Source organism: Sphaerodactylus townsendi, linkage group LG15, assembly GCF_021028975.2.
Source record: "Sphaerodactylus townsendi isolate TG3544 linkage group LG15, MPM_Stown_v2.3, whole genome shotgun sequence".
In the NCBI taxonomy this organism is placed as follows: domain Eukaryota; kingdom Metazoa; phylum Chordata; class Lepidosauria; order Squamata; family Sphaerodactylidae; genus Sphaerodactylus; species Sphaerodactylus townsendi.
Window position 1 is genome coordinate 26138106 of NC_059439.1, and position 60948 is coordinate 26199053.

The 60948-nt window shown below is 48.2% G+C and overlaps 4 protein-coding genes across 6 annotated transcripts; all 4 read right to left on the reverse strand.

The window, feature by feature from the left end:
- Positions 1-3249: 3249 nt before the first annotated feature.
- LOC125444985 lies at positions 3250-17865 on the reverse strand. Its single transcript, XM_048517792.1, has 14 exons — positions 17795-17865; positions 11592-11800; positions 11420-11447; positions 10442-10494; positions 8282-8324; positions 7378-7439; positions 7107-7133; positions 6775-6823; positions 5681-5739; positions 4405-4467; positions 3972-4025; positions 3789-3863; positions 3598-3642; positions 3250-3262 (listed from the first exon to the last, which is right to left on the reverse strand). Exons 2-12 carry the CDS (start codon positions 11692-11694, stop codon positions 3790-3792), a joined length of 615 nt encoding a protein of 204 aa, XP_048373749.1. The 5' UTR covers positions 11695-11800; positions 17795-17865; the 3' UTR covers positions 3250-3262; positions 3598-3642; position 3789.
- Positions 17866-23183: 5318 nt separating this feature from the next.
- SPNS1 (sphingolipid transporter 1 (putative)) lies at positions 23184-33412 on the reverse strand. Of its 2 annotated transcripts, none has more exons than XM_048518091.1 (12): positions 33279-33412; positions 32597-32832; positions 31658-31723; positions 31372-31508; positions 30261-30412; positions 29572-29638; positions 29230-29372; positions 27434-27589; positions 26957-27146; positions 26803-26868; positions 25749-25847; positions 23184-23346 (listed from the first exon to the last, which is right to left on the reverse strand). In XM_048518091.1, exons 2-12 carry the CDS (start codon positions 32811-32813, stop codon positions 23269-23271), a joined length of 1371 nt encoding a protein of 456 aa, XP_048374048.1. In that variant the 5' UTR covers positions 32814-32832; positions 33279-33412; the 3' UTR covers positions 23184-23268. The 2 variants fall into 2 exon arrangements, with proteins under 2 accessions (XP_048374048.1, XP_048374049.1); XM_048518092.1 differs by having other exon boundaries at positions 23204-23346; positions 26780-26868.
- Positions 33413-34679: 1267 nt separating this feature from the next.
- On the reverse strand, positions 34680-44976 carry LOC125445324 (nuclear factor of activated T cells 2 interacting protein). The gene is made up of 8 exons (XM_048518347.1): positions 44844-44976; positions 44621-44740; positions 42963-43108; positions 42798-42869; positions 41209-41398; positions 37683-37827; positions 37372-37478; positions 34680-35727 (listed from the first exon to the last, which is right to left on the reverse strand). The coding sequence occupies exons 1-8, from the start codon at positions 44853-44855 to the stop codon at positions 35569-35571; spliced, it is 951 nt and encodes a 316-aa protein (XP_048374304.1). The 5' UTR covers positions 44856-44976; the 3' UTR covers positions 34680-35568.
- A 7563-nt stretch (positions 44977-52539) lies between these two features.
- On the reverse strand, positions 52540-60319 carry LOC125443940 (natural cytotoxicity triggering receptor 3 ligand 1-like). 2 transcript variants are annotated; one of them, XM_048516328.1, is made up of 6 exons: positions 60004-60319; positions 57527-57859; positions 54778-55077; positions 53454-53744; positions 53253-53342; positions 52540-52796 (listed from the first exon to the last, which is right to left on the reverse strand). In XM_048516328.1, exons 1-6 carry the CDS (start codon positions 60062-60064, stop codon positions 52696-52698), a joined length of 1176 nt encoding a protein of 391 aa, XP_048372285.1. In that variant the 5' UTR covers positions 60065-60319; the 3' UTR covers positions 52540-52695. The 2 variants fall into 2 exon arrangements, with proteins under 2 accessions (XP_048372285.1, XP_048372284.1); XM_048516327.1 differs by having other exon boundaries at positions 53253-53744.
- Positions 60320-60948: the final 629 nt, after the last annotated feature.

Sequence of the window (60948 nt, forward strand, 5' to 3'; positions counted from 1 at the left end):
GCCTTTGCGAGCTCACTTGCAGGATGTGAAAGCAAGGGCCTTCTGCTGCTGCTCCCGAGCACCTGGTCTGCTAAGGCATTTGCAATCTCATAGAAACATAGAACCTGGAACCCAGAATCCTCCTCAGAAGCAGAATAGCAGTGAGTTCCGGACAGACATCACAGGTACTTCTTTAAAAAATGCATTTGTCATCTACGTCCATTGAACCAACAAAAAGGTACAACACGATCATCAGAAGATTTTGAATGACTTAGCTCCATATTAAGTGAAATTATTTTTGAAACTTTCAGTAAGAATTCCTTTTATAAAGCAGCTGAGTGAAGATTTCCCCCAAAAGAAGTCCAGGGGTGTTACCCATATTTCTCCCCTCCCCGAAAATACTGTGCCGTGGCTATATGAAATGAGCATTTTAAATATCACATTTGCAACTAAAACCTAAACCCTCTTCTACAATCCCATGGCACTTCCATTAGAAATACTTCCTCAAGTAATGCATAATTAATTCGAGGAAATCCACGTCAAAATGTGGCCACTGGTGAAAACAACTTTTGAAAAAAGTAGTCCCAAGCTCCATCAATTAAACTGGCAATCAGCCATAATAAATAAACAGATCCTCCATGTTTACGGACAATATACCTGTAAGCACTGACTAAAGGGGCGACGGCAAGCAGTAGGAACTGGCCATTGTAAATTCTTTGGGGCATCTGGTTGGACACCATTCTGTCGTTGGCACTGGTAAAAAAGGCAGATGTGGTGTTTCATTTCCTGCCGCCCCCCCCCCCTTTGCAACCAGAGTACCCGCTTCTCGAATAGAAGAAGAAGAAGAGTTTGGATTTATATCCCCCCTTTCTCTCCTGCAGGAGACTCAAAGGGGCTTACAATCTCCTTGCCCTTCCCCCCTCACAACAAACACCCTGTGAGGTAGGTGGGGCTGATGGACCTCTCAGAAGAGCTGTGAGCTGGCCAAGGTCACCCAGCTGGCGTGTCTTGAGGAGTGCACAGGCTAATCTGAATTCCCCAGATAAGCCTCCACAGCTCAGGCGGCAGAGCTGGGAATCAAACCCGGTTCCTCCAGATTAGATACAGGAGCTCTTAACCTCCTACGCCACTGCTTGAATAAGTCAACTCTCTGCCATATTTTAATCCCAGCAGTCCCTCAAGAAACCCAGAGCGGCACTTGCTTCTCCTTCTTTCTTTCCATTCTCCCAACAAGCCCTGTGAGGTGGCTTTGGCAGAGAATAACCAGCCGGCACTACACAGCCTCTCTTCTCCTCCCTGCATTCCCTTCATCAAAACCTCACCTGTTCTTCCAAGGAAGCAAAAGGAGACAAAGAAAGTCATCAACAAGAAACCCATCTTTGCAACGACTGCTCTGGTATCACTGTGTTCATGTGTGTCCCCCAACCTGCAAGGTCATAGGAGGATGGTGGGCGTGTTTGGGTCTTTATCAGCAGAGATGGACACAACAGCAAGAACTCGGCCCCCTCTGGACCCTCCAGATAGTGAGATGTTTCCGACGGCTGGCTTATCATGGGAGGGCAGTACCAGCCAACCTATCCTATCTCAGTATGGAGTCTGGTAATACCACCTACTACCCCCTAGTTTGCCTGGCATGAGCATATCTGGACTACTGGAGATGTTTTAGTGGAGGGGTTTTTTTTGGGGGGGGGGAGGTAGTATTTGGTTTGATGAGATAATTGGTTGAAAAGGCTGGCAAGAGGGGCAAGTGAGAGTTGTACTGAGTTTTCCAATCCATATGGAAAAAGAGATAAAAGGTGGCGTTGCCCCACGGACTCTGAACTACTTCTAACGGGCTCAATATTCGTAATAAATAAATACTGCTTGGATCAGGGGTTTAGTCTTGTTATACCTGTGGGCAGTTTTGAGGACAGGTGGGGATGAGTGGACAAAATGGCTGCCGGGGCTGTTCACCACATCCAGTCACAAGGTGCTGGAAAGTTCCACAAAATGCTAAGAAAAAGAAGAGTTAGGATTTATACCCCACCTTTCTCTCCTGTAAGGAGACTCAAGGTGGCTTCCAAGCTCCTTTCCCTCCCTCACACCCACTGGTTTTGCTTGTGAGGTAGGTGGGACTGAGAGAGTTCTGAGAACTGTGACTAACCCAAGGTAACCCAGCAGGAATGTAGGAGTGAGGAAACACATCTGGTTCCTGAACAAGCCTCTGCCACTCAGATTGGAGGGTAGAATCAAATCTGGTTCTCCAGATTAGAATCCACCTACACTTAACCACCACACCACACTGGCTCTCTTAAGAGTTTGCAAGCCATGCAGGTGGAGACTGGAAATCTCTTGCGATTCTAACTGATCTCCAGACTACAGAGATCAGTTGCCTTGGAGAAAATGGCTGCTTTGGGGAGTAGATGTAACCCCCATGCTCAGAATGGGTTGACCCAGAAAGGGATGGAGACTCAAAGCAGCAGAAGGCTGCAGAGCTCATGTAGTTTGGAGGAGACAAGGCTACAGACTCAGACCTTGATTGGTATAAGCCAGGGGTAGGAACCTGCGGCTCTCCAGATGTTCAGGAACTACAATTCCCATCAGCCCCTACCAGCATGGCCAATTGGCTGATGGGGTGTAGTTCCTGGTATCTGGAAACGCAGGTTCAACATAAATATAACACCTTGTTAGGGTTTTTTTTATGGTGTAATGAAGAGTTCTCCTGGAAACCTTCATCATGTTGAATCCTGATCTGCAAAACCCTTGGAGTCTTCAGGGAGCCAACCTACTTGCAGAAGAAATGGACATTTGGAGACTGGCCAACCTAGAAGGACTTGAAATGAAACCTGAACAGGACCTTGAAGTGTGATGTTAAATGTTGATGTTGATGTTATATGTTAAGAAAGTAAACCATTTTGTTTTTTAAAATTTGTTGTTGCAAACTCATTCCAAGTTCTGCCCCACAGAACCCACAGATCGAGTTTACATAGACTCTATGGTATTATACCTTCCCGAGGTCTCTTCCCTTTTTCAAACCTTGCCCTCACCAGGTTTCAGCCCCAAATCTCCATGTATTTCCAAAGCAGGAGTTGGAAACTGTACTGTCTCCCAATGAAGAATACAGAGAATACTAGTTTGAACAGATAAAAGAGACTCTGTGTAAATTTGTTCTTAGCACGACACACAAATACCAGGTGAGCCTTGCTGTGTATGCGGCAAAAAATGTTGAGAGCCGTTGCTAAATGTAGGCACCACCAACTTTAAACTCCATGAGTGACCATCCATGGATCAGGAGTGTAGTCAGCTAAAGAGCCCTGCTAAATCATGCATCCCGCAGAAAAAAAACCATAATCTGTTCATCAAAGAACCGCTCCTCACTCAAATACAAAAGAGATGAGTGGACTCCTAGGACATTTCTGGCTCAAAGATAAACCTTACAACTCTGATCGCTTTTGTTGAGGAAGTCAGACCATGATGGACAATGGCGTCTGAACTTTGATGGGGAGACCCCAAAGGACTGTGGGAAATTCTCAGGATTTGTCAACCAAAGTGCAAAGAACAGCAATAAGTTATGGCAGCGTTTGGGGCGACTGATTGGGGGGTAAGAGGGTATAAGTTAACTACGATCATCAGTGTCACAGTCAAGTCTTTGAAAGAATTCTGCCTTGGGATTAGCTTTTTATCCTAGATGAGAAAAAACAAGAGAGTTGACTGTCAGCACTATTAGGAGTCTCCTCATTTCTCATACCAAGGCCAAACACTGGCTTTAAAAATAGTACAGTATTGTGGATTAAGCTACTTTCAACCCCCTTTCCTAGAATCCAAGGTACCTCAAACTCTAGGGCTGATGATATTCTCGTAGTCTGGAGTCTCATCTTCACTTTCCAGGTCACTGTTGCCATCTGCTGGAAAACAAGAAATTTGCATAGCAGTGAGGAGTCACAGAGCTTGATAAAGATGGACAGTCAACTCTTTCCCCCACCCTTGTACTGAAGGGTCTTCCCCTCACTCACCGACACAAAGGTCAAGGATGGTGGGATCTGGCTCAAGCACGTTGACATATTCTCCTTGAGTAACAGAAACAGGAGAGTTACACTGAGGCAGATCAGCAATTCCTCTTCCCCACCGTCACTGTCGTGCCAATATCGGACAATAAATAGCCAAAAGCTTAAGGACCGAACATTGTGCAAATTCTACATGCAGCAAAAATCACGAAGGTTAAAATGGGTGGTAGGCAGTGCCGACCATATGATTTTATATGGTGGGACGGAGTTCCATTTGCAGGGGACTGTTAATATAGAGCAGGGGTCCGAACTTTGGGAATTTTTATAAAGGGCAGAACCACAAAATGGCTGCCCGCATGAGGTGGAACCAATCACAAAATGTCAGGAGCAAGGTTTTCTTGACTTTGTGCGCCCTCCCTCCCTTCCCCCTTTCCCCACTCACCAAGTGACTGCCGTGAAGACACCGGAGACTCGGGCATATTCTCATACTGATCCCTTAAGGAATCTGCAGTAGATTTCAGGAGAAGAGAATTCAGTGTGAGGAGAGTGATTTGCTTCAATTAATCAATCTTTATTATGGTCAATTAATCAATCTTTATTATGGTCACAGACCAGCATAAAGTTAAAAAGCATAAAGCTAAAAGGATAAGATATATTTTAAAACAATAAATCTATATATAAAAACAAAACAAAAAACTACTGGCAGGGATGTAGCTTTCTAAAATGGTGCCCAGGGCTTACCCTGGATGCCACGCCTACCCCACAGTTGCAGGGGCGCAACTTGGGAGGCGAGTAGTGCACAGGGTGAGCTCTGGGCTCCATTTTAGAACATTACACCCATTCCAGTAGGGCCAAGATATTAAAGCATGAAGAGGTTTCTTCCCTAAAGGAGAAGTAACTGGCAACTTTACTGAAGTTCCTACAAATACCACTTGAGTGTGCATCTGTTTGTTGAGTTTTATCACAGAGCACCCCTAACCTGTGATCTTTAAAGGGGAAAGCAAAACTGTCCACACTATTGCTTCCTATCTGGACTGCACTTCAGCTTGCTAGCACTAGCCAGCACTGACTCCCTCACAGAGATCACGACAAGAACTATTATACCTCCTATCTCAAGGAAATGAATGGAACAAAGTGGTCTATACAGATACACATTTACAAGGACCATTGAGAAAGCTGCAGTGGAACCTATGCAATTCCTTCCTTGACCAGAACAATTAATCCTTTGAGATGCAATGAGTGCCGGTAACCTCTTCTGTTGCTAGGAGCTTTGAGATCCATCAGAGCCTTTTTTTTCACAGCACAGTAGTGCAGCCATTAGCACCCAAAGGTTAGGAACTATGGTTTTAAAAGATCCTCATCGTGAGGTATTCTTTTCAATTTAGTTGCTGATAGAGGAAAGTGATATTAAGAGTAACAAAAACAGATTTCTGAACTCCAAAACATTATAGCATGATTCCTAAGATGTGCAAGGACTACCAACTGCCCACTGCAACCAAGAAGGCTCAGAGTTATTTTCAATTTTAAAGGGTAGCTTAACTCGGCATCCTCTAAATCAGTGGTGGCGAACCTTTGGCACTCCAGCTGTTATGGACTACAAAGATTCCCATCAGCCTTCCAGCATAGCCCAATTAGCCCATGCTGGAAAATACAATCCTGGAGTCACCAAAGTGCTCCTACTACTCATCAGTCCAGGAGGATACCTGCTGATCACTTACCTGTGGATGTACCTTCCATGTTTCCCTGGTCCCTAACCGGAAGATCGGGCAACACCTCACTGTAATGGACAAAGAGCAACTTACAGAAGCAATGAATTAGGAATCTGAGCAGTTGCCTCAGTCAGATTGCTGGCCCGTCCAACTCGGTATTTGTCTGGCTGGCAGCTGCTCTTTAGGGTCATGGGCCAACCCTGCTTATTAAAATTCATTGAGTGGGCATGTCAAAGACTGAAGTCAGGAGTTGCAAATTGTGTGACAAAAAGAAAGCCATTCTTACGAGTGCATAATTAACTGGTGGAACCAGCTGCCACAGGATGTCGAGGTGGCCCCTTGCTTTGAAACAGGACTCGATAAATTAGACATCTCCATAAGTGGATAGTAGCCACAGGCCTCTTATTTACCCATCCAGAGCGGGGGATTCTGCACCCATGGCCTCAATTTCCCAACCCTAAGGAACTGAGGAGCGGGAGATAAAAATGGCCTCCCTATAGCGACACGCTAAGAATTTGCAGTGGCAAACCACCTCTGAAGTCTTAGTTGAGCAGTACAGAAAACAGGAGGGAGGCTTAGGATGGACCGCTGGTCTGATCAGCATTTGTTATCTACTATGGTTTACTCTCAGCTATATATTCCAGTACACTGATCCATAAGCCTCCCCCGCAGTGGTGGGATCCAAAAATTTTAGTAACAGGTTCCCATGGTGGTGGGATTTCAAAACTGTGCATGCCATTAGCGACAATGGGAGCTAGGCGAGGGGGGCATGGCCGAGCACAGTGGCGGAGCATTCAGAGGGCAGGGCATTGCTGGGCAGAGACTGTAGCAAGGGGGGGCTGTACCAGTCCTTGAGGCGGCTCTAACATACACGCGTGTATGAGGCACCCACGCACCGGTACACCTCGCTAGACTGCTTTTCAAGATTTGCGTATACATTGTGAAGAGTAACTAATCTTCAAGGCCAAAATGGGTGGCCAGGAAATCACCAATTAGTAACCCCCTCTCGGCACACACAAATAATTAGTAACCTACTCTTGGAAACCTGTGAGAACCTGCTGGATCCCACCTCTGCTCCCACGCCCACCCACCTCAGCACTTACATGTATCCAGGAACATAGTTTTCATCGTCATCAGTAGGACAAGGCTGTTCTAGAAAAAGGAAGAGATATAATCTTAATGGGCTCAAGAGAACTCAGAAGGAATGCCAGTAGACCATCATGTTTAGTCGAAGTCAAGAGGCGGGCCCCACAAACCAGTCTACCCAGTGCAGCCCACAGCTCAACTCATCCCCGTAAGCAGGTAGAAGCCACAGGCCTCTCATTCACCCAGTTGAGACAAAAAAAGACAGCTCATGCAAGTGAGCCAAGCTGCATGTTCTAGAACCAGGGAAGGTTGGGGGCAGGGAGAGACTGCAATTCTTGCAATTACTCACCCTCGTTCTCATAACTGGGAATGCTTTCTAAGGAGGGAGCAACAGAAAGAGAAGTTAATGAGTGAGCTTTTTAGACACTCTCAGCTTGCCAAACCTTTTGCTCTTTGCCCCTTTCCCCCTATTTCAAAATATCATGTGCTCATTTATTCTGAAAAACAAAACAAAACTCTAGACAGTAGTAGGATTTCCATTCCCAAAGAGTGCCTTTGCTCGACATTGTCCAGTCTCCTGTAGGAAAACAATCTTCACATCCATTTGCGTTGCAACTCACCATTATCTTTTCCACGTTTGTCAAGTGAAGCTGCAAGCCTGGGAGGATTGTGCGGAGGGCACCTGCAAATAACAAAGGGAAACTTGCCGAAAGAGATGGGATCGTGTCCTTTCTCGAAATGGCAGGCACCCAGAAACACAAAAACATTTCAGACCACTGCTGCCCCAGGTATGCCCTACTTCACAGGTGTCAAACTCGTGGCCCTCCAGATGTTATAGACTACAGTTCCCATCATCCCCTGCCAGCATGATGCTGGCAGGGGATGATGGGAACTGTAGTCCATAACATCTGGAGGGCCGCGAGTTTGACACCTATGCCCTACTTATTCCCCACTCCTCTCAAATGACATGCAGACGCCAAGTGTCGTTCCTAAATTCAAGGAGCCCTGTATTGTCGAAGCCTTTCGCAATACAATGCACCCAACCGTACCTTATCATAGCAAGTTCCACCCAAACACTTACCAATTGGTTCCCCACCCTGGAGCATGGACAATGTACCCCACTAAACTTTCCCTTCTCACCAGACACAGTGTGAAACAGACTTTTCTCTGTGATACGCCTCTGAAGATGCCAGCCACAGATGCAGGCGAAACGTTAGGAACAAGATCCACCAGACCACGGCCCCCAGCCCGGAAAACCCACCACAACCACTCAAGGCGCCCTATTCAGCTCACAGGTATTTTTCTACCTGGTCTACAGGCCATTTAACAATGGAGCAAAGGTGTATCCAGGGAAAACGTAGGCCGGTTCAAAATCTAAGTTTCCTGCCCCCCCCTCCCCGTATGGATGGCTGCCCTCCCACACTAACCAGAGGGCAAGATAGCACCTGCTCCCTCACAGAGCAGGCAAGTGGAAGAGAGCAAGGCGACACAGAAAAAACTTACAAACATTCAAGGGCCGCTCACCTCTGCAAGTCTGGCTGGCGTGGGGCAGGGGCCCACGGTGGAGCTGTAAGACCAATGGAAGAAAGAATAAAATTCCATCACTAGTGGGGCTGGGCAGGATCCTAGCCCCCCCCCCCCCCCCCAATAGCACTTTCCAAAGCCAATAATTAAAAAATGACACTTTTTAATCATGAGATGGGCTAGGCCCTTTGGGGGTCGAACGACCCTTTCACAGGGGTCGCCTAAGACTCTCTGCATCAGTGTTCTCCATCTGTAAAATGGATAAATGTTAGGGTTGGGGGTCACCACAACATGAGGAACTGTATTAAAGGGTCGTGGCATTAGGAAGGTTGAGAACCACTGGGCTAGGGTCTTCCCATGTATTATGGGTTGGGAGTTGCGGCCGTGGCTCATGCTTACATACTGAAAGTTCATGGGTTCCATTTGTGGCATATCCTACCCAATAATCATTTCAGGTGGCCAGAAGGGATAAGACTAGGCAGAAGGGGCTGAGTGCATAAATGGCAGAGGCATACCTGGGGTAAACGGCGGCCGGAGACAAATTGTCTCCAGGACTCCCCCCAGGCTCTGCCCCCCCCGCCCCACCCCCAGGCTCCGCCCCCCACTGCCCTCGACCCCACTCATGTCACCATGGAGGAAGGGAGGGGGGAGTCCAGGGCAGGGTCAAGGGCGCTTGGAGGCAGCAGGAAGTCCTGCTGTCTCATCATTTTTGCGTGCCTCGGATGGGGTCGAGGCACACGAAACAGCAGGACTTCCGGGTCACATGGGGGGGCTGATTTTGCGCCCCCCACGTGACCAGAAGAGTGGCGCCCGGGGACAAGGGGTACCCCCTGTCCCTAGGCAGATACGCCACAGATAAATGGTGTGATCCTGTATGGCAGCGTATGTCTATGAACAGCTTTATATGAAAAGCTGGATACTCGTTTAAAGCAAGTTTAGGCGTATGGTCGAGAGGTGGGAAGGAATTTTCCCACCTCAATAGTAACTAGTAACTGCAGAGACATATCTAGGGAAAATGGAGCCCAGGGAGAATCTAAATTTTCCGTGCCCCCCTCCCCAGAGCCGACAAGGTGCCCAGGTCTACCGCCTGGAGCTGACGAGCGCGACCCAGGCTCAACGCCCCTCCCATGTGATTAGATGGCGTGCGCCCGGGGACATGTGACACCCCATGTCCCTACAGTTACTCAGGGGCAGATATGCCCCTGAGTAACTGTAGCCTTTAATAGGCATAAAATCCATGGAAATGAATATACCAGCTCAATATTTTGACATTTGTTTCTATTACATACAGCCATCGATCTTCCTGAGAGGAGAGAAAACACAGAAATGGGTATTGGGGGTGCAATGAAGCTCTCTTGCATTCTTTCATTTTAAAAGTTTCTAACCCAGGAGGTCCACCTGGAACAAAAATCACAGAGAACACCAGAGCGCCTCTGAAACTAGGGGGTTCCTGCTGTTTCGCATACTACAAAATAAACCCTGTCAGGGAATGCTATGCCTCCAGTTTCAGTTACGGGAAACGGCTAGCAGAAGTCTGGGAGATATTGATAGAAAAATGGGAGGTGAAAGGAAGCAGAGTTTCCAGCAGGTGGAATGGCTTTGTATGATGAAGGCTGGCGCCACATAATGAGACCAGGGAAGCTATGGATGCAGAGCTCCGACACGTGGCCACCAAATAGCTATATCCAGAGGTGGGATCCAGCAGGTTCTCACAGGTTCCCGAGAGTAGGTTACCAATTATTTGTGTGTGTCAAGAGGGGGTTTCTAATTGGTGATTTTGCCACGTGATTTTTGCCTTAGTTACGCCCCTCCTCTCAGCAGTAGCGCGCAGAACTTGAAGCAGTCTAGCAGGAGGTGCACCGGCGTGCATTCATTTCCTGCCCAAGGACTGGCGCAGCGGCTGCATCCTTGCCACAGCCCCGCCCCGGAATGCCCGGCCATGCCCCGTTGTGCCCCGCCCAGCCCCATTGGCGCTAAGCCAGTTTGAATCCCACCACCATGGGAACCTGTTACTAAAATGTTTGGATCCCACCACTGGCTATATCACAGAGTCTTCAGTGGCAGGTTCCCAAGGGAATGGCCTGAGAGAAACACGGACATAGGGAACAACCAGTTCAGATGGGCCACCTGAAAACAGGACAAAGCAGAGGTTTTACTTACAGGGATTACGCCGCAGAACCCTGAAAGTCTCGAGCTGGCCAGAAGGGTGGGGCCTGAGGAAACAAGAACACACACATTTCCTCGCTCAGACACTCACTTGACAGACCCTAACACACCCCAGGCCCTCGGATTTCTAACCTTTCAGAACCTGTCTTTTCCATACCTTTGGGTGGGACACAGGAATGGCCTCCTTCCCCAAACCATCTTTTGTAGTCTGACACCGTCTAGCGCACAGGTGTCAAACTTGCGGCCCTCCAGATGTTATGAACTACAGTTCCCACCATCCCCTGCCAGCATCATGCTGGCAGGGGATGATGGGAACTGTAGTCCATAACATCTGGAGGGCCACAAGTTTGACACCTATGGTTTAGCGGTAGCTGATGCCAGAGCTGCTGTTTTTGAAACAAGCCTTTCTGATGCTGCCTTTTATCACCACCAGCCATTTCCTTCTCTTACAGGGAAAACAGAATCAAACTAAGCTGAGGTCGTATTGCAAACCTTTGCAGATTGGAACTCTTAACAGCGAAGAGTTCTCTTAATTGCACGCAGCCCAGTTCACTGGACTTTTGATCTGACGATCCAGGACGGGTCTTTGGGGATGGAATTCTCCCAGAATTGCAACCAATCTGACTACACAGATGGGTTTCTCTACGGGGTGAAATGGCAGGTTCTGAAAGCCTCCCTTCCGCATCTCCATCCTCCTCAAAATCCCAAATCTCAAGCCTAACCCAAATCTCCAGCCTAGAGATGACAAACCTACTTTGTACAGGGTTCTTGTACCTTTACTATTCGTATAGAACAGATAGGCGAAGCTTGCCTGAGAGTGGGAAGACACTGTTCCGCCTCCCTCTACTCAAAAAGGTTCACTAGTTTTGCTCTCTGTTCCCATCCCTCGAGACCACCGTTTTCCAAGCCTGCTACGTTTCAGCTTCCCACCGTTCCTTAGCTCCCCTACCCCCAAGAAAAACATAAACTCACTTATATTGGTAATCATCAATAGCTGCCGCTGTTGAAAGACACAGAGAGAGAAACCAACAAAATTAGAAGTCTGTGGAAGTTTGTCGAAAGGGGGTGGTGGAGAAACCATGAAGCATACAGATTCTCCGTTCAAAATGGAGGTCAGAGGAAGGGACTTAACTGTCTAATTCACGGTCCGGACAGCCGATACAAAGCACAAGTAGAACCACCAGAGCTGGGATGGCGAATGCCAACAACCAGACGAAGAAGGTGGCATCCGTCTGGAAGGCATCCATGCCACCTGCAAGAGGGGCAGTAAAGATACCGCAAACTCTGGGAAGGAGTAGATTCTGAACTGAAGAACAGCATCGAACAGACTAGCTGTGCAAAGCCAGAAGAGCCCTGTGGGAAAGAACCACATTTTTGCACTCAGTGTTTTTATATAAAAATAAGAGATAAAATGCTATACAACTTTTTTTGGTACAAAGTTCCATGCACCTTTTGGGTATTACAGACATCGGAGCCATTGTGACTAAAAGTGGTGATCTCCATTTCACACCTCCTTCATGCAAATCAAACCCATGGAGGTTTACATTTACAGCGTTTTTGGTTTCCTCCTGCCAAGCTCTTCCCATTAAAAGGACGCCATTTTACATGTTGTTTTTATTTAAAGGAAATAACTACAAGTGTGCCCTTCTTCCTTCCGGAACTAGGACCCAAGGTGGACGAGCCGTTGAAAAGATAAAACAAATAATCTGCAAAATCCAACCGCAATCTTAAATGAAATAGCGGAACTAAACAGTGGCAAAGATATTTCAGGTCTACCAAGAATATTGACAAGCTGGAGTGGGTCCAGAGGAGGGCAACCAAAACTGCAATCTTAAATGAAATAGCGGATGCCCCCAAAGCCTTATTTTTTTTAATTTTGTTGCATGTGGTGATGTAAAAAGGAACAGGGAAACAGGGTACTGAAAACTGGGTGAAATGAAAAGGCTCAAAACACAACAAACGCAAAAAGACTCGTTCACACACCCCAATTTTTTTTATGCCTTATTTGGAAGTCAGATCAATTCCTGCCAATGCTCTTATTTTCAAAGCGATGAAAAACGGACCGGAAATTAAAGAAGGGAGAGACAGTCTAAGCCCTCCAATTGTAGCTCAGCAGTCCCTACTCTTGACGTGATATGGGGTCCTAGTTTGCAACTGCTAGGGGGGCTGGGAAGGATCCATCTCATCTCTTGCACGTATTAATAGCATTAACTGAAATAGCATTAAGTCAGCAAGAAACTCCACTGTTGGACAGTGATATTTTGAGAATGGCAGCCTTCAAGATAGGCAGAACTGTCCTTTTGGCACAGTGACGCCTAAGCCATTTTGCATATTATGTGGCTAGCCGGCTCGACAGTTTGGCCTTTCATATAAATAGGACTTCAGGGAGCCCTTCTTGTACCCCCGAATCTGCCAAGGAATTTTGCACCCCTGTCCTGGAAACCCTGCATGTCGCAGAAGATTCTGGGAAGTACCGATAAGGGGGAGAAACAGGGGCCTACAGCCCAGGGGAACACATGGAATCAAATGTCCCCAGGCTGTGGCCATTTAGTCATGTGGGGGATGGGAAATTGCCCCTTCACCCCTTCTCCTTCCCTCCAGGTCCATAGACTGAGTTCAAGACTCGGTGCAAAAAAAAACGTTGTTTGCGTCAGTTTACTGGCCTTCACCCATCTATTGAGAACTTCCGCTCAGCTGTTACGTAGAGGTGAGCGTCATCCACATATTGGTGGCATCTCACTCCAAATCCACAGATTGGGGAAGACATCAATCCCAGCACTTTCAAGTTAAATGTTAAATATCAGAGGGCCAAGCAGCAGCCCCTCAATACCACCTTCTGGAATTGGTCGGTCAAGGAAGATAGCATGACCAAAGTATAATGCTCCCTCCCTGGAGCAGCAGTGGCGTAGGAGGTTAAGAGCTCGTGTATCTAATCTGGAGGAACCGGGTTTGATTCCCAGCTCTGCCGCCTAAACTGTGGAGGTTTATCTGGGGAATTCAGCTTAGCCTGTACACTCCCACACATGCCAGCTGGGTGACCTTGGGCTAGTCACAGTTCTTTGGAGCTCTCTCAGCCCCACCTACCTCACAGGGTGTTTGTTGTGAGGGGGAAGGGCAAGGAGATTGTAAACCCCTTTGAGTCTCCTGCAGGAGAGAAAGGGGGGATATAAATCCAAACTCTTCTTCTTCTTCCCCTTCCCAGGTCAGCCAGCCTCTCCAGAAAGATACTATGGTTGATAGAACTGAAAGCCACAGAGAGGTCTAGGAGAAGCAACAGGGATACAGTCTCCATAGCTCTCCTGGCATACTTCATTCATGAGGTGACCAAGGCCATTTCCATCCCAAAGTCAGGGTTGAATCCAGATTGAAATGGGTCTAGATAATCTGTCTCCTCCAACAGCACCTGAAGCTGTGTAGTTTCCTCCTGCTAGAACTAAACTGTGGCAAAGATATTTCAGGTCTACCAAGAATATTGACAAGTTGGAATGGGTCCAGAGGAGAACAACCAAAATGGCAAAAGGTCTAGAATCCATGCCCTATGACAGAGTTAGGGTGCTGGGTATGTTTACGTTGGTAAAGAGAAGGTTGAGAGGTGACATAATAGCCATGTTTAAATATTTGAAGGGATATCATGTTGGTGAGGGAGCAAGTTTGTTTTCTGCTGCTCCAGAGACTAGAACCAGGAGTCATGGGTTCAAGGTGAAGGAAGAGATTACACCTAAACAGCAGGAAAAACTTCCTGACAGTAAGGGCTGTTTGACAGTGGAATGCCCTACCTCAGCTCGTGGTGGAGTCTCCTTCTTTGGAGGTTTTTAAAGAGAGGCTGGATGGCCATCTGTCAGGAGTACTCTGATCATGTGTTCCTGCATTGCAGGAGGTTGGACTTGATGGCCCTTGGTATCTCTTCCAACTCTATGATTCTAAGATTTTTTTTTCATTTCAGTGATTAAACTGGTATGCCACTGAGGTCCACATTTGTTATTCTGAACTAAACAGCCTACATTTCTGGGTAGCAACACAAAGTTCCCATTTCACCTATAAGCGTATATCGAGAGGAAAAACATGTAAATCTTAATGTTCTGGAAGCAAAACGTTTATCGAGGCAGGGATGTCTAGAATTATGGAGGCTCAGACGGTGATATGTTCTGCCAGTATGATCCAGTAGACACTGGGGAAGAAGTCAAGTATGAATACCCAGTTCAGTACAGGAAGCTAGCCAGGTCTGTTGAACTTTGTACTGTCAAAAGCTTTCATGGCTGCAATCAACTGGCTGTTTGGGGGTTTTCCGGGCTGTGTGGCCCTAGTCGGTAGTTTTAGGTCCTGATATTTCGCGTGCGCTTATGACTGGCATCGGCAACACAGGAAGGCAAAATTCCTAGAGAGCAGCTAGCCCGTTGGCCTTCATCATTGCGCCGCCTGAATTGAGAATGTGTCTCACAGCTCACCCTGTATTCAAGAGGCTTCTCAAAGAATCTTGTCCACCATTTTATGTCACAGAACCCTGAGCGTTCCCAGCAGTCTGAAAAAAGCTGCTGTTGAGCAGCCAGATCGTTGCATCCGGTAACGTACAGATCTGTGGCAGAGCCCGCCCCTTGCATCCGAAAGACCCCAACTTCACCCCTGACACCTTCAGCTGAAGTGTTTTAAGTAGCAGGGCTGGGAACAAAGACCTGGGAAGCCAGCGCCAAGTGGTTTCACACTGTAAGGCACCTTGGTGTAGTGGTTAAGAGCAGGTGCACTCTAATCTGGAGAACTGGGTTTGATTCCCAGCTCTGCCACTTGAGCTGTGGAGGCTTATCTGGTGAACCAGCTGAGCTTGTGCACTCCAACACATCCCAGCTGGTTAACCTTGGGCTCGTCACAGTTCTTTGGAGCTCTGTCAGTCCCACCCACCTCACAGGGTGTTTGTTGGGGGGGGGGGGGGAGGAGATTGTAAGACCCTTTAAGTCTCCTTACAGGAGAGAAGGGGGGGATATAAATCCAAACTCTTCTTCTTTAAAAGACCAGAGTGGCAATGAGGGAAGTAGTTGTTCCTCCTAAAATAGTCGAACATCCATCATTCTGCAGCACAAAAGAATCTCCTTGTCCCTGGAAGGTTTGTAAAAAAATTCGACAAGGAGCCTATCCAAGTTGAAGTTTTGAGAAAGACTATGTCCTAGCATATATATTTTTTGAATGCTGCAATTCTCAGGTCTCTTCTGCACATGCGGAATAAATGCACTTTCAATCCACTTTCACTGTAGTTTGCTAGTGGATTTGGCTATCCAGCACAGTAAAATCCAGCTGCAAAGTGCATCGAAAGTGGATTGAAAGTGCATTATTCCGCATGTGCGGAAGGGGCCTCCGTGAAGTCAAGGCAAGCATCTTCGAATCAACTACATTTCAGATCAGAACCAGAAAATGGTGCAGGTCCTTTTGTAGAAGTGATTGTGGAAAGGGAAGCGGGCAAGAACGTTGCAGCTCCCTGGGAAAGTTGGCCTTTCTGTGGCTGCCAACCAAGTTACATCGAGGTAGCCGGGCTAATAAACTTTTAAGGGGGGGGGGGGCTAGTAACGTAACCTGTTAAGTGATCTACTAGTTTCCCCCCTAACTTGACCAGAGAAAAGGCAAAGTCAAATGCTGTTCTAAATAGCAGTGGCGTAGTGGTTAAGAGCAGATGCATTCTAATCTGGAGAACTGGGTTTGAATCCCCGCTCTGCCACTTGAGCTGTGGAAGCTTATCTGGAAGACTAGATTATCCTGTGCACTCCCACACACGCCAGCTGGGTGACCTTGGGCTAGTCACAGCTTTTCGGAGCTCTCTCAGCCCCACCCACCTCATAGGGTGTTTGTTGTGGGGGGAGAGATGGGAAAGGAGATTGTCAGCCCCTTTGTGTCTCCTACAGGAGAGAAGGGGGGGATATAAAACCCAAACTCTTCTTCTTCTTCTAAATATATATCAGAATGTCCTGTTGAAAAAGCCTGTTTTGCCATAAACCCTTCAGGGGCAAAGGATATATGGGCCAGAGCTGGGATGAAAATTTGAACAGCGCCAGATTTGATGCCAGATACATATTGTGCCATGAGAACACCGTTTACTGAAAGTGAAGTCCCAGAACTCTGAGATTCTCTGGGAGGGTTCTTTATCCCCCCCTTCTGTCCCCCCTCCCCACGAGCTGTGGGAACCGGAGTGACTCACTCTAGTCAGCAACGACCCACAGCCGGATTTGGTGCCTGCAAGTACAGCACTGCTCTTGTGTTGTGGGTACTGTGGGAGGGAATTTGCAGCTGCAGCATCGTAGAGCCTACTCTGGGTGGGGGAGAGGAGATGGGCGTTTGGCTGGCCCCATAAAGATATACTTCCTGGCCCTTTAAGGAGAAAAGAAAAGAAAAGGACAACAAGAGGGCCCAGAGCAGCAATGGTGTAGTGGTTAAGAGCTGGTGTACTCTCATCTGGAGGAACCGGGTTTGATTCCCAGCTCTGCCGCCTGGGCTGTGGAGGCTTATCTGGGGAATTCAGATTAGCCTGTGCACTCCCACACAATGCCAGCTGGGTGACCTTGGGCTAGTCACAGTTCTTCTGAGCTCTCTCAGCCCCACCCACCTCACAGGGTGTTTGTTGTGAGGGGGGAAGGGCAAGGAGATTGTCAGCCCCTTTGAGTCTCCTGCAGGAGAGAAAGGGGGGATATAAATCCAGCTCTTCTTCTTCTGATGCCCAACTCCATAGCTCAATATTACGCACACACACACACACACTCAACTTCCCCACGGCTTGACTGGACACTTGGCAGCCGACCAACGCAACCGCAAACCACAGGTTCCGTTATAGGGTGGAAACTGGCACTGCTCCAGGGGCTCATTGGAGAGAAATGGGGCACGAAGAAAAACCAAGGCGCAGGTCCAGGTCGAAACTGGAGGCTTGCAATTTTGGCTGTCACCCCCCGCTGCTGTTAAATCTGTCCTCCACCATTGGGGCTTATCCTCCCACCAGCTCGAGGAGATTGATATCAGAGAACAAGAAGCAATGATAGCAAGACAGGAAAGAGAGATGCTATAACGCAGCACAGCGGGGATGTGCACAGATCAGAGAAAACAGCAGTGTGCGGGCAACAGAGGCAGGAAAAAAGATACTCAACCTTCCATCACTTTGTTGGGTTAAGCCTTAGACCTCCAAACTCCCTCCCTTAGCCATTTGCCTCCACCAATCCCTCTTTCTCCTGCTCTTGATCCACCCCAGAAGTTCTGCCCTTGGGAACCACAGTCATCCTCCAAAGGGTCCCACCGGCCAATCTAGGACATGGCATCACTCAGATACAGGTCAGCCTTCTGGTCGGTCCTCTCCCTCACCCTCCCCGCTGCGGAACTCACATCTGGGGGGTGGTTCGCCAATTCCACACCTGGATGAAGTCCTCTCCACCACCGCACCGATGCTGCTGAAGTTCGGATCGGTCGGGCAGGAAGGAAATGCCACGGCCGCCAGCAGGAAGTCACAGGGCAGGTTCACTCAAGTGACACAGGAGGGGGAAGCTGAAACTCCACAGCATTCAGAAGACTCAGAAGCTCGGGGAACGATAACGAGGCATCATGACTTTTGCCTCCCAAGGTCCTTTTGGACCTACGCGGCTCTGCAAAAGACCTCCAATCCCTGTACTGGAGCCACCAGCCATATCCCAATCACAGGAGTATCTCCAAGGGTCACATCACACGAGAGTATCTCCAAGGGTCACATCACACATACTAAGAGGTTCCCAGACTACCAGCGCTCAAGTGTCCCCCCGGAATGGCACACTGGGTCACTACTGCATTTAGACATATCATCTATGGCGAGCTCAAAGTGCTTTCAGACAAGCAGGCAGTGTTTTTGCTCTTTGTCACAGCAACTGTTACAAGAAAAAGACAACTGGCGATCGTGCAGACCGGCAAAAAGAAAATCAGCAGCTAGCAATATTTAATCTATTTGTAAGTCTGGTTTGTTCACAGGCTTACATCTTTACTGTGCATGCCACGGGCAGACTGAACCTGCAAAGATGAAAGCTTGGCTTTGCGATAACATAACCTTTCAGCGGCCTCTTCCCCTTCCGATCGGTCAGTCAGAGTGGCTGGTAGAGGCCCAATTGTATGCGCCTATGATTCTGTGGCTTCCAATGGTCAATATAAGCAGTGAGTTTTGAGAACACCTACATACTCCCACTCACCAATGGCCCGGAAGGCGCCTCTTTTCCAGAGAGTCCAAAAGCAACCAGATACGGTCTAGTTTTGCTCCAATCTTTGCAAAAACTGGGATGCTGTGTGGTTTCCGGGCTGTATGGCTGTGTTCCAACAGCATTCTCTCCTGACATTTCGCCTGCATCTGTGGCTGGCATCTTCAGATCGTCTGAAGATGCCAGCCTGGCTGAAACAGCAGAGAAAGGGGTATGACCATGCAGCACCCAGCACCAGTAATTCAACCCAGTGAAAGCCTTCGACAATACTTTGCAAAAACTACTTTCTATCCAGGACAGAAGAAGAAGAGAAGAAGAGTTTTGGATTTATATCCCCCCTTTCTCTCCTATATGAGACTCAAAGGGGCTTACAAACTCCCTTTTCCCTTCCCCCTCACAACAAACACCCTGTAAGGTAGATGAGGCTGAGAGAGCCACAAAGAACTGTGATTAGCCCAAGGTCACCCAGCTGGCATGTGTTGGGAGTGCACAAGCTAATCTAGTTCACTAGATAAGCCTCCACAGCTCAAGTGGCAGAGTGGGGAATCAAACCGGTTCTCCAGATTAGAGTACACCTGCTCTTAGCCTCTACGCCAGTGGTTCTCAACCTTCCTAATGCTGCGACCCTTTAATACAGTTCCTCATGTTGTGGTGACCCCCAGCCTAACATTTTATCCATTTTACAGATGGAGAACACTGATGCAGAGAGTCTCCAGAGCGACCCCTGTGAGAATTCGTTCATCGACCCCAAAGGGAGTCCCAATTGGCCAGGTTGGCGAGAGAATGATACTGCTCTACACCATTGAATCATTCACAGTCCAAGACACAAACTTTTGATCTGTGTCTAAACACAGATGCAAGGCCTTCGAATCTCTCTATTCCAACAACTGGTAACGCTGGACTGGACAACTTCAGGCTGCTGGTGAACCGTTGTCTATTTCTATGCTCCTGCCTGCTGAAAAACAGCATGTCGAGGAGGAGCAGGGATAGGCTTTGCAGTGACAGGAGTGTTCCTCCACGCCTTCTCTTAACATGCTGTTTTCCTGCTTATAGCATGCAGTCCACCCCCCTACCGAGCTTGAAATGGTGCAGTCCAGGAAAAGCTTTTATCACTTGATAACGTCGACCGTATTAATTGGCCCTCTGAGCAAAAGAATTTGCAAGCATCTTCTCCAAAGCCTGTGCATCACACCGCATCAAGGGGACAGCAGAACAAAATGTACTGGTTGAGAAATCACACATATAAGCCAATACACCTGCTGTAGGAAAAGAACACAATGCACTCACAATGACCCCCAAATCCGTGCCAATCTCATAATGAAGAAGAGTTCACAAGAACCATGTCCTCTGCGCAATGACCGCAACCCCAAGGGATGGCTCACTCGCATGAAATAGCCACAACTCATCAACCAAACGTCCAAATTCACCTCCCCGTTCCGCGCTGCAATGGAGGTTGAAGCTCCCGCATCGCCTTGTAGCCACCCGAGGCTAATCCAAGGACAGGGAAGAGCTCAAGCATCCTGCTGCAGACACCGCGTCTGACAGCCTTGGAGTGAAAAGTCAGAAGCAAAAATCTAAACCCTCCCCAACACCAATTAAAATGGGATTCGAGTTGATCATAGCCTCTTCAGATGTTGCTTACAGGGAAGGCAAGGAGAGAAAAGCAACTTTTGACCCCCGCAAACAGGCTGCAAGAGAATGATCTGAACTGTTAGGAGCTACACAGAAAATGCTTCGTAGCTCCATCATCCGCTCTCCTGAGTTCAGTAAAGTTAGTTACAGCCCTCACGACTCCGCCACAGGTTTACAGAGCAGACTGATACTTCTCTTCTGCTTTTTGTCTTATCTGATCTTATAGCTTCTCTCTCAATCATTTTCACTGTTTTCTGTCAGCCAAAAGCTTCTGAATACCTTCCTCTGTCAAAAACCAATCCACTGTTCCCTCCCCATTCTATATATAAAAGCCCTCTCCTGGACTTCATCACCCAAAGTTCCTTGGGGAGTTGGGGGTTAGGCTGAAAATGCACAACAACAAAGGGAATCCATTTAGAGCAACTAGCTACCAGAAAAAAAAATACAGGCCCAGCGTTAATCTGGGTAAAGTTTGTGCTTTATAAAAATCCCGTACAGGGCAAAAAACAAGTCCATAAGACCACTCGGCTGGGTTCCTTCGAAGAGCCCCCTCCCGCCGCCGCCGCCCCCCCCAAATTCCTTGAATCAGCTGAGCACAGAGCCCACGAGTCCATACTCCTTCCCGAGTCCGGATAACAAGGGCAGATTTCATATGAGGACGCTAGAAATGGGGACTTTTGGTGGATGCATTACGTTGAGACCCTGTCAATGCGATCTTAGCCTTCCGGCTGGCTTCGTCCAGATTGACCTGGAAAATAAGGGAGCAGTTAATGTCAGCATTTGCGCTGTATACCTGGCCCAACAGCAGAGGCTGTTTAGATGCCTTCATCTTGGCTTTGTATTAGGCATCATTAGGCATCATTTTGAGCTGCCAGGGATTTTGCCTTGGCTGGACACATGGGAATGTCGACGCACCTAGTGCTGGACCACAGGAGCATCCAAAATATCAAAAGGATCAAGCTGGAGCTTAGCAGCTCACTGATAAGCATGCTGAGGGTCAGTCCTCAGAATCTCCAGGTAATGAGAGGAGGAGGAGTTTGGATTTACACCCCACCTTTCTCTCCTGTAAGGAGACTCAAGGTGGCTTACAAGCTCCTTTCCCTTCCTCTCCCCACAACAGACACCTTGTGAGGTAGGTGGGACTGAGAGGAGTTCAGAAGAACTGTGACTAGCCCAAGGTCACTAGGCAGGGAATGTAGGAGTGCGAGCTTACATCTGGTTGCCAGATAAGCCTCACCACTCAGGTGGAGGAGTGGGGAATCAAACCCGGTTCTCCAGATTAGAATCCACCCGCTCTTAACCACTACACCATGGAAGATCTGAGATCCTGCACAGCTTCACTGCCTGTCAGAGGAAACAGCACTGATTTTGATAGACCAAGGATCCAGCCCCACAGAAGACAGCTTGGGCGTTTGACAGGCGTTTTCAAAGCGTAGAAGTTCCACACGTGTGCCTTCCGACAGCCAACACTTAAACCTCACCCTGATCCCACCTGCCACCCTTGCCCACAAAAGGCTGGCCATTTCCAAAGTCAGCCAAGGTGGTCTTGTTCCAGCTGACTGCTCTTGCCCATTCCCACAGCCCAAAATTTTTGTATTCTACAGTCAGATTGGTGAACTTCTCTGCGGCACACAGCCATGACCAGTCAACCCGCTCAAGCACTCCACAAAGCCACAAGCCCGGGCCTCCATTTTTGTTACCGAGGGTGGGGGGGGAGCACACGTACCACGGCTGCTCTTTAAGAGCTGTGGAAGCTCGCTGCCGGGGTCTGACAACTTTATACCTTCACTCAAGACTCGGGCCCCGTCCGCACATACAGAATAATGCACGTTCAATCCACTTACACAATTGTTTGAAAGCAGCAGTGGCGTGGGAGGAGCAGCAGTGGCGTGGGAGGTTAAGAGCTCGTGTATCTAATCTGGAGGAACCGGGTTTGATTTGTCTGCGCTTCTGAGCTGTGGAGGCTTATCACAGGGAACTAGATTAGCCTGTACCTCCCACCTACGCCAGCTGGGTGACCTTAGACTAGTCCACAGCTTCTCAGACTCTCTCAGCCCACCCTCCTCACAGGGTGTCTGTTGTGAGGGAAGGGAAAGGAGATTGTAAGCCCTTTGGAGTCTCCTACAGGAGAGAAGGGGATATAAATCAAAAAAAAAAAAAGCGGTTTGCTATTCCCGCATGATAAAATCACAGCTTCAAAGGAGTGGACTGAGGGTGCATTGTTATTCCATGAAGCGGAAGGGGCCGCAGTCATCAATCATCAGAAGCAAGGTGCCGTCGAGCCGTGGTGGTGAACCTTTGGCACTCCAGATGTTATGGACTACAATTCCCATCAATGCCCAATTGGTTGTGCTGCCAGCAATGAGTCAATTGAATTACGTGCTGGCAGAGGGGCTGATGGGGAATTGTAATCCACTAACTTTATCTGAAATTATAAAATTGCTTCCACAGCCTTAAAGGTTTAATTTCTGAGAGCAATGGAGCATGACCACTCCACTTAAGAGTCAAAGTTTCCTCCTGTCTCTAATTTGTGAAAGCGTCCTCCTTTCCATTTGGAATTTTGCCTCGGATGTATTTTTAGGAACTGGCCCCTTGGCATTTTAAAAGAAGCTTTGCACTTTGAAAAACTATTATAGCTTTAGGGTGCTGTGTGGTTTCCGGGCTGTATGGCCGTGTTCGGCAACATTCGCTCCACAACGTTCATACAGATCTGCGACTGGCGTCTTCAGAGGATCATTACGGCGAGAACCGCTTTGCATTCAACCGGCGGTTAGAAAGCCCAACCGACAATGTATTATAGCTTTGGAATTATTCTTCTGGGTTTTTTTTTCTTCTCATGTGCACTGCATAAACAGCCTGCATGCTAATCCTAAACAAGCTCGCACTGGTAAGGAAAGGAGCGATTACCTTGGCTGGAAATAGCTCAGTGGTTCCTGCAGTCCTGCCTGGATGGAAACAAGCCCATTAGTGGGAAGAACCCGCCCATGATCCCTCCCACAAAAGCATGGGTCATCGGCCATTACTCAGAAGGCTCCGGAACTGCGACATGAACGACTCGGGGCGATTGCGCTGGATTTGGTCGCTGATCTGGGGGCAGGGTGGGTACAAGAGGAGACAGACCTGTCAATACCAGAGGGTAGCTGCAGAGGCACCCCACCCTCCCTCTCTCCCCTTCCTTGCATATACCCCTCCCTCCCTTCCCTTTATGCCACCCCTCCCCCTCCAAGGTTCAAGGTAAAAAAAATAAATCAATAAAAATCGCAATAAAAACATCATGAATACAATATAACAATTAAAACAGCAATTAAAATCCCATTAAAATAACCCTGACCCTCTTGCCCCCCTCGGTCGAGGAGTCTGTGAAGGGTTAGGGCTCATCTTCATCCTGGACAGAAGTGACAAGTGGAGTGCCACAGGGTTCTGTCCTGGGCCCAGTGCTATTCAATATTTTTATCGACCACTTGGATGATGGAATAGAAGGCATGTTAATCCAATTTACAAATTACACCAAATTAAGAGGAGTAGCTAATACCCCAGAGGACAGAGTCAGAATTCAAAATGACCTGGACAGATTAGAGAGCTGGGCCAAAACAAACAAAATGATTTCCAACAGAGATAAATGTAAGATACTACACTGAGGCAGAAATAAGGAAATGCACAGATATTGGATGGATGACACCTGGCTTGACAACACCTACATGTGGAAGGGAATCACAGGAGTCTTAGTAGCCCCTCAAGCTTGGAAGAACACCTGATTCAGCAGACACCAGGCATGCCCTTGGCTAGCTGGTCACCTAAAGGAGCACCGGTTGGCCTGCTGTGCGAACAGTCGGATGGACTTGACAGGCCTTGCTCGGATACAGCAAGGCTTTTCTTATGTTCTTATGAGAAGGAACTGTGGCTGCTGAATGGCTCCAGGTGGAGCATCGGGTCAAGTTCAAGTTACTGGTGTTAACCTTCTGTCAATTTTGTTCAATTAATAGCTTTAAGCTTGATGGTAGGTTCAAGAGTTTTACACACTGAAGACCACGAGAGAAAGACAACTGAAGACTTTACTCTGGTGAATTGGCAGCCAGAACGGTTCGTGGGGTAATATAGCATTAGCAATTCCCCATCCCCACATGTGAACCATGCAGTAGCAACAGTCCAGCCTGAATTCTCGTCCCAGCTCAGAACTCCAAGGCCAGGGAAACAGATCAGCAGCCTGCAAGCGCCTAAAGCTCTCCCCGGCTATTCCCCAAGGAGCAGCAGTGGCATTAGGAAGTCAAAGAGCTCGTATTATCTAATCCTGGATGAACCCGGGTTTTGAGGATTCCCAGCTCTGCCGCCTGAGCTGTGCAGAACTTATCTGGGGGGAATTCAGACTAGCCTATACACTCCACACACACCAGCTGGGTGACCTTGGGCTAGTCCTATACCAGCTTCTCGAGAATCTCTCAGCCCCCACCTGCCTCACAGGGTGTTTTGTTGTGAGGGCAAGACGAGAGTTGTCCGGCCCCTTTGAGTCTCCTGCAGGAGAGAAAGGGGGGGATATAAATCCAAACTCTTCTTCTTCCCAGCAATGGCATCCTGACACTTTCAAAGCCCTAAACGGGCCGAGTTCTGCGTATCTTCTGAGACTGGCTCTTCTGATCTGACTCGAAAGGTTGCTGCGATCAGCCAATGAAACTCTTTTAGTGATCTCTACAGCCCAGGGGAAGTTCAGCTGGTCTCTCCAACAGGGCGGGGATTTTTCAATGCAGGTGGGAAGCAGCTCTGTGCAAGGGCAGGGGAGTGAGAACCTCGGCTCTCAGATGTTCAGGAACTGCAATTCCCATCAGCCTCTGTCCAGCACTGGCCAATTGGCCATGCTGAGCGTGATAGAGTGAGTCCACGGGCGCATCGCTGGGATTCAGCAGTGCATTACTACAGCCATGGGAACCTGTTACTAAAATTTTTGGATCCCACCACTGCCCGTAAGTCACTTCACTGTTGTTTTGTGTAATGTTTTATTGACTGCTGCAAACCACCCTGGGCTTTCCAGGGAAGGGCGGTGAAGAAGTCAAACAAACAACAACAACGACTGCTACTTTATAGCGAAAGGCAACGAGGGCAAATCCCTTCTCTCCACTCTCCCTCTTATTTAGAAAGAATGTGCGGTTTCAGAAAAACTGCACCTGTGAACCCTTCCAGGCACTTGGGGGAAAAAAAGGGTGCCGGGAGGCCACACAAGCCAGGACGTGCTCCAGTTTGACAACACAGCAACGGATTTCCCCCTAGGGCAGAATAAACACTGCAGCCCTATCCTAGCTGCAGCCTCCCTGGTCTGAAAAGAAGCAACTGTGCTGGCTCTGCAAAACATTCCTGTACCTCGAAAAGACTCCCCGGAGGTGGCGGCACAGGGAAGAAGAGCCCTTTGATTTAACCGACCGGGTTGGAGGGCGAATCTTGCAACTGTTAGGAAAAGCTGCCTTCCCAATACCTCAGGGCAGGCTGTTGCCAGCACCTACCAGGCCTATAAGTGCAGGGCTCCCAGCGTCGCCCAGGAGATGGGAAAGTACGATCTGGAAAGCTTCAGCGGTGGATCGACGGGTTGGGATAACCACGTACTAGAAAGAGAATAAAAGACAACTTACTGGTGCCCTCTGCTGAACAAAAGAAGGGACCCTCTATGAATTAATAAAATATGTGATGTTAAGCCTTTTACAGGATTTTTGCAGTACGCTTATGACAAGTTTTTGCAAACTACAGCCAATTTGCCGCCGCCCCCACAGAAAAATAAGCGAAAGGAGGAAAATGGTCACAGGTTGTGCCTTCTGCATTAGATACAAGGCTCCAGCAAATCCGGTATAAGCACTGTGACTATTCATTACACCCTAAGACAGGGGTGGGCAATTTTTTTTCCCATGGGGCCGCATAAGAAACAGAAAATATTGTGGAGGGCCAAGGCAACTGGCTTCTGCAGGGCTTTCAAAGGCGCCTCGCTCCCCAGCAAGGCAGGAAGGCGAGGCACTTTTGAAAGCCCTGCAGAAGCCGGCAGCCAAGGCAACCGGCTTCTGGGGGTCGTTCCAAGGCGCCTCGCTCCCCAGCAAGGCAGGGGGGCCAGTCAGGGTCATCCAGTGGGCCGGATGTGGCCCGCGGGCCGTATAATGCCCAGGTCTGCCCTAAGAGGAGTAATGTATAACGTTACCTGGTTTTAGCCCCACCTACCTTAGAAGAAAAGTGGGGTATAAATCCAAATCTTCTTCGATTTATATTCATATATTGACATTGGATGTTGGAGGAATATATTGAATGATGCACATATTGTCTTAGTTCTATTTATTGCCCTGCACTTTATTATAAATCGCACTGCCTGTGATACAGTGATTGTCTGTACAGCAGCCAGGAGTACAGTGATGTACTGCTGTTTCTAAATAAGACATGAAAAGGCCCTTCCATTGGAGGAGACAAAACGTCACCAACCGTGGGGGAAAGGAGATAAGAGAAGTGCCTTAATACTGTGACTGTAGCAAACTACAGAGCTTTGCTCCTGCCGCACCTTCCCTGTTTCCAGATTCTCACCAGAAGGATGTCTGCAACAATGGCCCAGTTAAGGGAAAGGAGGGTCTCGCCGATGAAGATGAAAACCTGCGGGACAGAAAGGGGAGGGACAGATTATGCCAGGTGCCCAAGGGCTGTGGCACAGAGACCAGGGAAACTCAAGAAGCAAACTCACGTAAGTGGCGACGATGCTCCCCTGTGCAGACACCACAGCCAGGAAGAGGAAGGGGGCGGAGCCAAGCAAACCAGCTGCACACACCAGGGGATCCGCACGGGGGTTTCGACGCTGCAGGCGCCGGGAAATCTCTACCCCGCTGCCGACACCCAGCACGCCAGTCACACAAGTGATGATGCCGAAGGTGAGGCTGCAAAAGACGCCGACACGAAGCCATTTATGCTTTGCTGCCCCGCTGACAACAGCTCTGAAAGCTGAGAAGCATCATTACACCTTCACTGAAAAAAAACAGGAGGCCAGGATAGTGAGAGCAGCATCAGGATTTGAAGCAAAGCCTCTTACAGCCGCTATGCCACACCAACTCAAGAGAAGCTGTGGTCAGCCACCAAAACCGAGTCAGAGGTTTGTCAAGGACAGAGGTTCGTCAGCGACGTGTCACAGTCAAGACCCTTACCCCCCCATCCCTCGCTGACTTACCTGTCTGCAGTGCTACAGATCTCCTCTGAGGGGCAAGGCTGAAGGCTTCCGCTGGCCAGGCGAGCGCGGTACAGAAACGCAGGGGCCCACAGAGCGAGGGAACCCGTGACAAAAGCCACGGCCGTGAAGCCCAGAGACGACAACACGAAGCTGCGGCTGGCAGACAAGGAGGAAGGGAAGGCAAGTTAGTGCCCTTTGGCCCTACAATATGCCAGCTACCGAGCGCTTAGGGTCAGGATTGAGGGGCAGTTTTATTGCACCAAGATTTGGCTTCTTTTTCCAGAACTCCAGGTGGACCCTGCGTGAGGTTTCTGGAAGAACTCCTGTCTAGACACTTAACATGCCCAGACCTAGCAGGCACGCTCATCCCTTGATGGCAACATCGAGTAATGACACGCAGATGAGCCAAACGGGACTGCTGTCACAGGGAGAACTCACAGATGCACAGAGCTTTCCAGAAGACTCAGTTCGCACATTCACAGCTGTCAAACTTCAAGAGTGGAAGGATTAAGGGGTGGCCAACATATGGTGCTCCAGATGTTCATGGACAACAATTCCCATCAGCCCCTAACAGCATGGCCAATTGGCTGGTGGGAATTGTAGTCTATGAACATCTGGAGCGCCAGAGGTTGGCCACCCCTGAACTTAATTCAGATGTGAATAACTGCTTAGAACTGTACAGCTATTCCAGGGCAAGATATTCTAGGCCATAGATGGTTAGTGTGCAAGAGGAGTTGGCCCAGGAAGAAGGGTTTTTTGGCACACAGCCTGGACAGAGCCCAGCTCTGGCATCCCGTATCTCACTTGATGCTTGATGCAAGCAGTGAAAATGGTACCAAGGTGCTGGGAGCTACTAACCTGGCACAGCCTGCACACTGGCACTCTTTTATACCATGGACTTGGGGCACATTTGCCCCAATGCCCAGCCATCAGTCCTAAAGCAGGGGCATGGAACTTTCTGGGTTGGAGAGACCTGTTATTCCGCTTGGTTGAACCCAATTTCCCTCCTAGGAGCCCTTACCCCAGGTGGATTTGTCCACATGGGATCCGAATTCCCTGGCAAGCCTTTCCCAGTAGTCAAAAGGAGCCCTTTTCTTATTTTGTTCACCAGCAGAAAAGCTTGTAGGATAACTTCAGTGGGTGCTTTCGGTAATGCCTAGACAACCAAGCCATTTTGGCTTGTGGCGGAGGATTCTGGGACAGAAGTCGTGGCTTCCATTTTTAGGAACATCACATTGACCACAAACATACCCCAGCGAACCTAGCACCCCTTTTTAAAGCAGATGAGCTATTTTCCAGGGAAGCTGGTCTTCTCTAGGGAGAATGCCAAGGGCTCTTTAAGAACCTCCTGCAGACTTGCCTTTCCAACTCTGTTCGGTTTCCCTACAGAGCTTGTCTTGATCCTTCCCTTTAAATCAGAGGTGTCCAACTCTGGAGCGTCAGATGTTCATGGACTACACTTCCCATCAGCCCCTGCTGGCATGGGCAATTAAAGGAGCAAGACAAGCTCTGTAGGGAAACCGAATTGGCGATGCCAGCAGGGGCTGGTGGGAATTGTAGTCCATGAACATCTGAAGCACCAGAGTTAAACACCCTGCTTTAAACCATCAGAGGACAGTAAAAACACAAAAAGAAGGTAAAGCAAGGATTCTGTGCCTGAAATACTGATTGCAAATACAAGATTGCGGTAGTCAGTTATTCCACATCAGTCTGGAACAGAAACAGAAAAAGGGAACGGGAAAGGAAGTTCGTGCAGATGTCGTGGCAACGGATTCCACCTCTCCCGCATCACTCACTTGCTGCTGAGGGCCCTCAGATCAGTTATCCACGAAGTATATTGCAGGGGGACCTCTGAGTGCGTCTCCACAGCACCCCGAGGTGGTTCACGCACCACAAATAGCAACAGCAGCACAGCCAAGACCCCTAAGCCAGGAGTCACCTGCAGGTGAGAAGAGAGAGGACCAGTTCTCAGTGTGGGCACCTGATCAAAGGGAAATTAAAGCCCCGTGTGTTTTGGGGCCAAGGTGCGCCACTGTTTGGTGGAAAATGGATCCTGAAAATGGTATCTGAAAAACTACATCCAAGGCCATTTTAAGATAGTCAGTGTGGAGCAATACAAAATCCCCAGCTCTACTTACCCGTAGAGCCCAATGCCAGTCTCCAGCCAGTGTTTTCACCTGTGATGCCACAATGTAGCCCAGACCACTGCAAGGAAAGGAAAGGAACCTCTACCATAACTGGACACTTGCTTGATTTCTGCCCCCAGCTTAACTTTAGCTGCAAAGTATCCAAGTGCACAACAAACTGTTCTGGTAGAAAAAGAATGTCTGAGCCCTTCGGGGGAGGGCGGTCTATAAACCTAATAAATCATCATCATCATCATCATCATCATCATCATCATCATCATCATCATCATCATCAACAGTGAACCCATATTCTTTTGGAGAAGAAGAAAGAAGAAGAGTTTGGATTTATACCCCACCTTTCTCTCCTGTAAGGAAACTCAAGGTGGCTTACAAGCTCATTTCCCTTCCTCTCTCCACAACAGACACCTTATGAGGTAGGTGGGGCTGACAGAGTTCCAAAGAACTGTGACTAGCCCAAGGTCACCCAGCAGGAATGTAGGAGTGTGGAAACACATCTGGTTCACCAGATAAGCCTCTGGCACTCAAGTGGAGGCGTGGGGAATCAAACCCGGTTCTCCAGATTAGAATCCACCTGCTCTTAACCACAACACCATGCTGGCTCTCTAGTCTGGCTAATAGTAAACCAGCATTAAGAGGCAGTGTTCCAAATTCATCAGCTATATACACTGAAGTTTTCCCACCTGCCCACAGGTATGGCAAAATAGAAGACGCTGAGCATGCGGGATCGCCGTTCGCCCACGAAGAGGTCAGCAATAATGGTGGGGGCGATGGTGGAATAGCTGGCCTCCCCAACACCCACCAGGCCTCTTGTCAGTAGCAGCAACCAATAGTACTAAAAAGGAAAACAAACCAACAAGTCATGTCAAAGGATCAAGGGCACAGCTATTCCCCAAATCTAATATACCCATTAAAGAACCCCAGGAGTTATAGTCATATGCAGGTGCTGAGAATGATCGTTACATTTCCAAAGGCACCTTGGCCAAGAGCTGTGATTGTTAAGCAGGTTTTAAACTTGTCCAGACACACCCAAGGCAGATTACAACAGCGATTAAAAAAACCTGTCAGTCACTCAGTAAACAGATTGCAGAATATGACATTTGACTCTAACAGCAGAGATTCCTAGTAGGACAAAAACGCATTTGGCCTGGGATTGAAGAACTGGGAAAAGGGGGAGGAGGGGGGACAGAAGGGATGTATGCAAACATATCTGTTCAATATAGCTCTTGAAAGCTTATACCCTGAAACTCTTGTGAGACTTTAAGGGGCTATTAGACTGGAATCTGATTGTTTAAAACAATAAGACAATCAGCAGAAGAAACATTATTCCTAACAAAACCCCTGTCTTGATTGGAACCATTACATTGCAGCTTTGAGAATGGTGGACTATCGATAAACACAATCAAATAACTTCAGCCTTCCACCAGGCTTACAGACAATCTCTGGTTTAGAATGAGTAGGAAAAAAATGTCCTTCAAGTGACCAGACAGGAATCTTGTACCATAAGAGTTCCTAGGAGCTACTTAGGTCTTGTACAAACGGTCGAACAGAGAAAGGGCAATCTCCCTCAAAGAGAGACTTCAGGGAAACTATTCAAAGGGCCCACTGCCAGATTTCCTCTACCACCACCCCATTTCATAAGCCCAGAAGTATGGATGAAGAAAAGATGTGGGGGGAAAACAAACATATCCAAACTCAGAGTTCCTTCATCAAGCTCTGGAGATAAAGAATCCACCGTCTTCCCAGTTACACAAAGCTCTCCCCGTCCCTGCTCCACCCACCTCACCCCCGTACCTGCTGGGGGATGAAGCTGCTCCCTAGAGTCACACCTGACCAGAAGCTGATCCCGATAAACATAAGGTACTTGCGATTATAGCGATCCCCCAGATAGCCGAAAATTGGTGCTAGTACCATGTAGCTACAAATAAAAACTGTCAAGAGGGGAAAAAAACTGGTTAGGAAAACACCATCTGCTCTCATTCAACTCGTGCTCCAAAAGTGATATTGTGACAAAACTCATGGGGGGGGAGGGGGGGAACGACACAGGATCTAGAATACTAGCCTTTCCCCAGTTCTTTACCTGTCTGTATGAGTCCTGATTTGCTGTCACCAATTTTAAAAAAATGCTCAATGTCTGGAAGAACACCTGATACAAAGAAGGAAAAGAGAGCTTCACATCAAAGAAACAAAGCAAAGCATTTCTCAAAGCCATCAACTATCATTTTAAAATGAAATCTGGGGAAGCCATTATTTACATGTATTCTTATCCTGCTTTATATTCAAAGGTTTCAGGGCATAAGACTCATAAAATCCAACATAAGACTTACAACAGAAGACTCATAAAATCCAAAACAACCTAAAAGCAAAACATGGAATAATAAAAGTTGTTGAAAGTTAATAGATTCAATTCAATTCAATAAGCCTTTATTCGCATACAGAACATACAATATAAATACAATTTAAATTACTAGATAAAACTTCACACTGGATCATAAGTTCAGTTCGCAAACCTCAGCCAGAAACTTTGCCACTGCGAGACAACAGTCAAGGTCATTTACAGTTTAAGAGCATATTTATTTTATCAAGCTCTGTGAGGGTTTTCATAGAGTCAATGATTTGTAATAAGCTGGATCTTGGATTCTGGTAAAGTGGGCAGTGGAGGAGAATGTGCGCAATGGAATCCAACTGCCCTGGGCTGCAGGGGCAAAGCCTCTTATCGTTTGGTAGACCCTTGAGTCTTCCTCTATGGAGCGGGGATGGCATAATGTTAAATCTAGCCAGCATGTAGGCTCTCCTATATATAGGGTTGGTAAGCGCTGCAATATAGTAGGCTGGGTTTCCCTGCACAAATGGAATTGCCACGTTCATTGGCGATGGTTAATAGATTCATAAAATCTTTTAAAATTCACAAGACCTCTTTAAAAATTCCTCATTGTTCCCCAAACTGGACCCCCGGGGCAGATGTGGGGGACTATCAGCTACCGTCCAGCTTTCTGAGCTCATCCCCAAAGTTTCTTACCAGCCACCGTGAAGCGGTCCATGTAGTTCAGCAGGTTGATAAAGAAGAGAACCCCAACGATGCGGACGGCATGTGAAGTGGAGATGCCGGTAATGGTCTGCACGTCTTCTTCGTCTTCCCTCTCATTCTTAGACTGAAGTCCCTCATCGTCCTCTGTGTCATCGGGTTGGCTGAGTACAGGGGTCGTATCGGCATAGGGGAGCCATGGGGTTGGCATGGTGGGAGCTGGGAAGGCCCTGCTGGGAGGAACCCGAATAGAGGAGAGATCAGTCCTTCCTGACCCTTGAAGTTCATACAGAATGAAAGGGGAGGTGGGGTGGGGAACAGCCTTCATTCACCAAGGATGCTGACAGACTTCCTCATCCTACCCAAGGGCCAGAAACCTCAAAGACCCTCCAGCCTCAAATTCTAACATTAGAATCACCCAGGAAGCGAAAGACACCCCCCCTCCACCCAGTTACTTTCACTAGGTCTTCCCTCCCCCAGAAACTGACCCCCCCCCCCCGAAACTGACCCAGAGCCCTCTAGGGATGGGCGGTATAGGAAGTTGGATTTAAAAAGAATAAAGGGCCAGAAACCTCAAAGACCCCCCAGCCCCAGATTCTTATTCTAATATTAGAATCACCCAGGAAGCGAAAGTTCTCCCCCGCCCCCTTACACTAGGCCTCCCCCAGAAACTGACCCAGACGGCCTCCCCTCCTCAATAAACAAAGCAGCCGGGTGACATCACATGATATTCTACTCTGACTTCCCTCGCGTCATGTGACCTCTTCTGTTTCCGGCGCCGACACGCGCCGGCGACCGGGTTGCCATAGCGACGACGGGCCGTCCGCTCCTTCTTAATGATTCGCGGCAACCAATAGGCACTTCTCTTTCATTAGGGGGCCGGGGTGAGGCGACTTTGGCTCCCAGAGCCAATCGCCTCCTGGGTCTGTTTTCTCTTCCTTTGCCATTGGGCAACCGCCGCAATAATCTCTTCCCGGAGCGGAGCCGTTGTCATGTTTACAACGTTAGAGCATGCTGGTGAGCGTGGAGGCTTGGTATTCGTTCCCATTTGTTGCTTGTCACGTCAATCAAATTCTTTGATTTATGCCATGGTTTCTGTGACCTCTTAGCAACTCCTATAGGGTTGCCAACTCTGGGTTGGAAAATTCCAGGAGACTTGGAGAGGAAGCCTGGGAAAGGTGAAGTTGCCAACCTCCAGGTGGCGGCTGGGGATCTTCTGCTAATGCAACTGATTTTCAGGCAACAGAGACCAGTTTCCTTGGGGAAAATGGCTACTTTGTAGTGCATACACTCTGCATTGGAAACTGTTCAGTTGCAGGGCACGTGACAAAAGCAGTCTTCGTGGGCTCTCAAGAGGAAACATTCAGTTGTATGCAGCCAGCATTTCACCTGATGCAAAAGGGAGGTGGAATTCCCCTTTGACCTTCTAAAAGGTAATGGCTGGGATCATGGATCTGGACAAATGACATTTGGAATGGAAGTGCAAAGAATCTTGACACTGGTGATAGAAAATACCCCGCTGTAGTTGACATGGCAAACCTGTACGATTTTCAAGGCAAGAGATGCCCAGAGGTTGGTCACTACCTATCTTTGTACAGCAATCCTAGCCTTTCTAGTGTCAGGCCTGGCTCTCGCCTCGGCTGGCATCGGCTGGCTGGCGCCAAGGTCACACCTGCACTTGCTGTTATCTGTGTACTTTGCAACATAGTGAAGTAGGCCTCCCTCGTTCCTCCCCCACCCTCCCAATGAGTCTATCGCTTGTCCTTGAAACACATAACAATACTGATCTCACCTCTTTATTCTGCTGTTCATTTTATTGTGGGAAAAGGTGAAGGGGGGGGGGGGGTCCGAGAAAGCAGGAAAAGTTGGAGATAAATGTAGCTGCAGAAGCCAGGCTCTTTAGCTCTGGCTTTCTGCAGCAATAAAGCTCTTGAACCTTCTAGAGTCTCAATTACAGACTGCGTAACAGAGGCTTACACCTAGGTGTTCTCCCATACAAGTACTAACCAGGACACTTGCTTTGTTTCCAAGATCAAAATAACCCAGACTAGGAGCAATAAATAACAAACATAAATAGTTTTCAGTTGTTTTTCCTCTCTTTATTTTCCCCTTCTTTCACCAACAATTGTTCTTGTTCAGACATTCTCTGGTCTGTTTAAAGAACTGCAAATTTTTCCTTCTTCCTTTTCTAGTTATGTATTACAAAGGAAACTTTAAAAAAAGATTTAAAATATCAATTAAGACCGCACAGACTACAATAAAGATGGACTCCCAACTCCTACAGGGCAATGTAACTACATTTAGGTGTCCTGATAAAGTGAAGTTTGTGCAACAAACATAAATACTGACAACATCCCATTTATGCATAAAGGCCATCTTGTCTTATTTTCTGCCACCACGGAGGATAACCTTGTTAGAGCCAGATGGTGACAAGAAACAGCTGATTTGTGAATTCTAGAGTCACACTCTGAATGACACCTTGTATGCACCAACTACACACCCTATTTTGAAGCTCCAATGTGGTGCTGACCACCATTTTTTTTGGGGGCAGGACTGTTCGCATTCAAATGATACAAATAACTGGAAAGTTTACTGAACCAACATTTATCAGGACCTTAGAATGCAGATTCACTCAAAGACAGGCACCAGCCACTCCACCCTCACTCAAACCGTGTATTAGGTCAATTTTTATAAAACTATTTTATTCATGGTTTCCAAACAGTCTGGGGTGGAAAGGAAATCAGAAGAGACCCCAGTTTTTTTTCTCCTCTCGCGACCCAGCAAACCTAGAAAATGTAGGTGATTCCCTCTCGCCCAGGGGTAACCGTGACACACCTTTCCTTGTCCCTCCAACCCCCCCAAATAGCAAAAGTTAAAATGGAGGTAGGTAAAGAGGACTTTATCAGAGCCGGGATCTGAAACGGACCCGGAAAAAATATGGCTTTTTGCCTAACAGAGAAGGCCGTCTAGTTCCACGCTTCAATGACGTCGCCACTCTCCATCCCCACCTCGTCTGGGGTCCAGTTTTCTGCCAAACGCCGTCCGTCGAAATAGAAGGTCAGTTTGCGTCTCCCAAGTCCTTGGGCCTGACGGTAGCGACTCATCAGCGTTTGCAGGGGCTCACTCTGCCAAAAGACAAGACATAAGAGAGCGCTCTAGACTTCTCCAGCCCGTAAGTGGAATGAATATTCTCAGTTGACACCAGGACACTGTGGAACCTTAACCAGTTCCTTAGGGCCGGCAAGGCAGAGATGTTCCACCAGATTTTGGGCGGAAGCTCTTCATTAGTCCAGATTGGTCCATCTTGTCAGCCTCCTAATTTCCATCTTACACATTTGTCCAATTTCCTCTTCGCTCCCCTTGTCCCAGAAACTTTAGAATGGGATTAAGCCGAGATGACGAAAGAAACAGACTATTAAGCTTGGGGTGCTAGGACTCCTATTAGGTTGCCATCTTTATATGTTTTAGATTTTCTGAGGAATAATTTGCATAATATTGAATATTAATGTTTTAAACGTTGATGTAAGCTGCCCTGAGCCTTGCTCCAGCTGGGAAACGTGGGGTATAAATTTATTTTTTTTAAAAAATGAAACAGTTGGAAGAGCCGCCTCCTTCTGCATGAACCTGCCCATGTTGCTTAAGACTGCCTCATAGGCCTTCCCCTTGGACCAACCCCCATGGAAGGAGAGGAAGTGGGGACCTAGAACGAAATCTTTCTCAGGTGTACCACTGCACCTCCAAAAGCTGCTGTATGCATTTAAACACCTGGCAAAGAGATCTTTTCTCCGCCTTTGGATGAGGTATTGTTGTTACAAGCTGGGGTGGCGACCCAAGAAATAGCTTCTCAGTTGATCCAACATTTTGTAATTCTCTCCTCTGGGAGGTTTTTTTGTTTCACCTGCTTCACCAGCAGATAAAGATTCCAATAATGGCCACTGGCTTTCTAAGTGTTGTGTGTGTTAGCTAGCTAGCTAGCTAGCTAGTTAGTTAGTTAGTTAGTATTTTGGCTTTTATACCGCCCTATCCCCAGGGGGCTCCGGGCGGTGCACAACAAAATCAATACAAACAAGTTAAGGGCAAACCATCCAATTAAAACAACAACAGCCCATAAAACTTCAACATTAAAACATACTAAATTTTCATTAAAACAGTGGTAATATCATAATAAAAGGCACCCGGTGAATCCTTTCCTTTAAAACCCTCCCCTAGGGAGCAACCGGACTCCTCCATAGGATGATCTTGATGTAATCGAGCATTAATAAATGTAATTATTTTATCATTTTAACTGTATTTTAAAAGGGTTTTAACATTTGTTGCCTCGAGGAGCCTCATCAAGCAGGTGATGGTATTTGAAGTAAAAATATTAATTAAGGAGAGTTTTGATTTATACCTCCCCCCGCCCCCTTTCTCTCCTGTAAAGAGACTCAAAGGGGCTTACAATCTCTTTTCCCTGGTGGGGCTGAGAGAGCTCCAAAGAACTGTGACTAGCCCAAGGTCACCCAGCGGGCGTGTGTTGGAGTGCACAGGCTAATCTAGTTCCCCAGATAAGCCTCCACAGCTCAAGTGGCAGAGCGGGGAATCAAACCCGGTCCTCCAGATTAGAGTGCACCTGCTCTTAACCACTACTGCTCCAAAAGCAAATGTGTTTTGTAATACTTTTTGGACCAAAAATATCTTAACAAAGTGTTTGTGTCACTTCCTCTCACCTCCCAAATTGGTTTATTTTTTATTATAACCAATAATATTCCCACTTCCAATAATATCCTCACCCTGTGAACTGTGATCTCCATGTGGGAGCTCTTGTCTTTCCCTTGCACTCGGAGCCGCAAGCCTCCTACTCCATCGCTGCCTTTGCTAGTCGTCTCCACTACACAATCTGGAACAAAGTTGTCCATAAGGAAGTGGTCAAAATTTAAGAATGGGGAAAAGGGCAGGCTGGGGGAGGTCAAGGCAAAGGAGCAAGAGGGCTGCTGGAAGGGAGACCTGAGCATCAGCAGCACCAGCAGAGAAGATCGAAAAGCGAGACAGACTTGAGGAGGTTACACTCTGGGGATAGCAGGTTTCCTGCTGGGCAGCTTACCAACGATGTCGGCCACCCCCAGGCCCAGCCTGCTGGGAGTGGCATCAGCCGCGAGCTCACGGTCCCGGAGCAGGAGAAGTATTCTGCTAGGATGAACCTTCAGCGTCTGTCCCATATGTTCCACCACCTGCTGAAGGGGGTCTGTCTATGAAAGTAAGAACAGAGTTCAAGACGGCTGAGCACTAAGGAACAAACCTAGCCAATCGGGAAGATCCAGGGCAGTATTTAACTCAAACCCACGTTATTCCTACGGCAGGGGTGTCCAACTCTGGCGCATCAGAGGTTCATGGACTACAATTCCCATCAGCCCCTGGCACTTCAGATGTTCATGGACTACAGTTCCCAGCAGCCCCTGCTGGCATGGCCAAGTAGCCATGCCAGCAAGGGCTGATGGGAATTGTAGTCCATGAACATCTGAAGCGCCAGAGTTGGACACCCTCAACTCACTTCATTGAAAAAATCAGCAAACTCAAACTCAACCCCAATGACAAACTGATCAGTTTTGATGTGGTGTCCCTATTCACCAAGGTCCCCATAGCAGACACCATGACACTCATTAACCAGAAATTCCCAAAAGACATCACAGCCCTGTTTCAACATTGTCTCACTACTAGCTACTTCCAGTGGGATAATGAATACTATGAACAGAAAGATGGGGTAGCCATGGGCAGCCCTCTTAGCCCTGTAATAGCTAATTTTTATATGGAACATTTTGAGAAACAAGCCCTGAAAACAGCACCAAAAAAGCCCACCATATGGTTCTGTTATGTGGGATGACACATTTCACCATTTGGAGCCATAATGGAGAAGAAGCAAGAACTAAACAAGTTCCTGGACCTATATCAACAAAGATCCTAACCCAAACATCCAATTCTACTTCATGGAGAAAGAAAAAATGAAGGAAAACTGCCATTTTTAGATGTTTTAGTCATCCTAGTAAAACCAAAAACCAGCATTTGGGACACACAGTATACAGAAAACCTACGCACACAGACAGATATCTAAGCACAAAAAACTCCAATCACCATCCAGGGTGCAAAAGGAGCAATTCATAAAAACTTTGGTACATCGTGGCAAACAGAATCTGTGAACTCTCACCTCCTACAGCAGATGAATTGAATAACTACCTAAACAGGGTCTTCCTACAGGCTAATGGTTACTCTAATACAGAAATCAGAAGGGCTGTGCAAGACCAAGAACAAGCCACATGAACAAAGATAAAGAGCCATCTAGGAGGGAAAGTGTTCTTACCATACATCAAGGGAACCACTGATCGTGATAGGAAAACTGGATGAAGAAGCACACAACCTACAAACAATCTACAGACCCACTAAGAAAATGGCAACAATGATGCTACTGCTTCCAGCAAAGGATAAGAGGGATCCTTTAGTTTAGGGAACTCATGCTTCTCTCCAGATAGCCTAGAAACTACATATTCCCATCAGTTTCCCTACCAGCATGGCCAATTGGCCAAATGCTGACAGAGGCTTCGATGGGAATTGTGCAGCCCTGAACATCTGGAGCCGCAGGTTCCTACCCCTGCTTTAGCTACTGCAGGAGTCTATCGTGATACCATGCAGCTGACAAGTCTACATAGCAACCACCAAATCCAGCACACAGACACATCACACATCAAAGAACACGAAGGCACTGCAGATTATTTCAGCCAGAAGGTTTTATGTCCCCTTACCCTGCTTTAGCTACTGCAGGAGTCTATCGAGATACCATGCAGCTGTGGGACAAGTCTACATAGCAAAATCCACCAAACGCAGCACACAGACACACACACACGTGCTATCAAAGAACACTTAAAGGCACTGCAGACTATTTCAGCCAGAAAATCAGCAATAGCAGAACACATGATAAAACCAACCCTGGACATAGAATATTATTTGAAAAAACAGAAATTCTGGACCACTCTGAAAGCCACTACATCAGGACTACACACAGAGAAGCAATTGAAATCCATAAGCACATGGACAATTTTAACAGGAAGGAAGAAACTATGAAAATGAACAGAACTTGGCTGCCAGTGTTGAAAAATACTAGAGTCAAGACAGTGTCTAACCAGCTCCACACAAACACAGGATGACCATAGACAAAAGAAACAAAGGCCAGGATACCTCTATTCAGATGCTCCCACCAGTGACCTTGCTATCTCCAGTGTTACGCCCATGCTATAGTCTTCATTGTTACTCATACTTCTATTCAGATGCCCTCAACTATTGACCTGGTTGCCTTCTTTGTTACTCACAGACAAGGTTTCTCCACCCACCCTGACACTCCAACAGATATATACTCCACTTGCTTTCCCAACATCAGATCCTCTGAAGATGCCAGCCACAGGTGCAGGCGAAACGTCAGGAGAGAATGCTGCTAGAACACGGCCATACAGCCCGGAAACCACACAGCACCCAACCCAATGAGTTATTTGTTTTATTCAATATTTGTTACTGGGGTTTGTTAGCCGTGTTTACTTATTTATTTAAACACTTAAAAGTTAATTTACATATTAATGTTAGTGCTAAGCAAGCCAGCGTGGCGTAGTGGCTAAGAGCAGTGGACTGTAATCTGGAGAACTGGGTTTGATTCCCCACTCCTCCACAGGAGCGGCAGACTCTTATCTGATGAACTAGATGTTTTCTTGCCCCTGCATTCCTGCTGGGTGACCTTGGGCTAGTTGCAGTTTGTTCAGAACTGTCTCAGTTCCACTGTTGTGTCTGTTGTGGGGAGATGAAGGGAAAGGAGTTTGTAAGCTGCCTTAAGACGCCTTACAAAAGAGAAGGGGGGGGGGTTATAAATCCAAATTCTTCTTCCTCCTCTCTATTATAGTTACTGAATATATATATACATATATATGTTTACTGTATACTGTATATTTATGATATTATTTAGGCTACCATCTAATGTGGCTCGCCACCCTCCCCCCCCTTTTCTCTTCTGGGAGAATTTTTAATGAAAAACGGGGTTGGTCAGACGCCTTCCCATTATTATTATTATCAGTGCTATGTTACCGCTGTTTTAAAGATTTTAGTAACTTATTTTATTATGTTTTCTGTTGTACACCGCCCAGAGCCCCTAGGGGATGGGGCGGTATAAAAGCTTAAACAATAAATAAATATATAAATAAAATTATATAGAGGATGTTATTTACTGCATGCTGCCACACTTACTAGGAATCCAGTGTGCCACTGTGGCAAGAATGTCTGACTCAGCTGGGAAACATGCTTCAGATCCCCATTAAGCCATGAAGCTCCCAGGTGATGGCTGAACTACCTTGCAGGGCTGTTGTGATAGTAAAACGAGGGAAGAACCCTGAACGCCTCTCTTAGCTTTCTTGGAGGCAGGATGGGATTAAAAACATTCCACAGAGAGCCACGGGTTGGCTGAAGATCTGGAGGGGCTTTGGACAGAAGGAAGAAGCCATAGGAAGAAAGAAGGAACAGACAGGCAAAACAGCAACAGTTAAACTGAGGCGAATGATGACAAAGGATTCCGCAGAGAGCGAATACCAAGGAGGCCTCACCATCCGAACAGGGACTCGGTAGAGGTCAGTCCGGCATCGGACCTTCAGGACCAGCTGCTGGGATTCCGAGGGTTCAGGCGAGTCCACCAGAATCACATCATCCTCTTCAGAACTCGAGTTGTCATCCTGTAAGCTCTTCTGGGCAGCGGAGAGGGTGGATTTCAGATTTCTGAGTCTCTGGTCAAGAATTCTGATGAAGAGAAGAAGAAGAGTTTGGATTAGTATCCTGCCCTTTCTCTCCTGTAGGAGACTCAAAGGGGCTTACAATCTCCTTGCCCTTCCCCCCTCACAACAAATACCATGTGAGGTGGGTGAGCTGAGATCTCCAAAGAACTGTGACTAGCCCAAGGTCAACCAGCTGGGGTGTGTGGGAGTGCACAGGCTAATCTGAATTCCCCAGATAAGCCTCCACAGCTCAAGCGGCAGAGTGGGGAATCAAACCCGGTTCCTCCAGATTAGAAGGCACCTGCTCTTAACCACTATGCCACTACTGCTCCTAGGGAGCGGGGGAATAGAAACTAGTGAGAAACCCGTCATCTGAAAATTAGAGGAGAGTCAATCCCTCCTAAGATTAAAATAGCCCTGAATTGCATGGATCAACAGTTCGAGCACTGGAAGATCAGGATTCAAACGCCATCTCTGGCCCACACTGCCTGGAAAGCATGGAATGCACCACTCTTCGTTCAAGCTCCACCATCTTTAAAAATTCAATCCGTAGTGACCTACCTCATATGGTTGCTATGAGGACACAAACTGCATGCAATAAAGATGGTGGAGAGCCACAGGTTGATACAGAACACACCTCTCTCTAACTCAGTTTTCAAGTCACAGTAGCCTGCAAGAACTCCAGGCTACTCTTTTGTTATACCCCTCCAGTTGAGAGCCAGCGTGGTGTAGTGGTGAAGACCACGTGGATTCTAATCTGGAGAACTGGGTTTGATTCCTCACTCCTCCACCTGAGTGGCAGAGGCTTATCTGGTGAACCAGATGTGTTTCTGCACTCCTACTTTCCTGCTGGGTGACCTTGGGCTAGTCAGAGTTCTTCAGAACTCTCTCAGCCCCACCCACCTCACAAGGTGTCTGTTGTGGGGAGAGGACGGGAAAGGAGCTTGTAAACCACCTTGAGTCTCCTTACAGGAGAGAAAGGTGGAATACAAATCCAAACTCTTCTTCCTCTTCCAGCTCTTAGAAAGCTATTGGAGGCAGGACCAATTGGCGTCCACACAGGGAAGATTGTAGATTGTATGAAAAGCCCACATGCCTACCCCCAATAATTTAAGCACTGTTTAAATCACACAATCAATGTCATTGACAGAGTTCAGGAGATTGTACCTGGGTGACTCTGGCTCCCTTTTGAAACCAACACGACATGAAACTTCTGAACCTATACAAGCCCCCCATGCATTTCAAGCCAGACCATGCAGATGAGAGGCGCTTCAGATCATCCTACACAGAGTAGGCCTTAACAGAAATCACCACCTGTGGTAGACCCCCTGGCTTTCCCAACAAACTCGGGGTCCCCCTCTTCCCTCCCATTTCCCAGTAGCCCATGTAACCCCCTCCTCTTCCAAAAGATCCCAGTCTCTTACCGGGCTTCATGGCGCCGTCTCCTTGGCTGTGCAGGAGGCGGAGGGGACGGGGTCGGTGGCACAAGTGGACTCCTGTTAAAGGGAAAACAGATACGCAGATGAGTGTTCATTGGGTGGGGTCGGAAGTAAGTGGGCCAGAGGGGTGGGGAAGAAACAAAACCAGACCTTTTCCCTTGCTCTGCGGGAATCACTTCCACCAATTCCACTTTCTCCTCCTCATCATCTGATTCACTCTGGGGCAAGGAGGACACCAGCGGGACTTGAACCGGCAGCTTCAGAGACGCAGGGAACAGCTGGAGGCTGTTCTGAACCTGTGTGGTACAGCAGCAGAGGAAAGACCCAGGGTATCAAGATTCCAGCTGGGACTGCTAGCAAGAAGATGGAGCTTGTCACTAAAATAAACGGAGATTTGTAAGAGGAAATGATTCCTTCACAGCTAAGGGAAATGATTCACAGCTAAGAGGAAATGATTCCTTCACAGCTAAGGAATCCTTCATGATTCCTTGGCTGGAGAGCTAAGATTTCTAGGTTCTGTCTGCGGCTCGGCAGAGACAGCAGTGATCAGGGAGTGTTTCTGGGTCAAACTTGCCCAAACCCCCATGGTGGGCAATCTGTTTTATTGTACCACAGCAAAAGAGGTGGTAGAAATATGGGACTTCTATGGCGGCGTGTCCAACTCCTGCCCTCCAGTATAAATAAATAAATAAAATTCCCTACCTAGAGTTGACACCCCTACAAGTTGTTCACTTTTGGAAAAAGGTAAAATGAGGATCCACAGGGATCGTTGAGGATGCCCATGATTTCTGCCCCAAGTCACCCCCAAACCACCATCACATCACACCTCAAGCACTCACACACATGTCTAACCAAAACAATCACGCATCACATGCTCCCTGGCGCACCAGTGGCGCAAAAACATGTTTGAAAAACAGGGATGCTCGAGGATGACCATGATTTCTGCACCAAGTCACCCACAAACCACCATCACATCACACCTCAAGCCCTCACACACATGTCTGACCAAAACAATCATGCATCACATGCTCCCTGGCGCACCCTCATTTTACCCAGACCCACTTTCCTGTAAGTTCAACTGTATAGTACAGGGGTAGGGAACCTGTGTCTCGAGAGCCGCATGCGGCTCTTCTGCCCTTGCACTGCGGCTCCACGAGCCGAGCCGCCGACCCCATCCTTGCCTGTCCTGCAGGCAGCAGGGCGGGTGCACCAACTGCCCACGGCCAGCTGGGCATATCTTCCATTGGAGCTGGGCGGGTGGTTTCTAGCTGCCGGCGGGCAATGCCGTGCCACCGGGTTGGCTTCCCCTTTCGCCTACCCATTGAGCCGGGCTGGAGCCCCAGCTGGCCGGCAAGGCCGAGCCACCGGCTTCATCCTTGTCCGCCCTGCAGGCAGCAGGGCGGACGCATCTATGTGCTTCTCAGAATGATCAGAGTAAAAGGTTAAAACCCCCAATATATACAGTGTTATCTTTATTTTAAATGTCAAAAATTATTTGCGGCTCCAAGTGTTTTCTTTTCCCGTGGAAAATGGGTCCAAATGGCTCTTTGAGTGTTAAAGGTTCCCTACCCCTGGTATAGTAAGTTCCATTGAACCTGCGAGTAAGTTCAACTGAGCAAACATATAGGCTGGTGTTATAAAAGGTGCCAAGCCTTGAACGGCACATTAGGATTTTCTTGCGGGGGGTGGGGGGTTGGGGAAATGGCTGCAGCAGATGAACCCCACTGCCCCTTTGGAGTATTTTTTTTTTTTTTAGGAATGGCACCAGAAATAAGGAATATCTCGGATTGACTGGGGGTCCCACGCACCTTGTTGGAGTAGACTGGCACGGCTTGCACTGCTTTGTCGGGGTTGAAGCGACGGCGCTTGGGAGGGGGCCTCTTGGGGGGTCCCTCCGGCTCCGAGTCGCTGCTGGAGCAAGAATGCCACTGAGGACCAAAGAGAAAAGTTAACAACGGGGCGCGGGGGGGGGGGGGATCCACCCAAATGCGCTTTCTGTTTCCTCCCTCCCTGTGCGCCTTCTCTATTTACCATCTGTGCCATGATCGAAGGTGGGTGCAATGTGCTTTTTATAGCGCCCGCCCGCGCTAGGGTTGGGGTCCCCACCTGTTTCTTTTCTCCTTCCTCCAGGGAAAGGTCGCCAGCACAGTGCAAGCAAAGAGGCTCTTCCGTCGCGGCGCGCAAAGGATCCCGGGGAGTGTAGTTTTCTCCCTCCCCAGTCCAACGCATGCGCCTTTTTGGAGAACTGGTTGGGAAAGTTAAAGCGGACCTCTGGAGCACGGGGGGAGGGGGATAAAAGTTGGAGCAGCATATATTTCCTTCAGGCAGAACAGCTCGGGAAAGCTCATGCGGGGGGGGGGGGGGGGAATATATCTGTAACAGATTAATGCGGCTGCATCTAAACTCATGCCTGAGTCCAGGCATGGACAATTTGACGCGCGGGCAATCTGGACAATTCCCCCGGGGCCCCCATGCAAAATCTGTGAATGTTGTGACTTGCTGTCAATAAATAAATACTATTCTAAGTAATCAACATTTGTTATCGGAAAGTGCACATTTAGCATATGTTTTACTAAAGATAATAAGAAATATTGTTAATTTTTTTAGATAACAAGTTGACATTGGCTTAAATACGTGCGTGTGCATATATATAAATGGTTGATTAAAATTATGTATGTATATACACATACATACATGCACATGTATGTATATACACATACATACATGGGATTCAAACATTCAAACATTTTAACAACAGGTTCCGATGGTGGTGGGATTCAAATAATGACTGTTAAAAAGTATTTTAAAAATATTTTTAATATCACTTTTTTATTTTAAGTATTAAAAATATTAATACTTAATAAAAATATTTTAAGTATTAAAAAAGTGATATTTTAAATTTTAACAACAGGTTCTACAGAACCTTCGGAACCCCCTGAATCCCACCTCTGCATACATGCATATGATATTTTGCACATATATACACACCTATTAAAAACGAAGAGAGGCATGTGTGTGCATATTATTATTATTATTATTATTATTATTATTATTATTATTATTATTATTATTATTATTATTATTAATTAAATTTAGTATACCACCCTATCCCCGAAGGGCTCAGGAATAACTGTAATGATTGATAAAATTATATATGTATGCATGCACACACACACATGTATATGTATATTTTTAAAAGAATTAAAATGTAAATGGTCAAAATAATTGTATCAACCAGTTGCATTTCTATTCCTGTGAGTGGTTGTGTAGGCAGGGCCCTGGTGCACTGCTTTGCCTGGGGCCTATAATGCGGTTAAAATAGCCCTGAGTCAAGGCAAAGGACTCTGTCTATATATCAGCCTTGCTTTCAAAAGAAAGCCAGCCTCCTCTTTTAAGATTTGGTAAAAGCGTAGCATCATGTATTTACAAGATTAAAAAAAAAAAATTCTACACCACCTGTAACTTTCAGACAATCCATAGGATAACTGTGTTAATTGGTAAAAACAAAAATGCAGTCTCATAGTAACTGGCTATTGTGTGTTTTCAAGGCTGTGTGGCTGTGGTGTAGCAGTTTTAGCTGTAGTACCCTGTTTCCCCGAATATAAGACATCCCCTAAAAATAAGACATAGTAGAGGTTTTGCTGAAGTACGAAATATAAGGCATCCCCCGAAAGTAAGACATAGCAAAGTTTTTATTTGGAAGCATGCCCGACGAACAGAACACAGAAAAATAAGACATCCCCTGAAAATAAGACATAGCACATCTTTGGGAGCAAAAATTAATATAAGACACTCTTATATTCGGGGAGACACGGTAGTTTTAGCTGTGGTGTAGTAGTGCCACGGAACCATCTTACTGTGACATGCCTCAGCCATTGAAGATGCCAGCCATAGATTTGCACGAATCATTCGGAGCTAAAACTACCAAACCACACAGCCCAGAAAACCGGCCACAGCCTGGCTGTGAAAGTCTTTGACAATAGGTTTTCTGGTATCTTACAAAATAGCTTTTATTGAAGCAGCAACAAATTTTCAGTCAGTAGATAATTAGGAGGGGGAACGTGAACCAAGGAGGTTAAAAGACCCTGAATTGCAAGGTTGTGATGTTTCTATGCAGAGCTCAAAAATATATGCATGATTCAAGTCCAGTAGCACCTTGCAGACCAATGAGATTTCCAGGGTGTGAACTTTCCAGAGTTCCCTCCTTTAGATAAGCTCCCTCCTTCAGATAAGCCTAGTCACCAGTTACAACAGCTGTAACTACTGATAATACAGGCTGCCTAGTTTTGCATTACGCAACTTGGCATTTGAGCGTGGCTGAAAGTTTTCAAAACAATATGCACCCTATTTAAGACAATAATCTGGCCCTGCCAGTGAGATTTCAGCCAAGTCTTGAAATAAAATTCGGCAACAACGGCGAAGACTTTAAAATGCCCCTCCGGTCTGCTACCCACCAATATTTCCAGCTACATTTTCAACAGCGGATGATTTCTAAGAGGGAGGGCTCAATAGAAACCCCCAACTTTAGCGAGGAAGCTGTTCATGGTTATTCAGTCGATACTGGAAGGAAAGAATGTCATCCCATGATCAGAGGTACTCTCATTCTTATCGTATTGCACAATCCAGGACTCTGCTTCAGTTCATATTAAGTCATGGCAACGATCACACAGCCGTAGATTCTTAGCAAATTCTCCACATGCATCAGCCTCAATACGAATAGCAAGTTATCACCCATTCTTGTATAATTCTTTTGAAAAAGTTCTCCAAACTGAAAACAAAGAAAATTCCAACAATCTTTTCTGTGTAAGGTTAAAAAAATTATTTCTATGCAGAATCATCAAGCAAAACAAATAAATACTTTACAAAATCTTATCTAATTTTGAAACAGGCTGTAAGTCCCATGAAGAAATAATACGACCTTTTGTTCATATTCTTTTGATTTTACACACTATTCTTATTTAGATGCTGTTTCAAAAAATCATGTATACCTTTCTTATTTACCCAACTGCTGAATTGTACAAAATATCATTTTTGAAATTCTATATTGTAGGCTTTTTGCTGTTCACAACAAGTTGCAAACGGCTTAGAGTCAGGCTGTTAAAATACTGAAATCCTTCAAAATCCCTATTACCTCTAAAGAAGTTTTCCAGGGCTGCCAAATACTTGGAGAAAAATGTCCAGCCCCTTTTCACAGAGGGCAGCTTAAGTTTTTTTAATATCACGGTGCTAAGCAACATTCCATTCAGTCTCACCTGGACGACCGATGGCTAGCCTGATCTCAGATCTCAAAAGCTAAGCTGGTTCAATCCTGGTTAGTACATGGATGGGAGACCGCCAAAGAATACCAGGGTTTCTATGCAAAGGCAGGCAATGGAAATCCACCTCTGTTAGTCTTTCGTCTTGAAAACCCTACTGGGTTGCCCTAAGTCTGGTGTGACTTGACGGAACTTTACACACACACACCCAACGTCCCATTCAAGCTCTATCAAAGGGACAGAGTCTGGTTCTTCTTCTGGGTTGTTAGCAATTCTGCTCGCACCTAAGAAACAGTGATAGTATGAACACCTTCTCATTAGAGCTAGAATTAAGAATAGGTCTTAACAGCTCTTCCACTTAGTGCTCTTGGTTAAAGGCAGCCTTACTGTACCCCAAGGTATAAATCATGTGCCTTGAACCAGCAATACCAGATTCCAGCTGCAACCCAATTGCAGCTGGCCAGAGGAGGGAGATGTAGGCGCATCAAACTCGGCTGTTGCGCTTGAATGCAGCCAAGGCAGGTGAATGGAGGGTGGCATTGCCAACAAAAAATTTTTAAGACACTCCCACCCCCTTCCCCCAGTTTCCTGTTTTGACATCTCTTTGTTACGTTGCAATAGGAGTAAAACCAAAACGCCTCTGTATGCGAGTGGAGCGCAACGTATATTTGCATTCAGCTGGGTGCTGTTTTGAAGGGGCAGTGAGGGGGATCAATGTAACTGCACCTAAAGGTTTTGGAAGCAGAGAGGCATTTTTTTTTTGCCTTGTTTTCAACCAGCGTGTGTGATGACTGCAGGTAAATTGAAAACCCTACGATTGAGGATTTTTTATTTATTTTACACATCTGTATAACACATACATAGAAAGATAAAGAAAAAAAATCCCAATCTAGTCCCCCCTCCTCCCCTAAAATAATACTACTAAACGAAAAGGAAAAAAACACACCTACACAAATACCTAGGCCCTTTCCGCACAGGCCAGCAGGGCGCCCCTGCACCGGCAGGAATTCTGCCGGTGGAGGGGTGGGGGCTGTTTGCACAGGAGCGTGCGAGCGGCCCCCAGTGCGCCCGGCGTGAGAGAGGCGGCTCCACACGGAGCCGCCTCTTCCCCGTCCCTCTCCCACTCGCCTCTTCGCTCTACTGGACTGCTGAGACCTGCCCACGCTGCCCTCCGACCTCCAGGGGTCGGAGGACAGCGAGGGAGGGTCTCAGCAGTCCAGTAGAGCGACGAGGCGACGAGGCGAGTGGGAGAGGGACGGGGAAAACAGCGCATTCCCGGCGGTGCCGTTCGCACTGCACTGCCGGGAATGCGGTGTTGTTCCAAAAACCTCCCTCCAGGAGGGAGGTTTTTGGAGGATGGCCTCGACCCGGCCCTCGGGAGGGGGGGGGAGCCAGGCTGGCACTGCTAAGTGCTTGGCAGCTCCCGCCAGTGCGAACCCGCTCCCTGGGGGATGCGTTTTTGCCGGGCCCTGTGCGCCACATGGCCCGTGCGGAAGGGGCCCTACACATATATATGGTGACTTCCGGCTACCTCACTAAGGATCCAGGCATAATTCTAACTCCGTGCTTATAATTAATATCTATTTTTTTTTCACTTTTGGTCCTTCTTATAAAGTTGTCTGAATCCAATACGCTGTTTTCATTCAAGTCTCGAATCCTGGCCGTTGTTTCTCTGCTTGTATATGTTTTCAATAAGTAGTCCACAAAAGATTTGCAGTCTTTCAGAAAACTGTCCGAATTCTTGTCTCTTGTAACCCTTGATTGAGCAATAAAATTACGGTTCATTTCAGAGTTTAAAAAACATTCAAACTTCTTGATCAACGGCTGTTTGTAAGGCATGGCTTAGTTGTTATCGGGCACTAAACTGGGATTTGGATGGACAGTTTCCCATCGGCTTGCTATCTGTGCCCAGCGGTGATGCCCCTTCCGCACATGCAGAATAACGCACTTTTCAATCCACTTTCAACGCACTTTGCAGCTGTGCGGAGTAGCAAAATCCACTTGCAAACAATTGTGAAAACGGATTGAAAGTGCGTTATTCTGCGGAAGGGGCCTGAGTGTAGAGTGTTGGCCATCCAAATGCAGCCTTTAGTCAGTACTAGCGGGCCCAGCCACGCGTTGCTGTGGCAATTGTCCTTCTCATCACAGTCCGCAACCCACAGATGTCCATGCAGGTCCAATGATACCCAGCATAGCCTTTTGGGGTGGTCAAATGGAATCCCTCTTTCCCTTTTCAATGCACATTGTTATATGGTGCTGTCTTGTTTTTTTAATAAAAGGTAACCCTTCCCATTCCATAACGGAACTGTCCAGAGTGTGAATCCCGCTGTCCATGAGGCTGGTTGACACACACAGTCCTGGCTTGGGTAAGGCAGAACTGGGGCAAGCAGGCTATCCCAGTCAGGCAGCATAGGCAGGGTGGTGAGGCGCGCTCCCTGGGTTCGTAAAGGGCCACATGCAAAAGAAGTGGAGCCGGTAGTGTTGGTTCGCCCCCACCCCGCGGATTTTCTTAGAAGAAAAAGGCAAACTCCAACTCGCTTTTAGTAAAAGAGAGCTGCGGCGAATATGGGTGAGGAAGTGGGTAAGTGGTGTTTGGATGTGAGGGAGGGCAGAGTGAGGTGTGTGAGGATGAGCTGGATGTGTGTTGTGTGGTAGCAGTGGGTGAGGCACAGAGTGAAAGTTACCTGCGTGTGAGGGGGGGGATCCCACCTGACGTCTCACACGGCAAAGTGTGTATGTGTTTCACTTCCACTCGTATTACCTACCAGTATTACCTATTTACTGTTTTCACTGCTCATCTCTGCCCATCTGCACGAACATTCTAAGCCCTCAGGCCACAGACAGACAGGCTGCACGAACATTCTAAGGGTGAAAGTTAAACAGAGGCAGCTTCATGGCCTGGTGCACCAGGAAAAAAGACGTTTTACCTGGCTCAGGTATGGACTTTCGGTGGTTTGAAGGTCCGAGTACCTGCCAGCAACAGGGAGGGACGTCCTGTGAAAATTTGGGGGCGATCCATCCAGCAGCTTCTGAGGGAGACCATCAGGGACAAACACACCGTTAGATTTTTATATATATAGATTATGGCCCTACTCAGCCTTCAGCAGAGGCTACACAGAGCAACAGGAAAACCGAAGCCGTTCCAACTGCATTCAGTCACCAGGGTGCTCTGTTAGTTCAACCCCTCTTTCCCTCTGCCTTCATTCTTTGCCCCTGCCCCCAAGCAAGACTGGGTAGCTCCAGTTTCTCCAAAGTGGAGATTTTAAGATAAAAGATCTTAATTGCATGCGTTTATTCAGTTTCTCAATACACACCCGTAGAAATTATTCCCCTTACAACACTGCTAACAGGAGCAAGCGGTTAATAATACAGCAGAGTGGTGCAGCACGTAAGAATGGTGAACTGTGATCTGGCGGACTGGATTTGATACCTCACTCCTCCGCACGAGCAGAAGACTCTAATCCGGGGAGCCGCGTTTGTTTCTCAGGTTTGTTTCGCGGCCACTCTTCCACCAGAGGCCTGCTGAGTGACCTTCGGCTAGTCCAGGGGTCTGCAACCTGTGGCTCTCTAGATGTTTCTGGACTACAATTCCCATCAGCCCCTGCCAGCATGGCCAATTGGCCGTGCTGGCAGGGGCTGATGGGATTTGTAGTCCATGAACATCTGGAGAGCCGCAGGTTGCAGACTCCTGGGCTAGTCACAGTTCTCTCAGAACTCTTTCAAGTCCCACCCACCTCATAAGAAAGGAAGCGGCAGGTGGGCGGAATGGCAGTTGGGGACTTTTAAACAGGAAACCACACTGCGAAACACACAGCCGTGCCACAAGCAGTACGCGCACAAAAGCTCAATAGTTGATGCCTCCTAGGTCCAAACTACAAACTACGTTTTCCCACCATTCCGTTCCTGAAGCCCCTCTTCTCCACAATGAGGTGGTCCCAATCCAGTTTGGGCCCCAGTGCGGCGGTTCCCGGCAGCCACCGTGTGATTTTTCAGACGACTGTTAACAACCCTGACCAAAGTCATGGAAAAATGGATTGTCCAGCCTGGCTCCCAATGCAGGGATTTTTTCACTATATTCCGAAGTGAGTTTCTCCTGGTGTTTTAGGAGTTTTATGAGGTTTTTAGGGGGGGAAACAGCACGACATACTTCACTCAGCAAGTTCACAGCTAAGATTATCTCATAATACATTCAGATTACTTTATCTTATCGTTCCCCCCTTTTTTTTCCTTAAAAAGAGAGTCTCCAGGTGGATTTCTGAAATACCCAATGCCAATATTAATGTGTAGTTTTGAATTTTGAAATCTGAGCAAACATCTAACTGGGAAATTTACCCTCATCAACAGCACTGCTGAGAACAAATTCAGTGCCCCTGGGCCTTGGGTGGCAAAGAGAAAGAGAGAAGGGCACCTTTACCGCCTACTGAGCGTTCCAGGGCCATTAGGTTTTGCAAACACTACAGGATGTCAGGAGCTACTTGTCCAATTCAAGCACTTTACTTTGTAGGCCACCAAAACAGCTTGCTGAATAAAGAGCCCCAGATGCATCAAAATCTGTGAGCTACACCCTCCAAGATTCAGGAAAGCAGTCCGACTCAAACAGGAGTTTGCCAGGGTGCTGCAAAACGGCTTCACATCAATGTATTGTCAGTTGCTGGCTTCAGTGGGAGTCCTGCTGATTCAGAGCTCAGGCGGTTCTTGTTTTGGGTCTCTGGATGTGACATATTCCTCCCTAGAAAGAAAGATGGGGGGGGGTTAGTGAAGGGTCTCGTCCCTCTCAATCAGTGGTGGTTAAGAGCAGGTGCCTTCTAATCTGGAGGAACCAGGTTTGATTCCCTGCTCTGCCGCTTGAGCTGTGGAGGTTTATCTGGGGAATTCAGATAAGCCTGTGCACTCCCACACACACCAGCTGGGTGACCTTGGGCTAGTCAAAGCTTTTCAGAGCTCTCCCAGCCCCACCCACCTCACAGGGTGTTTGTTGTGAGGGGGGAAGGGCAAGGAGATTGTAAATCCCTTTGAGTCTCCTGCAGGAGAGAAAGGGGGGATATAAATCCAAACTCTTCTTCTTCTTCATTCACAACACACACCCCAGCCCGGTTTCTCCTTGCTCCTTCACCGGCTTGGCTGCCCACATCGCGCTACCATCCCAAGAGCACAATCCCAATCCCTTGCAGAAATACAGACTCACGTTTCTTAGCTCTATACAGAAAGATTCCACTTGTGAAGCAAAGCGCCAATCCGATTCCAAATACCAGCCAACTCCAAACAGCAACCGTCTCTGTAGCAGAAGTTGGACATGCAGGGGAGGGCGTGGGTGAGCATGAACAGGACCTCCCTTCTGCCCCCGAACTCCGGGGGTGCTCGGGTGTAGGGCAAGAAGGTCCAATACCTCCTTTTGGTTGCCAGTGGGCCGCCAACTCCAGGGGAGAGTCCCATATTTCGTGTTGCACCTGGCAGACGTAGCTGACTTTGGGGTCCATCTCTTGGGGCTGGATCATGCTCCACGAGGAGAACGTCCCATTCGGCAGCCTCTGGGGTGGAGATCCTATTGGCGGTTGCATCACCCTATTTCGCAGCCAACCGACGTGAACATCCTGGGGGTAAAATCCATTCGCCAGGCACGCAAGCATTTCAAGGGTGCTCCCTGACACCGTTGTGAAAACCTGAAGGCTTGGGAAAGCTATAAGAAGACAATACAAGTTAAAGGCGCTGGGTAATAAATAACTGTGGGATGTGCAAAGCCCAGGAAAGTTCCCCTGAATATCTAATGACACCAACCAGAGGAAGACGTAGATTGAATCCACCTGGGTACTTCAAGCACACTTCATAGAATCATAGAGTTGGAAGAGACCCCAAGGGCCATCAAGTCCAACCCCCTGCAATGCAGGAACACACAGTCAAAGCACTCCTGACAGATGGCCATCCAGCCTCTTTTTAAAGACCTTGAAAGAAGGAGACTCTTTAAAGTGGGGCTGAGAGAGTCCTGAGGGAACTGTGACTAGCCCAAGGTCACCCAGCAGGGTTGGAGGCGTGCGGAAACACATCTGGTTCACCAGATAAACCTCCGCCACTCAGGTGGAGGAGTGGGGAATCGAACCCGGTTCTCCAGATTAGAATCCACCTGCTCTTAACTGCTACACTGCACTGGCTAGAGCAGTACTCCCGGAGGTGGGATCCAGCAGGTTCTCACAGGTTCCCGAGAGTAGGTTACTAATTATTTGTGTGTGCCGAGAGGGGGTTCCTAATAGGTGATTTTGCCACGTGATTTTGGCCTTAGTTACGCCCCTCCTCTCAGCAGTAGCGCGCAGAACTTGAAGCAGTCTAGCAGGAGGTGCACCGGCGTGCGTGGCAGCCTGCGCCTGCGTGCATTCGTTTCCCGCCCAAGGACCGGCACAGCGGCTGCGTCCTTGCCACAGCCCCGCCCAGGAATGCCCCGCCCCCGGAATGCCCAGCCACATCCCCATCATGCCCTACCCAGCCCCATTGGCACTACGCCACAGCTTGAATCCCACCCCCATGGGAACCTGTTACTAAAATTTTTGGATCCCACCACTGAGTGCTCCCATGTTATTCAAGAAGAGAATAGGTCGTAACAAAGCTGTGAGACAGGGCTCCTGGTTTTTGGAAATAGTAACAGGGGAAGTTGAATAATTTGGAGATGGGGGAAGGCAAGTGCCAGGATTCCTACACTTCTCAGAAGGGGTCTCCCTTACCTTGCAATTGCAACTGGAAGTTTTCCTCGAGCGGGCTGTCAAGCGATTTGTGTCTGACGCGACAGGAGAAGCTCGCGTTTGCATCAGCAAAGTCCGGGGTGAGTTCCAGGATGGCGCTCGCATCATACAAGCCATTCTGACTGTCCTGCTGAAGGGACATTTGGGGGCCTGTCACAACCGCGCCGTCTTTCAGCCATTCCACAGAGATATCACCAGGGTAAAAACCAGACGCTGTGCACGTTACTTCGGCCCGTTTGGCAAGCTGCAGCTTTGGGGATCCAAGTGCTATCTGTGGCTTAGCTGGAGGCAGAGAGGAAGATGAGAAGACCATCCAGTAGAGCACCCCTCCCCGCCCCAAAGTTTACTCCGATCCTCAGAGCCCTCCCCTGACTAGAGAAGGACAAAGAGGTTCTTTTTGGTTCTTTATTGGTAAGCATGAGCTTTTACCTTTTAGTGAATTTCATTGCTAGAGTTGCCTTTTCTTGGGGTGGGAAGGGCTGTTTATGTATACACACAGAGAGACACACACACATATGTATACACACACATATATGTACTAGCGGGCCCAGCCACGCGTTGCTGTGGCTAAGTCTGGTGAAGTGGAAAAGAAAGAAAAGGGGAAACGAACAGTTCGAACACATGTCGTTGCACAATGCTTGCAAGGGAGGGGAGAGGCAATGGGGCCCTCGCTCCCCTCCCTCTCTCCCGTTCCCTTGCATGGCATCCCACCCCATCCCTCCCTAACGTTCCCCTTCCTCTGCTAGGGTGGGTGGGCCATGTCCAGGTGGCTGGACCTGTCCGTTTCACTCCATTCCCTTGCAGGCGAATTACCTAGCTGAAAACACGCTGGGAGGCATGAGCTACGTTGTGTTCAAATTTCAGAGCGTTTGGTCCAGCAAACCCCCGGACCCTCCGTCACCTTCCCCTTCCTCCGCTAGGGTGGTGGGCCATGCCTAGATGGCGAGCCCCATCCGTTTCACTCCAGATGGCAGGGGTTTGCAAGGAAGGTGTGGTTGTTTCCCTTGTATCAGAGGGTGTTGCTTTGACAGCCAGCAGATGGCGCTGTTGCAGAACAGAAATGTGGTTCCAACTGTCACAGGTGTGGCATGTACACAATAACGGGCACAGTGTGGAAACAGTATGGAAACCTGTATGGAAACCTGGCCGCACACGAATGCGACGTTGTGTGAAAATTTCAAAGAAATTGGTCCAGAAAAATGCACTGATAGATTTTTATATATATAGATTATAAATATGAAATTTATCCAAAAGTAACATTAAAATTCTTCAATTGAATGAGGAGCAATTACTTCCCACAAACAGAAAATGCATCCAAATAAAGAGAAGAAGAAGAGTTTGGATTTATATCCCACCTTTCTCTCCTGTAAGGAGACTTAAGGTGGCTTACAAGCTCCTTTCTCCTCCTCTGGTGGGAAATGCATGGGTTCTTACGACCCAATCCGGAGCCCCTGGCAGTGGGACACAGCCCCACTATGCCGCTATGTGAGGGTTTCCGGGGGGTGGGAGAAGGCAAAAAACAAACAAAATCTCTGCCATCAAAAAGTCCTCCACTGGGCTCTATGGACTTATGCCACCCTTCCTGGGCGCTGGCACGCTGGCATTCTAGCAGGTAAAGGCCAGCTTTGTGCCTTTGGAATGCCCCCAGCCTTGCCGGCACAAGACTGGGGCATGGGCCCAGAAGAGCTACGTGGCTCCCAGGTGCCTGTGTATTGGCACCTCCATATTTGCCCCTTGCGCCAACAGGCCCCTCTGCATTTGCTCCTCCACGCATCTGGCCTGTCTGAATTTGCCCCTTGTGCCAGTAGGGTAAACACCTGTGCCGGTGCAATGCTGTTCCAGCTCCAGAGGCTGAGTTCCCCCCCACCCCCCGATTGGGCTGCCTGTTGTTACAGTAGTTTTTAAGTCTATTTGACTTCAGAGGAACCTGGGGCAGCGGTCAGTATTTAGCATCTGTAGAGCAGCCACAGGGAAGTCGTGGCACCATTACCCAGTTTAAATTAACCGTCTGAACGATGGAACATGGCACAGTGCCCGTCCCAAACATCTAGTTGCCTGGGGAAGACGAGGAGGAGTTTGGATTTATACCCCACCTTTCTCTCCTGTAAGGTGGCTTACAAGCTCCTTCTTTCCCTTCCTCTCCCCACAGCAGACGCCTTGTGAGATGGGTGGGGCGGAGAGAGTTCCAAAGAACTGTGACTCGCCCAAGGTCACCCGGTAGGAATGTAGGAGTGCGGAAACACATCTGGTTCACCAGATAAGCCTATGCCACTGAGGTGGAGGAGTGGGGAATCAAACCCGGTTCTCCAGATTAGAATCCACCTGCTCTTAACCACTACACCAGGAGCAGCAGTGGCGTAGGAGGTTAAGAGCTCGTGAATCTAATCTGGAGGAACCGGGTTTGATTCCCAGCTCTGCCGTCTGAGCTGTGGAGGCAGATCTGGGGAATTCAGATTAGCCTGTACACTCCCACACACGCCAGCTGGGTGACCTTGGGCTAGTCACAGCTTCTCAGAGCTCTCTCAGCCCCACCTACCTCACAGGGTGTTTGTTGTGAGGGGGGAAGGGCAAGGAGATTGTCAGCCCCTTTGAGTCTCCTGCAGGAGAGAAAGGGGGGGATATAAATCCAAACTCTTCTTCTTCGACACCACTCTCCACGCTGGGAGGTGCTGTTCACGGCGGAGAAGGTGCTCCTTAGCCACACATCCTGTTTTCCCTTCGGGTTTCTTACCTTCCAGCTTCAACTCAAAGCTTCCCTCGGTTTTTTCAGGCGTGAAAATAACAGCACACGAATAAACACCAGCATCCGTGTCCTGCAACTGCGGGAGCAGCAGGGAAGCATTGCCCGCTTGCAGCAGCTCCGTGGACATCGCTGCCCCTGGCCTCGTTGGCTTGAATTTGTCCGGATACTTGGCGAGGACCTGGTCACCTCTTTTCCACGTGACACTCAGGCCTTGCAGGATTATGGGCCTTGCAGAGTCTGAGAAGGTACAGGGCAGCCATACATCAGAGAAAGGCAAGGCACGGAATGGAGATGGGGGCACGGACACCTTCAGAGCTGCCCCTGAAAAAGACAGAAAAGGGGTACCAGGAGGGAAATGGGATATGCAGACAGCCAAGGACCAAGGGGAGCCACACTGGGAGCCACACTAGGGCTCAGATCATGCCTGTAGTGGCGTAGGAGGTTAAGAGCTCGTGTATCTAATCTGGAGGGACCGGGTTTGATTCCCAGCTCTGCCACCTGAGCTGTGGAGGCTTATCTGGGGGATTCAGATTAGCCTGCGCACTCCCACACACGCCAGCTGGGTGACCTTGGGCTAGTCACAGCTTCTCGGAGCTCTCTCAGCCCCACCCACCTCACAGGGGTGCTTGTTGTGAGGGGGGAAGGGCAAGGAGATTGTCAGCCCCTTTGAGTCTCCTGCAGGAGAGAAAGGGGGGGGATATAAATCCAAACTCTTCTTTTTCTTCTTCTAGTGATGAAGATGCACATATAACTGCTCACTGTCTCCACCTGCACAGGTGGGAACGACAGCACTGCCAGCCAGGTTCAAGCCCAGCAGTTCATGTGGCTTTTGCGGGGACTTCTCCAAACAAAGGCCCAACTACCAAATCCCCGTTGGGAAACTCCTGGGGATTTGAGGTGACGGAGACTAAGAAGGACAGTGGGACCTCCGCGGGGCTGAATCCAGAACCCGTTTTCTTCAGGGGAACCGATCTCTGCAGTCTGCAGATGAGCTGTAATTCCGGGGGGGTCCCTGGGTCCCACCGGGGGGCTGGCATCCCTACACCCTGCCCTTCCAACTAATCCAACGTAGCCATCCTTTCGTGCCATCGCTTTGGCCAGATACAATGTGCTTCCTTCCTCTTTTGAAGGATGGAAGAGGCGCCAAAACACCCCATAGCGAGCGCTTCTGCATCTGCATGTCGAATACTGCAGGAACTGAACACTGTGTTCTGTATTACGGCCCCTTCGTAACCGGGCTAGAATAAAGCTCCTCTCAACCTGATTGATGGACTTAGAATGCCGGACAGACCGTTTAACTGTCAAACGAATCCAGGGATGCTCTAGAGCACAGGTGTCAAACTGGCGGCCCTCCAGAGGTTCATGAACTACAATTCCCATCAGCCCTTGCCAGTAAACCCAATGCTCATCTTGGGAAGGACTGATGGGAATTGTAGTTCATGAACATCTGGAGGGCCGTGAGTTTGACACCCCTGCTCTAGAGCAAATGGCCAGGTTTTTAGACAGGGTCATAAACAAACAATCTTAATTTTCCTTTGCACTTTTGTCTGTTAATGTTTGTCTTTTATTTTAAATCTTTGTACTATGCCATTAATGGGTATCTGTATCCTTTTGTACAGGAATCAATTGAAACACCACAGTGGGAGATAACAGGCGTCCCTCCAGCTCCTTCATTTTTAGGGCAGACGAAACCTAAGGATGATTGCTCACAGAGAATAATGGAAACCAGGCTTGTCCATAGGGAAGAATGGAAACAATGGATTGCTGGCTTATTTGTTTCCATTGCCAGTATTTCCTATGGGCAATCGCTGTCCTTAGTTTTAGTACGTCCCCTCCTTTCCTGCCCATGGCTGACTTGTTGACTATTGAGAGGGGGTGCCACCCAACTTCAGGTGGCATCTGAAGGTATTTTAAATTGGTCATTTCTTGTTTTAGCTGTTTTAAACTGCTTTTATTCTGTTTTAAATACTGTTTTCGCCGCCCTGAGCCCCTCGGGGGAGGGCAGGGTAGAAATACAAATATAAACAAACAAACAAACAAATAAATAAACGTGTTCATCCCTATCCTACCCATTGATTGCCCTCTATTGTATGCAGGAGCCTCGCCCCCACCCCAGTGGGGGAGCAATTTACTGTTGCAAAACAACCCAGCAGCTCAGCCATAAACCCCACCCCACCCCACCCCACGCTATCGACTTTTCTCCAACTTTGGGCATTCAGGAGGTCTATCTGTCAGCAACAGGCGCCTCTTCCAGCTGATCTGCTGCTGTTGCTGCTGCTATGAAGAGCTCCAGGAAGCATTTTCCCAGGGAGGGGCTGCAGACTAACAAGTTTTGTGTCCTCCCCCGCCCCCCCGCAGAAATAAAACGGAATGTGTTTCCTGCCAACTGCCACCCTTCGCTCTTGTCCCTGCCCCCTCCCTCAGGCGATCCAAACCAGCCCAGCGCTGCAGGCGCCTCTACTTACAGGTAGACTGCTGCAAGAGCAGGAGGGGCCACGGGAAGGCGCCGCAATAGCCTGTCCGCATGGTGGCCGCAGGGTTGCCGTTTCGGTTTCGCTTCTGCTCGTCCAAGCAGCATCCGACGCGCTTGGGAGGGACCGACCCGGGTGGGCGAGTTCAAACGGGGCCGGAGCAAACGGGCGGTAACGCGGCGGATCTGTTTCCCTCCGGAAAGGAGGGCGGGGATGTGCAAAGCGCTTTGCGCGTGGTTTCCTTTTGGCTTTGGGGATGTTTCCTTGCGGACTGGTTGCTTCTGTGCTCCTTTCTGGGCTGCATTCGCCTCCCGCCCCCCACCCCCCGCCCCGGGAAACCTGCACTGGTTCCCGATTCATTTCCAGGTCAGTCCCAGATGTTGACATTTGACATACAAAGCCCTGAACAGGTTGGGCTCTGCTTACCTGCAGGAGCGCCCGGGCCAGGACACCTCAGGTCACCAAGGGAGGCTCCTGCTGGCGGTACCTTCGTTCACTGGGGGGCAAGAGCGGGGCACACAGGGGGGCTATCTCCCCGATTGCCCCCAGGCTTTGTAATAGACCCTGCCTCTGAGATTCGTCATGCATCTACCCTTGCCCAGGTGTCAAGCTTGCAGCCTTCCAGATGTTATGGACTACAGTTCCCAGCATCCCCTGCCAGGGGATGATGGGAACTGTAGTTTGTAACATCTGGAAGGCCACGAGCTTGACACCTATGCATGGGCTTAGGCCCGTGGTGGCGAACCTTTGGCATGGACTGGTCATCAGTTTCTTCGCCAGCATGGCCAATTGGCCATGCTGGCAGGGGCTGATGGGAATTGTAGTCCATAACATCTGGAGTGCCAAAGGTTCGCCACCACTGGCTTAGGCACATGGGGAAGGCCTTACTCTTTGCCCAGGCATTTGGTCAGGCTCCCTAGAAACCCCCTCCACCGCTGC

Coding starts and splice junctions, on each gene's coding strand:
- LOC125444985 (XM_048517792.1), bottom strand. CDS start 11,694: ATGGATGCCTTCCAGACGGATGCCACCTTCTTCGTCTGGTTGTTGGCA. Junction 10,495..11,419: donor ATTGATGATTACCAATATAA/GTGAGTTTATGT, acceptor TTGTTTCCTCAG/GCCCCACCCTTCTGGCCAGC. Junction 8,325..10,441: donor GGTTCTGCGGCGTAATCCCT/GTAAGTAAAACC, acceptor TTGGTCTTACAG/CTCCACCGTGGGCCCCTGCC.
- SPNS1 (XM_048518091.1), bottom strand. CDS start 32,813: ATGCCAACCCCATGGCTCCCCTATGCCGATACGACCCCTGTACTCAGC. Junction 27,590..29,229: donor CTGAGGGCCCTCAGCAGCAA/GTGAGTGATGCG, acceptor CTTGTCTGCCAG/CCGCAGCTTCGTGTTGTCGT. Junction 23,347..25,748: donor GCCCTGCACTTATAGGCCTG/GTAGGTGCTGGC, acceptor CCCTGCCCCCAG/ATCAGCGACCAAATCCAGCG.
- LOC125445324 (XM_048518347.1), bottom strand. Junction 37,479..37,682: donor GGGGGTGGCCGACATCGTTG/GTAAGCTGCCCA, acceptor ACTTTGTTCCAG/ATTGTGTAGTGGAGACGACT. Junction 35,728..37,371: donor TGGAGATCACAGTTCACAGG/GTGAGGATATTA, acceptor GTCTTTTGGCAG/AGTGAGCCCCTGCAAACGCT.
- LOC125443940 (XM_048516327.1), bottom strand. CDS start 60,064: ATGCGGACAGGCTATTGCGGCGCCTTCCCGTGGCCCCTCCTGCTCTTG. Junction 55,078..57,526: donor CTTTGAGTTGAAGCTGGAAG/GTAAGAAACCCG, acceptor CTCTGCCTCCAG/CTAAGCCACAGATAGCACTT. Junction 53,745..54,777: donor CTTCCAGTTGCAATTGCAAG/GTAAGGGAGACC, acceptor GTCTTCTTATAG/CTTTCCCAAGCCTTCAGGTT.